The sequence below is a fragment of the Schistocerca piceifrons genome, chromosome 4 (assembly GCF_021461385.2).
Source record: "Schistocerca piceifrons isolate TAMUIC-IGC-003096 chromosome 4, iqSchPice1.1, whole genome shotgun sequence".
Lineage (NCBI taxonomy): Eukaryota > Metazoa > Arthropoda > Insecta > Orthoptera > Acrididae > Schistocerca > Schistocerca piceifrons.
In genome coordinates, this window is record NC_060141.1 from 608914937 (window position 1) to 608987025 (window position 72089).

Consider the following 72089-nt stretch of genomic DNA (forward strand, 5'->3'; position numbering starts at 1 on the left):
AGACGCGTGAAATATCTCTTGCGCGCTTCGTTTGGTGATGATCGTGTGCTCAGCCGCCACTTTCGTCATGCTTGGCCTCCCAGGTCCCTTGACCTCAGTACGTGCGATTATTGGCTTTGAGGTTACCTGAAGTTGCAAGAGTATCATAATCGACCGAAATCTCTAGGGATGCCGACAGACAACATCCGACGCCAATGCCTCACCATATCTCCGGACATTCTTTACAGCGCTGTTCACAACATTATTCCTCGACTACAGCTTTTGTTGAGGATTGATGGTGTACATATTGAGCATTTCCTGAAAAGAACATCATCATTGCTTTGTTATGCTAATTATTGCTATTCTGATCAGATGAAGCGCCATCTGTCGGACATTTTTTGAAATTTTGTAGGTTTTTGGTTCTAATAAAACCCCATGTCATTCCAAGCATGTGTGTCAAATTGTACCTCTCTATCTACATTATTCCGTGATCTATTCAGTTTTCAAATTTATACTGACTTTTTGATCACCTGGCATATTACTACCTCCCACATGTATCTGGCGAAAATACCATGATGGGAATACATGGTCTTCAGAAATAGTCTGAATAGTTTGTAAGAGTGTTGCAGGGTAGATTGGGCTGAGGGATAAGTGATAAGAAAAACATTCGAACGTTGCACCGTTTGCAAGTTAATTAGTACCGAAGTTAGCCAATCAAGCCGTTTCACCTGCCAATTCAAGCGCCCCCTAAACACAGTGTCGCCAATCGTATTCTTCTTTTCGTTTCCTAAAACCGAACAAGAGAGCTATACGAAAATTGAACATGGGACGGTAGCAAGGATCGAACCCAAGCCAAAGGCTCAGCAGTCTCGTGCGGTATCATCTACATATGGCGCGCCACTTGAACCAGAAAACGCTACGGTCGGATTGGCTAACTTTAATGTCAATTAACTCGGAGCCGGCCGGAGTGACCGTGCGGTTCTAGGCGCTACTGTGTGGAACTGCGAGACCGCTACGGTCGCAGGCTCGAATCCTGCCTCGGGCATGGATGTGTGTTATGTCCTTATGTTAGTTAGGTTTAAGTAGTTCTAAGTTATAGGGGACTGATGACCTCAGAAGTTGAGTCCCATAGTGCTCAGAGCCATAATTAACTCGGAAACGGCGCAACGTACCAAATTTCTTTCTTGCGGTGTGAGTGTACGGTGGCTATTGGTCGCGTCTAACACAGCATGGGCGAAGGACGCGCACGTACAGATTTTCGACGTGTTTCGAACCTTGAGAAAGGTCGAACCACTGTCATGAAGGACATATTAGTATATGCCGTTGTATCGCCAGACAGCTGGATGTAGTGCAATGACTACAGAACTGTTCTTGGTGAGATGCACTCTTGGCAACAGTGTTTCGGTAGGATTGTTCGACTGACTCCGATGACTCGCCGGATAACAGCAGCTGAAATCCGGGCAGAGGTTACAGGCAGAGCGTCACCTTGAACCGACGGGAACAGGTTACTGCAATTTGAAAGACTGAACCATACGCAATGCAAAAATAGTAATCTGATACGTTTGGAAGGTATACTCCCTCGTCTTTAAACAAGACTATTCACTGAAAGGAAAGTATTTTCAGGCGTTTACCCACGCAGTCTTCACGCGTCATTACAGTATAAAAGGTAAGAACACTTAAAAGCAAATAAAATTTCCATGGTCACTTTCCTTGTGACCATGCCCTCTTCACGATTTGTAGCTCATCAGAATCTGTACTCCAGCACAAAGAAATCAACGTAAGCTGAGACTGGTCATTGATAGCGACCCAGTGTTTGAAATTCGTGCACGACGCCTCTCCTCCGCCGGGGGAAACCACTCTCGAACATGAAAGAAAGACCTTATGTCCTTTCTTTTTTTTTAATTATTTTTATTAGGTCGTTTTCCTGTTCATTTGTTGGGTACAACTGGGTGCAGCTGAATTTAAACTGTCTTCCCGATGAACTAGAGACGTGAAATATCCAACATTGCTCACAACTGGAAGATAATGAAGTTTAATTAGTTTTCTTGTCTGACACGTAAAGGAGGGTACTTTTTTTACTATTATCACTTCACCATGAGTTAGACACTTGAAACTTTCAACATATCGAACTCGATGACAGTGCAGTATTAACTCAAATACCTAACGGGAATGCAGCCGTCAACAACCGGCGACATTTCGGCAGGAGTACACCCTGCCATTTTCAACGCAAAACAGCAACAGATAAGCGCTTTCTAGCGAATCTAAAACCTCGGTTTTCACAGATACTCTGAAAAGATAACAAACACACACACACACACACACACACACACACACACACACACACACACACACCGTAAACACTAGCGCCATCACAAACCAAAGACGAAGTTATCCGTAGTGGCGGGTTGAAGCGGGGTATCACTCCGTATTCCTTGCAGTTGTGGCATGTCACACATTGTTCAGGCTATCATGACTGTGTAAGACCGGCTTACTGAGCTTAAACGGCAATACGCTACAACAGCCGAGCTAATCCGCCATTGCAAAACATTGTCTTGACATCGGCCATCCTATGGAATACAACAACATGGGGATTCCAGCATGCACTTCCAACCATCGGGATAGAGCCATTAAGAAAGCTTTTGAAATTAGCGAGTAACCTTATAAACAGAGATGGTTGCTTTTGTTTAAATTCTCCATCGAATTCTGCTCTCTCACGTATCAAAAAACAGAGGAACAGAGTTTATGTAACCACACCCGTTGGTTATTAATTTCACTATCGATAACTTCTGACGTCTGTCATCTTTAGTTGTGAGGGCGCAATTGTTTACAGTATATATATATATATATATATATATATATATATATATATATATATATATATATATATGTGTGTGTGTGTGTGTGTGTGTGTGTGTGTGTGTGTGTGTATGTGTGTGTGTGTTATCTTTAAGGAATTTCTATGACAACGATGTTTTATTAGTTGCTGCAGTTTTCCCTTCAAGATGGCGGTTGTCGATGACGTTAACCGGCTGCATTCCCGTAAGTTATTTGAACACTGCATACGCCGGGGGAAACTAAGGACTCTATATTAAATCGCTTTCTTGTCTGGTGCGTGGCGGAGGGTTCTTTGTGTACCACTGCTATTTTCCCCTTCTCCTCTTGCACTTGCAAATTTTTCATAGGAAACGATGGCTCATAAGCCGCCATGAGAGCTCAATTCTCTCTAATTTTTACTTTCGACGTCTTTCCGTGAGATAATCGTAGGAGGAAGCAATGCATGGTTTGACACAGGTGAAGAGAAACTCAAATAATCCTAAAATTTAACCCATGTCTCTATCGTAATCTCACCGAAGTGTTACAATTCGATTGAAACATTTGACACACACAAGACTAAATAGAAGGAAATAATTATTGGAATAAAAATCTTTCTAACACATTTTTTACAGGAGACTAAAACGTACAAAAATAATTTCTCGTAGCTCCCTACAGATTCCTAAACCAGACAGATAGTCCTGAAAATGTGTGCTAATTAATTGTTAGTTACAGAATTTTAAACGAAAAACGGGGACGGCATGCGATACATAGTTGACGCATTAATGTTTCACCTCCTTACTGTTATCTGTTAATGCACCCCATACTATTCGTTTTAAATTCTGTAAATATTTTCATATCTATTAAAAATTCACAAGTACAAAGTTTCAGGACTGTTGTATAGGGTTATAAATCTGTATGGGGCTAGAAGAAATTATTTTATACTGTCTAGTCCATTTTAAAAACGGATTAACCTAAAAACTTTTTATTTAAACTTTTATGTTACGTTAACGATGCTACTACGAGGACAAGATGTGGATGAACGTTTGCTTCCCATACAAGGAAGATTCTTGAGTGAAGATGAAGGTCTACTATACCTTCGAAGTGCGTTAAACCAGTGCTTTTGGAGTGTGTGTGGTAGAGCCTACATTTTAGCTTTCAAGCTGAGTACATACACCATCTCACGTGAAATCATGTATATGTTCGAAGGTTGTTAGAAGCTGTGATGAGATGTCGAGTTTCCATTTGTCCCTTGCTACTGACAACATACCACAGACCAAACAGATTTGCGTGCTGTAGAGTCTTCATCTGTGGTGTGTGTTTGCTTTGGTTTGTGGCGGTCAGATCAGCGCCAATGTGTGCGTAGAGGGCTGGGCCATGGGTTTCAGGAAGGAAGCAGTGATCCTCGAGACCCACACCTCTACGACTCCCAGAAGCATAGTTTTCAGAGCTATTAGATAGCAAAATAGGTCTCTTTTGATAACTGCTGAATGGTCACTAGTAATTCAAATTCCAAGCCCTGCCGAAGTACACTTCACGATGAGAAAGTACTAAATGGCATATTTTGGCAGAGTAATATGAAACCCCACACTCCAGTTCACACCACGAATACCTTGAGGGAATTATGGATCCTTGACTGGCTTCCCTAACGCCATGATCTGGCACCCATAGAAAGTGTCTGAGGGTCACACCCCACACTGGCGTCGGTGATGCACGTCGGTTGCGAATGGAATAAAAATTAATTTAATACCCGTTGGCTAATGAACATCTGCACGAAGTTTAAAAAATATCGGAGTGGGCGTTCATGTGTAAGTAGGCTGTTTAGGTTTTTATGTTGGTAACGCCACGTAGTGCTCTGTATGAAAATCGCTGACTGTGCTGTGTGCAATCTGTGGCTGGTTGGCATTGTCGCAATATTCGCTATTGTAGTTTTGGGCAGCTGGATGTGAACAGCGATTAGCGTTGTATAGTTGGAGGTGAGCCGCCAGCAGTGGTGGATGTGGGGAGAGAGATGGCAGAATTTTGAGAACGGACGATCTGGACGTGTGTCCGTTAGAAAAAGGAAATTTGTAAGACTGGATGTCATGAACTTTGGTAAATACATTGCTTGTTCTCTATCAAAATCTTTCATTTGCTAACTATGCGTATCAGTAGTTAGTGCATTCAGTAGTTAGAATCTTTTATTTAGCTGGCAGTATTGGCGCTCGCTGTATTGCAGTAGTTTGAGTAACGAAGATTTTTGTGAGGTAAGTGACTGATGAAAGATATAGGTTATTGTTAGTCTGGGCCATTCATTTATAGGGATTATTGAAAGTCAGATTGCGTTGCGCTAAAAGTATTGTGTGTCAGTTTAGTGACGATCAGATTATGTAAAGAGAGAAATGTCTGAGTACGTTCAATTTTGGTCAGCTGTTTGAAAATCAAATAACGTAAGAGGTTTACCAGCACAGTCATTCATAATTTTTCTGAGCGCACATTTCGCGTGGGGAAACATTTCCTATGTCACTGAGTGTGATTTCTTACAAGCACAGAGATATAGAGACGATGTACTTCATCAGAGATGCAATTAGTGCGTACTTCCTATTCGCCAATGACAACGTCTATCAGCGTTCAGCTGCTATGACGGATGAATGTCTCGTATATATTGTGAGACGCCGAGCTTTTCCACCAAACATTTAATTTTCTATAAATTCCTTTCAATATATATTTATCTTGTGTCACTATTTACTATGCACAATTGGGTTACTAACTATTTCATTGGCTGATACAAGTTATTGCAGTGTACTAACAATTACTGTAGTACTGGATGCTTGGGACTTAATTAGGCCTGAGCACGTTGACAGGGCTTGGCATTTGACTTACTAGTGACTATTTAACAGTTATCAAAGCAGACCTATTGTGCTATCCCATAGCAGGCTACGCATTTCTCAGACACCACTAGTGGCTAAAGAGGGGCTGGAAAGACATTTGTCATGTTCCACAGAGGCGGACATTTACTGCCCTGGGAGAGAACAGAGCGAAGAGATGGCAGTTTACAACGCTGGAGGCCCCAGAAGGCCCGTATCATGGACAGTGCGGGCAGGAGGTTGCTCTCTGGTGAGATAAAAAAAAAATCAGAGTAGCATACCCTGCGAAAAAGCATCTAGAGTGGAATATGGCAAAGGAATGACTGCATGGGGATACAAACAAAGGTTGCGTGCTGACATCCAAGGAATCTTCTCTCATATAGTGCTTGCACATGTTTCCCACCAAAAAGGAGAGACATATAGATTGGCAGAGTGTTAAGGATGCCGGATGGGAAATGGAAATTTCCAGAAAATCTTCTGAAAGTAGTGCAAGCTTCAGGCGAATGGCTGGCAGATTCACGACTCATGTAATGGGAGGTACTGTTTCTTGCAATGGCTGTTGGAAACCCTCTCCTGAGCACAAACATACACTACTGGCAATTAAAATTGCTACACCACGCAGATGACGTGCTGCAGACGTGAAATTTAACCAACAGGAAGAAGATGCTGTGATATGCAAATGATTAGCTTTTCAGAGCATTCACACAAGGTTGGCGCCGGTGGCGACACCTACAACGTGCTGACATGAGCAAAATTTCCAACCGATTTCTCATACACAAACAGCAGTTGACTGGCGTTGCCTGGTGAAACGTTGTTGTGATGCCTCGTGTAAGAAGGAGAAATGCGTACCATCACGTTTCCGACTTTGATAAAGGTCGGATTGCAGCCTGTCGCGATTGCGGTTTATCGTATCGCGCCATTGCTGCTCGCGTTGGTCGAGTTCCAATGAATGTTAGCAGAATATGGAATAGGAGGAGGAGGAGGAGATTAGTGTTTAACGTCCCGTCGACAACGAGGTCATTAGAGACGGAGCGCAAGCTCGGGTGAGGGAAGGATGGGGAAGGAAATCGGCCGTGCCCTTTCAAAGGAACCATCCCGGCATTTGCCTGAAGCGATTTAGGGAAATCACGGAAAACCTAAATCATGATGGCCGGAGACGGGATTGAACCGTCGGCCTCCCGAATGCGAGTCCAGTGTGCTAACCACTGCGCCACCTCGCTCGGTGTATGGAATAGGTGGATTCAAGAGGGTAATACGGAACGCCGTACTGAATCCCAACGGCCTCGTATTACCAGCATTCGAGATTACAGGCATCTTATCCGCATGAACCTGGTTGCACGAATCTAAAAACGTCATTTTTTCGGACGACTCCAGGTTCTGTTTACAGCATCATGAGGGTCGCATCCGTGTTTTTGGCGACATCGCGGTGAACGAACGTGTATTCGTCATCGCCATACTGGCGTACCACCTGGCGTGATGGTATGGGCTGCCATTGGTTACACGTCTCGGTCACCTGTTGTTTGCATTGACGGCACTTTGAAGAGTGGACGTTACATTTTAGATGTGTTACGACCTGTGGCTCTACACTTCATTCCATCCCCGCGAAACCCTACATTTCAGCAGGATAATGCACTACCGCATGTTGCAGACTCTGTACGGGCCTTTCTGGATACAGAAAATGTTCGACTGCTGCCCTGGCCAGCACATTCTCCAGATCTCTCACCAACTGAAAACGTCTGGTGAATGGTGGTCGAGCAACTGGCTCGTCACAATACGCCAGTCACTACTCTTGATGAACTGTGGTATCGTGTTCAAGCTGCATGGGCAGCTTTACTTGTACATGCCGTCCAAGCTCTGTTTGACTCAATGCCCAGGCGTATCAAGGCCGTTATTACGGCCAGAGGTGGTTGTTCAGGGTACTGATTTCTCAGGACCTATGCACCCAAATTGCGTGAAAATGTAATAACATGTCAGTTCTAGTATAATATATTTTTCCATTGGATACCCGTTTATCATCTGCATTATTTCTTGTTGTAGCAATTTTAATTGCCAGTAATGTAGATGCGACGTGTCCAGGAGGGAGCACGTGCCTGGCGTGCGGGAATCGATACAAGAAACTTCCCTCCAGGGATCGACCTAGATACTTCGATTGTGAGAGCCACAGTAGAAAAGCCTACGGTTAGATTTTGAGAAGTGTTGCTTTCGATATAAGGACCATGTGAAGTCGTTTGTCGTTGAACGGAGCTGGTATTCTGTTTACTGAAGCGACAATGCTTTACCTCTCTGTGGAGTCTGAGACACAATGCCGCGCACCTGAGTCGACTTTCTGTTCCCGGCTAGTGTACAAACAAATCTTGACCCGTGTTGTATCATGAACTGAGTAAATTTCAGACCTAGAGGTTTGTGGACGGCATATTTCGTCCACTGAGTAAGCATAGAATTGCAAAATTTCTGGAAATTTATTGTAAGGACTGTGGGACCAAACTACTAAGGTCATCAGTCCCTAGGCTTAAGCACTATTTAATCTATCTTAACTATCTTATGCTAAGAACAACACACACACCGATGCCCTAGGGAGGACTCGAACCTCCGACGGGGGCAGCCACGCGAACCGTGACAAGACGACATAGACCGCACGGCTACACCACGCGGCAGTGAATGAACGGAGCATCTGTCAAGTACATCTGTCGTCCGTACTTCAGTAGGCGATTTCCGCACTCCAGTTGTACAAACTGCGAAGCATTCACTGTAATTTTGTCGAGTTCCATTTCCTTGTTCATTAAGCTTTTCCCGAAAGCGCTTGTTACGGTGTAAGACTTCTGTTTCTCGCCGCTATTCAGTATCAGTCAAACTTGGGTCCGTCGAACAAAAGAGAAGCGTGATGTAAAGAAAGTCATGTTCTGCCAATCTCGAAATCACATTTTGTACGGTAGAATTCGGAGTTGTATATTTCGTATTTATACAATTTTTTTCTACACTCAATGATGTCTATACGTCTTTTGATAATTAATCATTTATTCAAGTTGTGACTCATTCCTGTAGCATCCCGACAAGAATGATTGGTTTCTTGTGCTAAACTAAAGAGAAGTAAAACCACATCACGACCCTACGTTTTATGGACAGCGCTGGGTGCACGTTGTAGCAGGGTCATTTTATTTGATTCTTAAGCATGAGACTTCCATTGTGGAGACATCATTAGACAACCGCACATACACAAGCTACGTGCTACAAACACCACGATTGTTTGGAATGTGTAACCATTCCAGACAGAGGTCAGTGAAGGTCACCAGGTCTCAATGTTGTATAACACGTCTGTGACGCGATGCGAAACGAATTCCTGGCTGTCCTCCGGTGCTGAGCACTCTTCCAGTTATTTGCACAGCTCAGTCTCTGGAATGAAATTGCACTTCAGCACAACTCTTCAACTAGCTCATAGACAAAATGACATGACCCTATCAAAGCTTCATCTTGTTCTGTAACGCTTCCGATATCCTGCAGAAAATACGTGTATTCTCTTCCTTCATTGACATTAAACTTTAGTGCATCGAATATATTGATTATACCTGCAATCCTCTATGAAGGTTGCCGATTTCATGTTACTGCTGTATAAAAACTACAGATTACCGTTTTCTCAAACGACTTTTATTAAATCTGAGACATTTCTGAAAAGTCTCTCCTCTGTTAAGTGAACGTTCGGCATTATAGTCCCTTCACTGTTAAGCTGGAGACAGCAGAATTCAAGTTTCCACAAATTAGTTTGAAGGGTTCTCTCGAGAGTGCAACATGTATAAATGTTATTTTAAACTGGCCGCAATTGAACTACGGCCCCATATGAACGGTGGTTCTGGGGTGTCTTAAGATTAATTTGTGCGGGATTCGTTCACGAAATGTTTTAGTGCCTAACCCATCATATAACTGAAACTCATTGAGATAAGCCGTATCAGCATAATTACAAGATATTACACAAATGTATGATACAGCGCTAATGAGTGATATAAGCTGAAGTATTGTACTCATCGACACCCACTGTTACTTCCTACTCATTGTCTCTTATTCATTAACCGTTTTACGCAAGACTAAAAGGAAATTTCATCATCCTTTACACGAGTTCCAATAATTCTACAGCAGTGACGCAAATTTTTCGGTGTCTGGCCGCACAGTTTTCTTCGACATTCGCCAGAAAGAACTGCTTAAAAGCAAGGCAAATACATGCTATCGATTGACCGGCAAAGATCCGAATTAAAGACAAAATGTTATGCAACGAAAATTTGGTGACAGGCAAAAGAGGCTCACTTCGGTGTACAACACATTGCTCAAAGAAATGAGATGATCAGTGTTTAAGTCTCGTCAAGATAGTGGTAGTTGGAAATCAGAAGACTAACTCAATTTAGCTGTCATAGACCTATTATTCGCCTTGTTAATGATACTATATTGGCACTCTTTGAACACTTTAGAGATACTTAAGCGAAGAAGGGCTAATGATGATTTGTTGTCAGGGTCGCTTTGCTGCTTCGTAAAGAAAAGATCATGGCTTTAAGCTCAGCATGCATTTGGGTGTCAAATTTTGTAGTTTCTCTCTGGATCCTACATATATTTTTCTTAATTTTTAATTATTATTAATGGCTTTCGTGCATACCCCTATAGCAAGCCTCAGAACCATAAAAATACGTTATATGTTACAGCTATTGAAACTGATCTTCAGGGGGTGTGGGGGGAATCACATTAGGTGGCTGTTTGACACTAATTTTTTGGGATTCTTTTGGATGGGAAGAATTAATTAGAACTGAATCAAATTTTGACATCATTTCATTCATATTTAGAACAATTTTTGTAAATTTTTTTGAATAATTTCAGCAAAAATATTACAAAGTTATTCTGTCATGTCCGCTGAATGTTGTGAGTGTATTTCTCCAATTGCGTGCAGTGTAGCCATTCAGATTTTCATCTGAAATCAAAAGGTTATTATTTTACATTAATAACTTATTTTATAAGAATATGAACATCAGTGGAGGTGAAAATAATGAAAATTTAAAATTTTGCAGGCTCTGGAACAATTTACTTCGATTTTCACCATATTTTCCTCTAATTATGCAAAGAATAATACCCTTAAAATCATGACATAATCTCACAAGTTGGTTCATATAATTTGTAATTTTATAAAGAATAATACTATCAATTTTCATAATGATAGGTTTTACACTTTTTGAGTTAGACTGCACGCAATTGTGAAAAAGTCATTTCGAGATAAACGCGTTAGAAAAATAAATTCTTTGAAACTAGAAATTCAAGGAAGTTAAAAATAATGTAAAATGCTTACCGACTAATCTGCGATTCCAGTACCATATAGTAATCCTTCATCTTCCTCATACGCTTCGTTTCACGCTTGCAGCAGTGCTTTCCGAGCTTTCCTAACTGCCTTTGATTCCAGTTAACTACGTCTCTTCTGCCGGCTCACGCGCTCCATTTGTTCGGCGTAATTGAAGCTTTGCATACCTACAACAATTCCTGCTTCGTTCATGACCATCACAAGGGATGAATTTCCGTCATTCAATAAGCCTGCTGCTAAATACGATGCCAATTCAACGACTTTTAGACCGGAGTGCAAGTGTTTAGGATCTAATCGCCAAATAGTGGAATTAAAACTTTCATTCGCATTTTTTTTGTGGCCCCTAAACATCTCTCCAGTAATTCATCCCTTGATAAATCTTCATATATTGGAAAAATTTTCTTCCGGACGTTTGGGTGCAATGGAGTAGGGTGCTGTTCAAGTTCCATTCCAAGGACTGTTCTTTTCTGCCGCTCGCACCAGCTGTCTTCTCCGCCTGGGCAATACTCGTGTCGAGGATTTTTATCCGTGGAAATCACATGATAGTATGGCGCCGTAATAGCTCTTTTCATATCTTGCACACTATCTATACGTCTTCGAATGGCTAGTCCATAATAAGTGCTGAGATTTTTCACTAATGTCCCTGTGAGTTTGCCTTTTCCACTAAGCTTTTTAGTTTTTCGAATGTTCCGGAGTCAAGACTCCATTCTCTTCTGCATGTGACGTATATGCACTCGGTTCTATGCTCATAAAATCTAAACGAATGTGAATTTCGCTTTGAAATTTTGACAGCGTATTCCTGGATAGTTAAGTTAACGATTTATTCAATAAAAATCGGATTTTTTTGAACCTCCTAATGTGGTTTCCCCCCTTAAGTCAATGATCTAATAAAATTAACAGGTTCAGATCTTCGATCCAAGATTAGTTCGACGATACTCCTCACGCTAGTTTATCCAGTGCAAGTCGTTTCACCTCTGTATAATTACTTACCTATTGCAACTTACATCAAATATAACCTAATTACAGTTGTGCAGCCTCTCTCTACAATCCTTATCACCCACACTTCACGCCGTTACCAGATTAACTGTTCCTTAGTGGCTCAGGTTGTGGCCTATCGCTTGACCCCTTATTTTAGTCAATATTTTTTTCCGCTATTGTAACCGGTACGTCTGTACTAGTTATCGATTTGCCAATTGAATCTTCACCATTCTTCTGCAGCACAATATTTCAAAAGCTTCTATTCTTGTCTGTAAAGCTCATCGCCTGTGTTTCACAACTACGTGCACTGCACTCCACACAAATATTTTCAGAAAAGAATTCCTGATATTTTAATCTGTATTAGATGTTAAATTATTTATCCTTTTCGGGATAGCTTCACGTAGTATTACCAGTCAGGATTTACGTTCTCTTCACATCTGTAATTCCAGCAGCTATTTTGCTGTCCAAATAGCAAAACTGGACTTATACTTTCAGCGTCTCATTACATAACCATTAAGGAATCTTCGGAGAAAAAAGATGCAGTTTTTTGAAGTAAAATAGCCCATAAGAAACGAGATAAGGTGAGAAGTATATAGAAGGACTATTTAAAGGGAAAAACATGAAGACCCTAGTGTGGAAATGGAAGAAATTTGGCATGGAATATATACAGAAAGGTCCAAACTTGACATTAAGCTGGAAAAGGCATGTTATGTGCTGTGAGTGAGTTCCAAGATGTGTATATTGTATTGCTGATGTGACGGCTGTACAGATTAAAGGAAGAGAATAAAGAATAATTAATAAACAAATAAAAATACTGACCCTCCCGAAGGAAGGACACTGCTTGGTTCACATGTGATCAAGCTCGATTTTTCGTTGCATGTCTCAGAAAGAAACTATCATAGCAGGGAACGTTTCGGCAATCTATTCAACCTACGTTTGTGATAATAAAGCCGTGAATGGTGCTCATGTTAGACGCCCGTACTAGAACAAATGGAAAATTTCGGCTCCATTTCCAATGCGCAGGGTATATCTCAAGCGTTCAGAAGCTTAAGAACAATGACGAAAGAGTAATTTCAGTCGTCCAGCCAGGGCCAAGGGAGAAAGCGTCATAATTCTGATATCCCCCTCATTGCTTCCCTACGGGCCAGTGTGCATTTTAAACACGTCTTCAGGGAAGCCTAGGCGCGATGAGCAAGAAGAGTGGCTGTAGGTGAACTAGTGAAAATCCATTCAGCTAATGTACTTATAGCCTCTTTTATGCAGACATTGAAGAGAAGAAGGGGTTGAAGAGGGGTCATCTCATAAAAGGATACGACGAGAGATAATAGGGTTTAAGAAAAAATGATAGCAGCATTGCTGCTCCGACAACGACGCATAACTAGCTTCTCTTCGTTAAAAACAACGTAGCTACGGTGTGCTGAAAAGCAATGCCTCAGAATTCTTGTGCGAAAATTGTTGAGGTTTTTAAATAGAACGAGCGTTATTAACAATCTACATGTACGAGGGTCAGTCCAAAATAAATACACACTATTTTTGTAAAAATACAGTTTTCATTCTGCATGTGTGAAAGTTTTACAGTGTGTAGACACATCCTTCCTGCTTGTTTTCAAACTTAGTTCAACCTGTTCCAGTGAGTGGCGCCGTCACAGCATGTCTTCCAGATGGCTGCTACACTTGATGTTCGTCAGAAGCAACGTGCTGTCATAGAATTTCTGTGCTGTGAAAACGAGACAGTGGGTAACATACACAAGAGGCTGAAAAATGTGTATGGAGATGCTGCTGTCGATCGCAGCACAGTTAGTCGGTGGGCAAGCAGGTTACGTGATGAAAGCGTGCATGGCAATATTGAGGATTGTCCTCGCATTGGCAGGCCTCGTACTGCACACACAGCAGACAATGTGCAGAGAGTTAACGAACTGCTGACTGCTGATAGACGCATCACAGTGAACGAATTGGCACACTACGATGGGATAGGGGAAGGAAGTGTTTGCAGAATACTGAAATTGTTGGCGTTAAAAAAGGTTTGTGCCAGGTGGGTTCCCAGGATGTTCAGACTGGCTCACAAAGAAACAAGAAAAACGGTATGCAGCGAACTTTTCGAACAGTACGAGAATGGTTGAGATGCATTTCTTGGAAGAATTGTGACAAGTGATGAAACATGGCTCCATCATTTTTCACCAGAGAAGAAGTGGCAATGAATGGAGGGGCATCATGCAAATGCAACCAAGAAGAAAAAAAATTTCTGCTGGAAAAGTCATGGCTACGGTATTTATGGATTCAGAAGGACTCTTGCTTGTGGACATCATGCCAAGTGGAACCACCATAAATTCTGATGCATATGTGACGCCACTCAAGAAACTCCAAGCTCGACTGAGTCGTGTTCGATCACATCGGCAAAATCAGGATGTATTGCTGTTGCACGACAATGCACGACCACATGTCTGTCAGAAAACCATGGAAGCGATCACAAAACTCGGATGGACAACACTGAAACAATTGCCTTACAGTCCTGACCTGACTCCATGTGACTATCATCTATTTGGGAAACTGAAAGACTCTCTTCGTGGAACAATGTTTGAAGATGATGACTCCCTTGTGCACGCTGCCATACAGTGGCTCCAACAGGTTGGATCAGAATTTTAATGTGCGGGTACATTGGTGCTGGTTGCAAGATGGCGTAAGGCAGTTGAGAGGGATGGAGTTTATGTCGAGAAATAAAAATATTGTTCTTAAAGGATGTATCTACACGCTGTAAAACTTCCATACATGTAGAATAAAAGATGGATTTTTAAAAAAAAGGGTACATTTTTTGGATTGATCCTACTATATTCTTCTTGTCTACATATTTACACTACTGGCCATTAAAATTGCTACACCACGAAGATGACGTGCTACAGACACGAAATTTAACCGACAGAAAGAAGATGCTGTGATATGAAAATGATTAGCATTTCAGAGCATTCACACAAGGTTGGGGACAGTGGCGACACCTACAACGTGCTGACATGAGGAAAGATTCCAACCGATTTCTCATACACAAACAGCAGTTGACCGGCGTCGCCTGGTGAACCGTTGGTGTGATGCCTCGTGTATGCGGAGGAGAAATGCGTACCATCACGTTTCAGACTTTAATAAAGGTCGGATTGCAGCCTATCGCGATTGCGGTTTATCGTATCGCGACATTGCTGCTCGCGTTGGTCGAGATCCAATGACTGTTAGGAGAATATGGAATCGGTGGGTTCAGGAGGGTAGTACGAAACGTCGTGCTGATTTCTCAGGATCTATACACCCAAATTGCGTGAAAATGTAATCACATGTCAGTTCTAGTATAATATATTTGTCCAATGAATATCCGTTTATCATCTGCATTTCTTCTTGGTGTAGCAATTTTAATGGCCAGTAGTGTATTTCTCAATATAGTCACCCTGGCGAGAGACAAGTTTGGTGATGTCGTCAATATAGAATGTCTGACTTTGTTGAAGGAGTCACAACCCCATCTCTGTTAGCACCGCCTCATCACTGTCAACGTGAAATCCTCGAAAACGTTTTTTATGTTTTGGAAACAGAAGAAAAGCGGATGGGGCCAAAACAGGTCTGCATGGAGGATGATTAGTGACACTGAACGTGGGGCTCCGGAATGTTGCAGATGTCGCAGCGCTAGTGTGCGCCCTGGCATTGTTATGCTTAAGGAGAGGGTGCTCGATGTGTGGACATACTCTTAGAATTCGTAACTCGAAAACAGCAAGCTGTGTCTCGCTCATCGACGTCGTTATGGAACACATTCGGAGGGATTACTCTTCAGCACACTCTCATACATTGCACTCCTCCCCATCCCATTGTCTCAATGTCCTTTTAAACAGCAGCGCAGGATTAACCGAGCGGTCTAGGGCGCTGCAGTCATTGACTGTGCGGCTGATCCCGGCGGACATTCGAGTCCTCCCTAGGGCATGGGTGTGTGTGTGTATGTCCTTAGGATAATTTAGGTTAAGTAATGTGTACGCTTAGGGACTGATGACCTTAGCAGTTAAGTCCCATGAAATTTCACACACACATCCTTTTTAATATACGGTCGGGTCACATTAATGTGACCACCAACTCTGTTCGACGTCAACCTACAATAACCAAACAAAGACCGGCAAGTGGCAGCACTAGCAGTGGAGGGTAAATACAGAGTGTCTGGGGTTGCGGACAACAGTGCAACTGTTGTTCTAATACGGAAGCGGAGCGACTTACCTGACGTCTAAAAGGGCATGATCATTGGATTTTGGGCCAAGGGTGGAATCATTTCCGAAACAAGTTTGTAAACTTTTCACTTGCTGTCTCGGTTTAAGTACACCTTGCATGGCAAAACGGCGCTATCCAAAATCGGCGACGAGGGACCTGTGGTGGGACGCGAGCCGTAGATGACAGCGGTGAACGGCTGCGTAGATGTGTAAGGGCGAATAGACGTGCAGCTGTTGAGCAAGTAACTGCCCAGATACACCAAGGGGCTACCAACAGCGTTTCCTCAACTATCGTTCAGCGGACGTTGCTGGGCATGTGCCTCTGCAGCAGGCTCCTGTTTCATGCACCCATGCTGGCTGCTGTTCATTGGCAACGAGGGCTGGAATTTGCATGACAATACTGCAACTGAGTGGTGGCACGTGCCTTTTCGGATGAATAACGTTTTATGCTCCATCGACTTGAAAGGTCGAAAGTAGACACCCTGCAACAATCGTCGGAAGGGACCGCAGGAGGGAGCGCTGTGTTCTGGGGCAACGTTTTTATGGCATTCCGTCATTCCATCAACTACTCCACTGCGAAACTCCTAAATACCTTGGGCTGAAGATGGAATGTTCCCTCAATTCAAAGCCCACTGTGATAAACGAGCTCAAAGTAAAAGCGCGGAACAACACCATCCGCAAACTTACAGAAACCACCTGGGGTGCCCAGCCAAAAGTGCTTAGAACATCTGCCTTGCCACTATGTTTCTCCGCTACAGAATACGCAGCAGCCGTCTGGCAAAACTCTGCACATGCTAAACATGAAGATACGGCCCTGAACGAGACAGGACTCATTGTTACAGGCTGCTTACGACCTACTCCTGTCAATATGCTGTACCAAATTATGGGTATAGCACCGCCGCGCATTCGAAGGCAAGCTGCAGTGGAAGTGCAGAAGAAAAAACAAGAAATCGACCCTAGACATCCTTTGTTCGGACATGACCCTCAACAGCGAAGACTGAGGTCAAGAGAAAGCTTCCTACAGAAAACTATGGCAATTCGTTCATCGCCCAGAACTCGCAGAGAGAAGCTTTGGCGAGACTCCCTAGCTGAAGACAATCACATGACGGTCAAGGAGGAAATAGCCGAAGGTTCACACCTGCCATACCTCACCTGGAAGACTTTGAACAGACTACGAGTTGGTGTGTCAAGGTGCAAAGCAAACCTCAGGATAAAAAATGGCTCTGAGCACTATGGGACTTAACTGCTGACGTCATCAGTCCGCTATAGCATAGAACTATTTAAACCAAACCAACCTAAGGACATCACACACATCCACGCCCGAGGCAGGATTCTAACCTGCGAGACTGTAGCGACAGACTGTAGCGCCTAGAAGCACTCGGCCACCCCGGCCGGCAAACCTCAGGAAGTGGGGCTTCAGTAATGAAGAGGAAACTTGTCAGTGTGGTGACGTACAGGACGAACAACCTCTGCTAGTCTGCATGCACTATCTGTGATCTTGCTCCAGCTAGCGAAACTGCTGTGATAACCGCCGAATACTGGGCTCGTCAAAAAATACAATCCTCATGCTGCTTGTTTATCTGCTCCTTGTTTGTATATATTATTATATCTGTGTCATAAATACTACTGAACATATTTAATTTTGCAAATTTTTATGTGAATCAATACTTATTTGTTTATGTAATTATTTTTTCTACTGGACTCAAAAAATAAAAAAATTAATCATTCTGGAAGGCACTATAGATCAACACAGGTATGTATCCATCGTTGCGAACATATCCACTGTACTTGCAGTTTGTTTTTTCCTCGGCGCGATTGCATCTACCAGCAGGACAATGTAACGTCTCACACAGATCGTAGTGTACGTGCGTGATTCGTAGAGCACCGGGATGTGTCTACCCTACTGCCCTGTCCATAAGACTTCCCCGGGCTTAAAGCCAGTAGAGAAACTGTGGGACTGCCTCCATCAGGCTGTTCGCGCCATAGACCCCAACGGCCTCGTATTACTAGCAGTCGAGATGACAGGCATCTTATCCGCATGGCTGTAACGGATCGTGCAGCCGCGTCTCGATCCCTGCGTCAACAGATGGGGACGTTTGCAGGACAACAACCCTCTGCACGAACAGTTCCATGACGTTTGAGGGAGCATGGATTATCAACTCGGAGGCCATGGCTGCGGTTACCCTCGAGGCTGCATCACAGACAGGAGCGCCTGCGATGGTGTACTCAACAACGAACCTGAGTGCACGAATGGCTAAACGTCATTTTTTCGGATGAATCCAGGTTCTGTTTACAGCATCATGATGATCGCATCCGTGTTTGGCGACATCGCGGTGAACGCACATTTAAACCGTGTATTTGTCATCGTCATAATGGCATATCACCCGGCGTGACGGTACGGAGTGCCATTGGTTACCGTCTCGGTCATCTCTTTTTCGCATTGACGGACTTTGAACAGTGGATGTTACATTACAGATGTCTTACGACCCGTGGCTCTATCCTTCATTCAATCCCAGCAAAACCCTGCATTTCAGCAGGATAATGCACGACCGCATGTTGCCGGTCCTGTACTGGCCTTCTGCATACAGAAAATGTTCGACTGCTTCCCTGGCCAGCACATTCTCCAGATCTCTCACCAATTGAAAACGCCTGGCCAATGGTGGCGGAGCAACTGGTTCGTCACAATACGGCAGTAACTACTGTTGATGAACCGTGGTATCGTGTTGAAGCTGCATGGGCAGCTGTACCTGTACACGCCATCCAAGCTCCCTTTGACTCAACGTCCACGCGTATCAAGGCCGTTATTACGGCCAGAGGTGGTTATTCTGGGTACTGATTTCTCAGGATCTATGCACCCAAATTGCGTGAAAATGTAATCACATGTCAGTTCTAGTATAATATATTTGTCCAATGAATACACGTTTATCATCTGCATTTCTTCTTGGTGTAGTAATTTTAATGGCCAGCAGTGTAGTTCAGAAGTCCCTCTCCTAGAGTAGCTTAATGCGGAAAACAGAGCAATATCCTTTAATGGCCAGTTACCAAAAACATTAATAATCGGTGAGAGGTTTGCACTTGCTGCCCACCATAAACCAACGTAAGTTGTTACGTACGTTAGTTAAGTCTTCAGTAAGACGCTGTCTGTCAGAAAATATTTTACGTTGTCATGCTCCCGAAGCTCAAACGGATTTTTGTCTGAAGTCGTGCACTTCAAGAAGCAGAATTACGATTCATTTTTAATGTGTGAGTGTAAGTCCATTACAGTGACGTACAGTGAAAACAGAAAAGGAACATGGCATGAAGGGTACTGCAGCACTGAAGTTCCAATTGGCAAAGCTAGTAGAGCTTGAAGTTGAATCACCAGAAAGTGGAATTATTTCGAGTAAACAGATTTTTTAGACTTCAAAGACTAATAATTCTGAATATAAGTATGCTGAAATGAAATAAAGCGTCGTTAATCTGTGGTATAAAGACGAACTGTTGCTGTACCTCCCTGCGTGTTGAATTATTGTCATTCATAATGCTACCATTCACTCTTTACAAGTGAAAAAAACTCCAACCATGAATACTAAACGGCAGATGTTTATGCTTGGTTGTCCTCTTAAGAAATTTCTCATAGCTTGTCACAGAACAGAGTAGATTCACTTGTTTTTGTAGGTCCCTGGAAGCCTGCGTACCGATTTCGTGAGACAGATGAAACTGTTAAGCAGCATGGACACTGTGTTGGCATACTATCACTGTACCAATCCTGTTACAAACCACTCCAGGTGATAAGGGTTTATGTGAAGTCACATCTTGCGGTAATGGACAATACATTCAGAACTGCGGATGCTGAGAACTTTACTAAGGAGGCAATAGACAGCACGTCAACATCTACATGGGCAATTTGCAAAAGACAAGTAGAGAAACTACAGCATGTTACCACAAAGTGAGAGAGATACCTGCACTGGAGAGCGAAGAGTGAAGACCACTGCATCAATTTCTTACTGTGAACTGTGTAAGTATTGATTACCGGTACTTTCTTCTTTGTTCGCTTGACTTTGTCTGGAGCTATATTATAAATTATTAAAAGGCATGGATTCATCTTTTGACTGGTGAAAATGGAAGTATCTTCGTAATGAACGTTTCTTCGTTTGTAACTACATAAAGCCAATAGAAAGAATGTAATGCAGGTTGCACAAAGAAACAAACTAAGCTCTTAGTAGTTCATTGAACGATCTGTTTCTTATATCCTTATGGTCACAGATTTTTACAGCTTTCAGATGCCTAAGATATATTCGATAACTAAGGAGGCCTTACGACAGCAATTCTAAAAGTTGTTTAGTAACAAAGCGAATCGTTATTGTTCAAAAGATGAAACATAAAATGTTGAATATATTTAAAGAAAGAAGTAACTTTATCAACTTGATCATTTTTCACAGTATTGTGTGTGTGTGTGTGTGTGTGTGTGTGTGTGTGTGTGTGTGTGTGTGTGTGTGTCTGTATGTACACATTCGCGTTACTGAGAATTCCTCTGGAACGCTGTGTAAATTGGCACACAGTCAGCTGTCAGATTGCGCTAACTGATAGAAACAGTTTGGCGACCTCACTTCGTATTCTCTCTACTTCTCTCTCTCTCTCTCTCTCTCTCTCTCTCTCCCTCTCTCTCTCTCTCTCTCTCTCTCTCTCTCTCTGTCTCTCTCATCCTCTCTCTTGTGCAGAATTGACTGTTCATCCACTTTCATTGCTCATCTGGACTCCCCTTGTGTCGATGTAGTTACACGATTCTGGATTTTCTTCTAGCTCCACCACACTAATGACCATCCCTCGACATGTTCTTTGCAGTGCATTCATCACGTCGTCAATTCATTTATGATGCGCTTTACTATATTTTAGTGCGTCAAACAGGTATTGAACCCACAGAACTCTATTGCAAATGGCAATTAATTCGTAATATAAGAAAAGATTCCTCAGGTAACTACATGTTTCATTCTAATATGTATAAAAACTGATACACCGAGGTGTTCTAAATGAGTGAACCTATCGCGTTCCTTAGTGTTATTATAGCTTATATTTCACTAGTTCCTGACACTCTACTATTCGTTTGCATTCCTGTTCATGTCAGTTTATTTTCTATCCCTGGACCTTTGGTATACACAACATTAAAATTATGCTCCACATGCGAATAACGCTTACTGGCGGACAAGTGTCGTCTATTTAGTACACTGACAATACAATGAATACAGCTAAATAATGATTTCATACTGTTCGTTGGCAGTTATATGTATCCATATCCCAATCACTGAGACTGTATGAATGTGTAGAGATAAGATGAAATGATGTTTCACAGATATAATTCTCACATACGTCCTTTTAAGAAAGAACTTTCTTGTGTATGTGTGTGTGTGTGTGTGTGTGTGTGTGTGTGTAAGTAAATTTTAGTTTAGCGGATCTGTTGGTTAAACAATCCAATATATTAAGTTTAGTCTGAATGGAAGCTGAATCCACATGTAGTTGTAAAATTTCCAAATTTCACAGTCGTAGTGCCGTCACCTTGCTGGACTAGTTCTCTTTCCTTTGAGAGGCATTGTCGGTGACAGGCAAGGACCCAGGTTTGAGTCCCAGAGGTTTAATCTTTCTGAGAGCTGCAGAAAAGTAATGTTACTAACGAGCAACGGACGGAAAGAGAACCGTGGCACAACTGATAGAGCAACGGGCCGCATCTGTGGGTGGCGGCGGGCTGATGTTCGTGAGACAGGTATTTCGCTGCTCGTGAAGTGGATTGAACATTCACATCCTTGAATGAAACATTGTCCTTGATGGCTCGAATATTTAGAGGGTAAAGCAGAAGTCCCGAGTCACTTATCGGAGGATCACTTCTCCAATATTACGTGAAGGAAAAGGATGACTGGAAGAGAATATGAAGATACGACGAGAGATTTCAGTCATATATTTTGCTAGCAGCCCAGATATTTAGTTACAGCCGCGCGTCATCACCCATACCACACAGCGTTTCGCCTTGTGCTTGATATTTATGACGAAATGTCTCCAGAACTATGAGTCGTACAGTGATATAATTTTGTACTTACATGCAGCCCCGTATGTTGACACTTTCTGCAAAATGTATCGTAAATACAGGTAGTAGAAAAGAAGAAATAATTTATAATGTTACGCCTCCCGCGTTACTTTTACTGCTTAAACAGCGGAAAAATATTTTTTTTCCTTTCATCATTTTAAGGGTTTGTCAGGGATAAAAATTTCATAAAGGTTCGATATTATATGTAAAGTTTGCTGTAAGTCGCTAAGTGCTCTCATTCTCAAATACTACGTGAATAAAGTCTCGGGAATTACGCGTGGCATACTACGCTTCTTCTCCACCCTCACCCTACGCCATTGATATGTGGGTGGTTCTTACCCCACAGCAATTGTTGCCTGACCCTAAGGTAGGTGTAAACCAAGGTTTGGTTGAAATCGGTCCATTAATTCAGGAGGAGATGTGCAACATACTCGTACATATACAAACACATACACAAATCCATTTTTGTAATACGTATAGATTTTGTGTTTTAAGACTGAAGTTGAAACTTCTTAGCGTTTATTTAAACTGCTGAGTGAAACTGAAACTACGGTCTCTTTACTTGGAGGAACTACTGAGTGAACTTATTTTTACCATTTCAACACTGACCTACAAAAATTTTCCCTCTAACCCCAACTCAAACTTAACCTATTCATTTATTACCCATAATATACACTACCGGCCATTAAAATTGCTACATCAAGAAGAAATGTAGATGATAAACTGGTATTCATTGGATAAATATATTATACTAGAACTGACATGTGACTACATTTTCACGCAATTTGGGTGCATAGACCCTGAGAAATCAGTACCCAGAACAACCAACTCTGGCCATAATAACGGCCTTGATTCACCTCGGAATTTAGTCAAACAGAGATTGGATGGCGTGTACAGGTACAGCTGTCCATGCAGCTTCAACACGATACCACAGTTCATCAAGAGTAGTGACTGGCGTATTGTGATGAGCCAGTTGCTCGGCCACCATTGATGAGACGTTTTAAGTTGGTGAGAGATCTGGAGAATGTGCTGGCCTGGGCAGCAGTCGAACATTTTCTGTATCCAGAGAGGCCCGTACAGGACCTGCAACATGCGGTCGTGCATTATCCTGCTGAAATGTAGGGTTTCGCAGGGATCGAATGAAGGGTAGAGCCACGGCTCGTAATACATCTGAAATGTAACGTCCACTGTTCAAAGTGCCGTCAATGCGAACAAGAGGTGACTGAGACGTGTAACCAATTGCACCCCATTCCATCATGCCGGGTGATACGCCAGTATGGCATTAACGAATACACGTTTCCAATGTGCGTTCACCGCGATGTCGCCAAACACGGATGCGACCATCATGATGTTGCAAACAGAATTTGGATTCATCCGAAAAAATGACGTTTTGCCATTCATGCACCCAGGTTCGTCGTTGAGTACACTCTCACCGGTGCTCCTGTCTGTGATGCAGCGTCAAGGGTAACCGCATCCATGGTCTCCGTGCTGATAGTCCATGCTGCTGCAAACGTCGTCGGACTGTTCGGGCAGATGGTTGCTGTCTTGCAAACGACCCCATGTATTGACTCAGGGATCGAGACGTGGCTCCACGATCCGTTACACCTATGCGGATATGATGCCTGTAATCTCTACTTCTAGTGATACGAGGCCGTTGGGATCCAGCACAGCGTTACGTATTACCCTCCTAGACCCACCGATTCCATATTCTGCTAACAGTTATTGGATCTCGAGCAACGCGAGCAGCCATGTCACGATGCGATAAACTGCAATCGCGAAAGGCTACAATCCGACCTTTACCAAAGTCGGAAACATGATGGTACGCATTTCTCCTCCTTACACGAGGCATCACAACAACGTTACACCAGTCAACGCCGTTCAACTGCTGTTTGTGTATGAGAAATCAGTTGGTAACTTTCTTCATGTCAGCACTTTCTATGTGTCGCCACCGGCGCCAACATTGTGTAAATGCTCTGAAAATCTAATCATTTGCATATCACAGCATCTTCTTCCTGTCGGTTAAATTTAGCTTCTCTAGCACATCGCCGGCCGAAGTGGCCGTGCGGTTAAAGGCGCTGCAATCTGCAACCGCAAGACCGCTACGGTCGCAGGTTCGAATCCTGCCTCGAGCATGGATGTTTGTGATGTCCTTATGTTAGTTAGGTTTAACTAGTTCTAAGTTGTAGGGGACTAATGACCTCAGATGTTGAGACCCATAGTGCTCAGAGCCATTTGAACCATCTAGCACATCATCTTCATTGTGTAGCAATTTCAATCGCCAGTAGTGTACAAGCGCCGGCAATCTGACTGCTATACAGTGAAAACATGGCTTCAAATAATTAACACAACAGAACGGCCCTCTATTGGAAGAAATGCTAACAATAACCCAAACTTTTTCCTACGTCACTTACCTCCCAGAACATCATAACACGAACTGCAGCAATTACAGCAAGCAGCAACTACAGCCAGCTAAATAAAAAGATTCTAACTACTGTAGGCTCTAACTACTAACGAGGGAACCTCCCCATCGCACACCCCTCGGATTTAGTTATAAGTTGGCACAGTGGATAGGCCTTGAAAAACTGAACACAGATCAATTTAGAAAACAGGAAGAAGTTGCATGGAACTATGAAATAATTAAGCAAAATATACAAACTGAGTAGTGCATGAGCAAGATAAGCAACATCAAGGACAATACAAACCCGGGAGCGTCGTGGTCCCGTGGTTAGCGTCATGAGCTGCTGAACGAGAGTTCCTTGGTTCAAGTCTCCCGTCGAATTAAGAGTTTATTTTTTTTATTTTCGGACAATTATTATCTGTCCGCCCGATGCGAGGTAACTGCGCCGTAGTATGGGGACGTTGTGTGAAAAACATGTTTTGACAGAGCACATGGAAAACTGTGCGACTGTGAAACTGTTGAATTCATTTGTTGCAGTTTATGTGACAAACTCTTACGTTTTCATCACATTTTTGGAAATGATTATCACATCCACAAGAAAACCTAAATCGGGCAAGGTAGAAGAATTGTTTTACCCATTCGCCAAGTGTACAAGTTAGGTTGGTCGACAACATATTCCTGTCATGTGACGCACATGCCGTCACCAGTGTCGTATAGAATATATCAGACGTGTTTTCCTGTGGAGGAATCGGTTGTTATCAGATGTTTTCGGTTCCCATTGGAGAGGCACGTCCTTTCGTCTACTAATCGCACGGTTTTGCGGTGCGGTCGCAAAACACAGACACTAAACTTATTACAGTGAACAGAGACGTCAATGACAGATCATAACTTTGCGAAAATAAAAAAAGAAAATTTCTCACTCGAGGGAAGACTTGAACCCAGGACTTCACGTTCGGCAGCTTCTCACGCCTACCACGCGACCACGGCGCTTCTTAGCTCAGATTAACCTTGATGTTGCATATCTTGCGCATGGACTACTCAGTTTGCATATTTTGCTTATTTTTTTATAGTTCCACACAACTTCTTCCTTTTTTCTCGATTGATCTGTGTTCAGTTTTTCAAGGCCTATCCATTGGGCCAACTTATAACTAAATCTGAGGGGGTGCGATGGGGAGGTTCCCTTGTAAGAGTCATCTGGTTAGCAGAATAAAGATTTTTTTAAGTGCAAACAAACTACACTACGGGCCATGAAAATTGCTACACCACGAAGATGACGTGCTACAGGCGCGAAATTTAACCGACAGAAAGAAGAACCTTCGATAAGCAAATGATTACCTTTTCAAAGCATTCCCACAAGTTAGGCGCCGGTGGTGACACATACAACGTGCTGACATGAGAAAAGTTTCCAACCGATTACTCATACACAAACAGCAGTTGACCGGCGTTGCCTGGTGTAACATTGTTGTGATGCCTCATGTAAGGAGGTAAAAATGCGTACCATCACGTTTACGACTTTGATAAAGGTCGGATTGTAGCCCATAGCGGTTGCTGTTTATCGTATCGCGACATTGCTGTTCGCGTTGGTCGAGATCCGATGACTGTTAGCAGAATATGGAATCGGTAGCTTTAGGAGGGTAATACGGAACGGCGTGCTGGATCCCAACGGCCTCGTATCACTAGCAGTCGAGATGACAGGCATCATATCCGTATGGCTCTAACGGATTGTTCAGCAACGTCTCGATCCCTTGGTCAACAGATGGGGACGTTTGCGAGACAACAACAATCTGCCCGAACAGTTCGACGATGTTTGCAACAGGAAGGACTCTGAGCTCGGAGACCATGGCTGCAGTTACCCCGACGCTGCACCAGAGACAGGAGCGCCTGCGATGGTGTACTCAACGACGAACCTGGGTGCACGAATGGCAAAACGTCATTTTTCGGATGAATCCAGGTTTTGTTTACAGCATCTTGATGCAGGCATCCGTGTTTGCGACATCGCGGTGAACGCACATTTGAATCGCGTATTTGTCATCGCCATACCGGCGTATCACCCGGCGTGATGGTATAGGGTGCCACTGGTTACACGTCTCGGTCACCTCTTGTTCGCATTGACGGAACTTTGAAGAGTGGACGTTATATTTCAGATGTGTTATGACTCGTGGCTCTACCCTTCATTTGATCCCTACGAAACCCTACATTTCAGCAGGATAATGCACGATCTCATGTTGCAGGTCCTGTACGGGCCTTTCTGGATACCGATAATGTTCGACTGCTGCCCTGGCCAGCACATTCTCCAGCTCTCTCACCAACTGAAAACGTCTGGTCAATGGCGGTCGAGCAATTGTCTCGTCACAATACGCCAGTCACTACTCTTGATGAACTGAGGTATGGTGTTGAAGCGGCACGGGCAGCTGTGCGTGTACACGCTATCGAGGGTCTGTTTGATTGAATGTCCAGGCCTATCAAGGCCGTTATTACGGCCAGAGATGGTTATTCTGGGTACTGATTTCTCAGGATCTATGCACCCAAATTGCGTGAAAATGTAATCACATGTCAGTTGTAGTATAAGATATTTGTCCAATGAATACCCGTTTATCATCTGCATTTCTTCTTGGTGTAGCAATTTTAATGGCCAGTAGTGTATTTAGCAGATTTTCCCTTATTCATATGACATCCAGTTCCAAAAATTGTGTAGTCGTCAATAATTTCACTACCCTGACATTACCAACTACGTCTATCCTCGTTTTACAATCCATGTCCTGCCAACACTGACGCTCCACGAAAGGCACATGTGCAAGCTGTCCATTTGTTAACTGCTGACTTCTAGTCCATCCAACCACAGAGTCTCTTACCGAGGGCACAGAGTGCTTTCAGCGATAATTACAGTCAATAGCGCTGCCAACATTCAGACATGCAAACAGTCTACTTACAAAGTGGCGAGTGCAAATTTGTACCAATTCCGCGAATCGAACACAGGTCTCCTGCTTCGAACACAGGTCTCCTGCTTGCTGGGCAAGTGTATTATCCACTAAACGACTTTGGTACAATGGTTTAAACAACTACTCAGATTACCGCCTCTTGCCTCCCTCCTCGATCCATCACTGCCGCCCCAGTCTACAATAAATTCCCCTTTACAAATGAACAAAATTAGGATCGAGGAGGAAGGTGTGCCAGTGTAATCCGTGCAGTGATCTAAATCGTTGTGCCTAGGTGGCTTAGTGGCTAACGCACCTGCTTAGTAAGCAGGAGACCCACGTTCGATTCCCGGCCTTTGTACGAATTTTCACTCGCCACTGCTTTATTCAGTGTGTAGATTTAGATGCTGAAATATTTCTTTAGCTATCCGTGATAAACAGATAAGTCAAAGAGATGTATTTAGTGGTCAGTAGAAGAAGTTACTCAAAGAGGTCGTCAAACACTTTACTTTTTTCCCTCTCGCCAGGAACATTGTTACATCAAATGAACCGTAGCATTGGCTTCGTTTTCACTATTAAGCAGCTTCTCTGCCTGTCTGTTGTACTCTTTATGGATATTAGACAAAACTTCATTTGAAAGAAAACTATACTTTGTTAATAATAGCGTTCGGGATTGTTACAAATAACAGAGCCAATTTTGTGGCTTACCTTTCCAAGTATTTAATAAAAATATTTTGCCAGCACTGTTAAAGATTATTATAATATACATTAATCTCGCATGATCGATATAATAATTGCTCGACCTATCTTTCTTTCTTTCACTGGTGCCATGTCCCACGCTGGCGCACGGTCGGCATTGTTAGGAACGGATTTGGCTAGATTAGTGGAAAGAGGTGGCCAGATGCCCTTCCTGCTGCCACCCCCTACCCCCCCCCTGGACAGAATTAGTGTACCAAAATAGTTCAGATAGCTCTGAGCACTATGGGACTTAACATCTGAGGTCATCAGTCCCATAGAACTTAGAACTACTGAAATCTAACTAACCTAAGGACATCACACACATCCATGCCCGAGGCAAGATTCGAACCTGCGACTGTAGCGGTCGCGCGGTTCCAGACGGAAGCGCCTAGAACCGCTGGGCCACACCGGCCGGCAATTAGTGTACCCCTGCTGTCTGCAACTAGTGTAATTCATGGAAAAGTGCGAACGTGTTCAGATGTCTGCGAGTCGTGTAACTGAGGTGGAACGTGGGGACCATCCTGGTATTCACCTAGCGGTATGTGGAAAACCGCTTAAAAACAACATCCAGGCTGGCCGGCACACCGGCCCTCGCCGTCAATCCGCCGAGCGGATTCGATCTCTGGCCCGCGCGCCTACCCGAGTCAGGGAAGCAGCGTGTTAGCGCGTTCTGCTACCCTGGCGGGTAATAATTGCTCGACGTATAATCTTTCTCATTTCAAAAGTATAGTACGAGCGCTAGGTTAACTCGTATAATGTGTGCAAGAGCTAACCGCCGAGAGGAGGCTCAGGAGAGCAACAGAAAAAGATGAGCCATGACACTACAACAAAAATAAAGAGAGAGAGGAAGGCAACGATTACACATTTAAAAACCGGATTCCATGGATAATTAGTTGGTATCTTTCGCCTCTGTTGACAAGATTGTCGTGAACTCGTATTTCAATAATTTCTTTATAGCGCTGTCTCAATAGTAAGTTGCTCGACAAAGCAGCTTGGTCTTCTGTCAAAAGTTTGGTATTCCTTAAGGTTGTGCTCTGCTCTCGCTGATTTTTTTGTATGTCCCAGTCGTACATGTCTGATGGTCTCCTTGCAGCCTTTCGGAACACAGCGCTGCGTTTGCTCGATGCCACATTCACAGGCGATGCTGTGTATTCCCGGTACGTGCGTTTTTAGTAGGTCTTTCGCAGATCCAAGCCACGCTTTCATCTTCGGCGGTCGTCGTAAGACGGTTTTTGTATTGGATTTTTCTCGTGGTCTCGCAATTTTGGCCGAGAGCGATCCCACGTACTGATGAAAAGCGAGTCTCTTGTCATGTTCTTCCTCTTCTCGATTTCCAATATCTTGTCTTTTCTTGAGTGGCCTACTAATCTTCGCTCACTATACTTATATTTACGGAGTACTTCCTTCAGATGCTGTGGTTTGGCCGGGAGGCTTTCTTTATCGCAGATGACGTGCGTTCTATGGTCAGTACTGTCTGCCGTTGCACTGGATGGTGACATCTCGTTGCATGCAGGTACAAGTCTGTGTGTGTCTTCTTTCTGTACAGTGAGTAGCCTAGCACAGCATCTGCCTTCTTCCTTATTAGTAGGTCCAGGAAATGGAGACAGCCAGTCTCTTGTATTTCGATGGTAAAATCTATAAACTCCTCCAGTGCCTGTCCGCCGTGCTCTCATACCATAAAGTATTGTCGACATAGCGGAAGAAGTGCCTGCGTTTCTGGTGAGCGGTTTGGAGAACCAATTTCTCAAAGTGTTCGATGTAGAGATGGCCTCACCATCCGCGTGTTCATAAAACTCTCCATAGCACTTGAAGTACATGGTCAGCAGTGCATGTTCGAAGACTTTTTTCCACTCAATATGTTAAGACAGCAGCGGCAAGGAGTCTAGCAGAAGTGAACAGCGATGCAAAGTCGAAACTCACGATCGGGTAATCTCTTTGCAGTCGCAGATCCTTAATTTCACAGAATCGACATTCTTAGCACGATGACTACACTATCCCACAAGCTTTTTAGAAGTGTCGTCAGCCGGACAGTACTCTGGCGCTAGTAGCCAGGTGCAGGGTGGCGTTCCACATGTATAAATTTCATAGCATCCACATATTTCGACACTTCGCGAAAAGATAATGAATGTGACACTCAGCATAATCTCACGGCGCTGTAACACTGGCGTAACGGCTGTAAACCCGATAGATTTTCACCAATAGTGGTGTCTACGGCGGGAGAGGCTACATTCACGAACGGAGATTACTACTGAAGTTAGTCGCTGCTCCAAGGAGCAATGATTGAAATCATTACATGACAGATTTGCGTAATTATTCTTTGGAATAAGGGACTTTTTATTTTGGAATTTTAGATGGTTGGCAGGCAAACAGAAGTTCTGATTGACGAAGTAATATCATTAACAGCCTATAGTCTTTTACTGAAAGAACCATACTGAGAAAAATTCAACTCTTGACCGTCTAAGAAAACATTTCCTTTGTGCCAGGTCATCATACGAAATATGTAAAATAGTAGAAGTCTGTACGAAGACTTTCCAGAATGAGATTTTCAGTCTGCAGCGGAGTGTGCGCTGATATGAAACTTCCAGGCAGATTAAAACTGTATGCCGGACCGAGACTCGAATTCGGGACCTTTGCCTTCTGCGAGCAAGTGCTCTACGATATTTTTTTTTTTCGCTTTTGTTCGTTGAATCTGCTCGGGGCGGACGTCGTAAGACATCCGTTTAAGTTCGTTGTTGATTGATTAACTCAGTTTTTTATGACAGAGGGCAGCTACTCTCTGACCGAACACGCTGAGCTACCGTGCCGGCATCATCTGAGCTACCCAAGCACGACTCACGCCCCGTGCTCACAGCTTTACTCCTTCCAGTATCTCGTCTCCTACCTTCCAAACCTTACAGAAGCTCTCCTGCGAACCTTGCAGAACTAGAACTCCTGAAAGAAAGGATATTGCGGGGACATGGCTTAGCCACAGCCTGGGGGATGTTTCCAGAATGAGATTTTCACTCTGCAGCGGAGAGTGCGCTGATATGAAACTTCCTGGCAGATTAAAACTGTGTGTCTGACCGAGAATCGAAGACTTGTCACCACACACGGAAGATTTTTATGGAACTGACACCGGCTGATTAATCCTAAGCATTTATAATTCTGTTGTTGCCTAGATTATTTCATGCGGTATTGCATATTACTAAGAAATGTGATACTCAAAGATTTTTCCTTAGGCATTGTCTAAAATGACTAAGATAGGCAAAACATATGGATATAGGAACTAACTACACTCCTGGAAATGGAAAAAAGAACACATTGACACCGGTGTGTCAGACCCACCATACTTGCTCCGGACACTGCGAGAGGGCTGCACAAGCAATGATCACACGAACGGCACAGCGGACACACCAGGAACCGCGGTGTTGGCCGTCGAATGGCGCTAGCTGCGCAGCATTTGTGCACCGCCGCCGTCAGTGTCAGCCAGTTTGCCGTGGCATACGGAGCTCCATCGCAGTCTTTAACACTGGTAGCATGCCGCGACAGCGTGGACGTGAACCGTATGTGCAGTTGACGGACTTTGAGCGAGGGCGTATAGTGGGCATGCGGGAGGCCGGGTGGACGTACCGCCGAATTGCTCAACACGTGGGGCGTGAGGTCTCCACAGTACATCAATGTTGTCGCCAGTGGTCGGCGGAAGGTGCACGTGCCCGTCGACCTGGGACCGGACCGCAGCGACGCACGGATGCACGCCAAGACCGTAGGATCCTACGCAGTGCCCTAGGGGACCGCACCGCCACTTCCCAGCAAATTAGGGACACTGTTGCTCCTGGGGTATCGGCGAGGACCATTCGCAACCGTCTCCATGAAGCTGGGCTACGGTCCCGCACACCGTTAGGCCGTCTTCCGCTCACGCCCCAACATCGTGCAGCCCGCCTCCAGTGGTGTCGCGACAGGCGTGAATGGAGGGACGAATGGAGACGTGTCGTCTTCAGCGATGAGAGTCGCTTCTGCCTTGGTGCCAATGATGGTCGTATGCGTGTTTGGCGCCGTGCAGGTGAGCGCCACAATCAGGACTGCATACGACCGAGGCACACAGGGCCAACACCCGGCATCATGGTGTGGGGAGCGATCTCCTACACTGGCCGTACACCACTGGTGATCGTCGAGGGGACACTGAATAGTGCACGGTACATCCAAACCGTCATCGAACCCATCGTTCTACCATTCCTAGACCGGCAAGGGACCTTGCTGTTCCAACAGGACAATGCACGTCCGCATGTATCCCGTGCCACCCAACGTGCTCTAGGAGATGTAAGTCAACTACCCTGGCCAGCAAGATCTCCGGATCTGTCCCCAATTGAGCATGTTTGGGACTGGATGAAGCGTCGTCTCACGCGGTCTGCGCGTCCAGCACGAACGCTGGTCCAACTGAGGCGCCAGGTGGAAATGGCATGGCAAGCCTTTCCACAGGACTACATCCAGCATCTCTACGATCGTCTCCATGGGAGAATAGCAGCCTGCATTGCTGCGAAAGGTGGATATACACTGTACTAGTGCCGACATTGTGCATGCTCTGTTGCCTGTGTCTATGTGCCTGTGGTTCTGTCAGTGTGATCATGTGATGTATCTGACCCCAGGAATGTGTCAATAAAGTTTCCCCTTCCTGGGACAATGAATTCACGGTGTTCTTATTTCAATTTCCAGGAGTGTAGAAAGAAAAATGTTTTGCAAAAGACGGCCTCATTCATCCTGTTTGTCAGAAAAAAATGTACATGTACACTGCAAGCGCCAACGTTTGGCCCAAATATTGGTTCACCTAGCATCGATAAGACAAATCATTTTCCAAAGGACACGTTGCTTCTCGAAGGTCATGGAGCTGAACCGAAGTTCGTTGTGCAGTACTTTCTGCATGTCCTCGCTATGTGGACAAGATGCCCATTTACATTAAAATTACGAGAAGCTGAATTCTGAACTTTTTCGCAATAACATCGCAGACTGCAGCCATAGGATTGATTTTCGGCGCATTTGGGAGTGATAACTCATTTCTAGTTCACCATGTTGGTCCTAAAATCGTTGTAGCGCTGGTTTAGCCAAATAAATAGAGGTTTCAGGGGAGCCAGAAAGTCTCCGATAACTTAATACTAGCCTCGCTGAACACTGAACTGTGCTGTGCCAGCCGGTCGTGTGGCCGTGCGGTTCTAGGCGCTTCAGTTTGGAACCGCGTGACCGCTACGGTCGCAGGTTCGAATCCTGCCTCGGGCATGGATGTTTGTGATGTCCTTAGGTTAGTTAGATTTAAGTAGTTCTAAGTTCTAGGGGACTGATGACCACAGATGTTCAGTCCCATAGTGCTCAGAGCCTTTTGAACTATTTTTTTGTGCTGTGCCAGCAGTTCATAACTCACATAGGTATTATTCTGTAAAATGGAGTAGTTTTATATGTATAGTTGTTGTTATAGGACGTATACATATTGTTAGAGGACTGATAATTCACCTGATCAGACATCTGAGTCTCACTTTTCCAGTAATTCACGCAGTAATTTTGTCAACCGGGTGGATAAACTGATGTGCTGAAGTGTCACTTTTCGAACGATTTCCGGTGAAGAGTGTACTCCGAAACCTTTGTGCCCTCTCCAGAATTATGTTACGTTGTTATTTGTGCCACTGGTTGACGTCAGTTGTATTTCATGAGCTACCGTTCAAGAGCGGTTACTCCCTTGCTCAACGCATGGACACCCAACGCCTTAACACGTACTATAGAGAGTCATAGTCGGCTCGCGTCGATACCGTTGTATCAAAGAAATCGATCTCGTATTACCAAAGATATTTGGGTGGCATGCCTCGCGAGCTTCGTCTCTGGCCGCACGAGGGCAGTGCGGCCGAGCCTGCGGGAGAAGTGTGTGGGTCTGTAACAATGATGTCAGCATTGCAACATATCATACAGTTTATGGTTGCAGTGTTGACATCACAGTTACAGACAGTATGCGTAAACCAGTTACATTGGCCGCTGATGCAGCTTATATGTGGATCGTGATAACCTCTTCAGCATTAACTAAGGCCTGAAGATGACGCATTCGAAAGGCCGAAACTGGAAGCTACACAGTAAATAAGATCATAAGGGCTGCTGTAGGCGTTTCATTTTCCTACAATCATAAACAAGTGTCGAGAAGGTACAGGAAATAGAGATAATTAATAAATAGAAGTATATGCTTGTAAAAAAGATACAGAGAGAAAATGAAGTCACAAAATGTACGAAGGTCTGGCTCATAAGGACACACTCAGCTGTTGATTCTTCCTCCCGACATGATTTATTAAATGCACCGGGAGTATGAGGTTCTAAAGGCATGAACAATGAACAAATTCATTTAAAACATTATGAAATGGCTCATGTAGAGACCTTAAATATATCTCAGATCGGCGTTAAAAATGTCACTATTGTACTTACACCTACAGTATTACGTTAATGTAGGTATGCTGAAATTGTGGTACCTTATCATCCGGCACGATGTGTTCCACGTGACAACGATATTTCATATAGAATGGAAAATATGTTCTCATTCGATTATAACTCTGTGTGTCACACTGGCTTATTTATTGTAGGTGTTATTGTAATTTTGACAGATGTTGGTGGAAGGAATTTTATTGTCTCGCATAATCTCTGAGATATTCAGTTTACTTCACAATTGTACTGACTGTATTCAGTGTGGAATGTAAAGTGTCCCATCACATCACAGTTGTACAATAAATTTTTCATTTCCTTTCCAGTGATGTTTACGAGGTAAGACATTGTCTCATTCGTATTTCATTTGAATCCATATACGATAGTATTGTTACACTGTTACAATTATCAGTAAATAGTTTGTAGTCTCGTATTTATTGAGTGATTTAGTTAGCATGGAGTGAAATTCATATGCCAATCATGGCACTATTTGATGCTCTGTGGCACCACCTTCTATCGCTTGAGCCTTGTCCCGCAGTTACACAGTGTCAGCCATCGGTAATGGGATTTGGCATGTTAATGGTTAAGGGATGGCCGGAGGCCCTTCCTGTCGCCACCCCGTACCCCCTGGGACGGAATTAGTGTACCCTAACTGTCTGCGTCGAGTGTAATCCATGGAATAGTGCGAAAGAGTTCAGATGTCTGCGAACCGTGTAACTGAGGCGGAACATGAGGACCAGCCCGGCATTCACCTAGTGGGATGTGGAAAACTGTCTAAAAGCCATATCCAGGCTGGCCGGCACGGCGGCCCTCGTCGTTAATCCGCCGGGCGGATTCGATTCGGGGCCGGCTCGCCTACCCGAGTCCAGGAAGCATCGCGTTAGCGCTCGCGGCTTCCCTGCTGGGTGCTGTATGGCACCACCATTCCAAGGAAATTTCACAACAAGCTGGAATGAAGAGCCGAAAACTAATATAAACATCAACTAATGTCTATCTAAACATGAACAGCCATCTCAAGATGAACTTGGCTGTTGGAAACAAGTAACAGCGTTATCTGCGCAAGTAAATAGGATTAATAACAGTGATTGGTTGCTGTTTTCTTCTTTGCAAGAACCAACCTCCGTTCCAGAAATAACCCCTATACATATCGATTTCCTCCCGTTAAGAATAAAATATTGAGTTCTGGCTCCTGTTAAGTCCTAAAACCAACCAAAAATCTGGTCCGACACTCGGTAAGACCGCATCGTGTTCAAAGCGCGGAACCGCATAGACAGAATGTCTCCTCTAAGTCATGGAACACGGATCAGCATGGGCGTCTATGCGAGCTGTGTTTCGTACGTAACATCTCTGTTCGCGGAATTCATGTTGGTTTCTTCAGAGGAGATTCTGGTTTTCCGCAAACACCATAATGTATGAACAAAGAACGTTTCATAATGTTACAAACGGCTGATGTGGGAATAGAATTATGTGCATAAGTTGGAGACCCTTCTTCAAAATAGAGCAGACTGGCGCTTTTTTGCACTTGCTTTGTACCTTTCGATATTCCATCGACCTACGACAGCTGCCAGAGGGGGAGTAATATTTTTCGCCTGATCTCACAAGTAACGCATCTGTTCCAGATGCCATTCCATTATTGAACGATTATTTGATTTTATATTTCGCGAACAGTTAGCTCAGTATCAGGCATTTCGGCATTCACGTGGTCACTGAGTGAATCCTACCGCGATCTTCCACGGTGAAACAATTTTTGTAATAATGGATTCAGTATTTCGACCCTCTTTCTATGATTTTTCGCTGTGGTGCTATAATGTTCACTAGGCATGAAACAGATGATTTCGGTCGGTTTACAGACTTTACGTAGGGCGAAAACTTTTTAGAATTTTTAGTCAGATCAGTTGGCAAAATCTTACGCATGTCATTTGTTGTTTTCTTAATGACAGTGAATGAAATGCGTTAAAAATGTTGCAGTGTTATGTGAATATGCCATTCCTTGCAACGACTCGAAAAATACAAACCACGGAACGTATCGGTTCTGTGCCGGCCAAGTGCTATCGCATCCGAAGACATAAAATGCACAGTGTCATGCAACGATGCAAACTATTTCTAACACAAGAGAGGTGTACTCTCCACTTCGCAGAGCGTCATAACTGGAGCGGATATATGCCGTTACGAATGTATAATGCGAGCCTATTCTGCAGTGGTGTTTACTGGAGTTCACTGTTGTAGCAGGTCTTCCGCTTCGAATTTTCAGTGAACCTCTTCTGCCCAAGTGCTCCATTTCTCCCTACTCCCGTCCGCCTTTCTCTCTCTCCTTTCCCACTTCTCGCAGTGTGGACTGTGAGAAGCGAGGCTTAATGTGACAGTGTAGCGAAGCACTAGAGTCGATCAGATATAAATGAGAACTTGTAACTGGCTCCGCTCAGTTCCGATCTCGTTTACGTGCAAATTGAGAGACGCTGATTTCAGTATTCAGATTCAAGCAACTTCGAATGATGACTTACTGAAGCGTCAAGTTGCATACCCCATATAATCTCGAAACGACGGTTGCCAAAGTAAGTAACAATGCTAGACTGTTCGCTTGAGTGCTGTTTTCCATAAGGTAATATTTCCACAGCTTAACCTGATCAGAAGATAAAATAACTAAATTAAATATTGTCAATAGAAGCTCGCCACCGATTTGAATGATAACGATGCACGCGCACAAACAGAACAGTAGCCGGTGTTATCCGATTACAGCAATGGTAGTAAATAACGTGAACGTGTTATCCCAGTTACAAATGTAGGGGAGTATTTACGAAACAGTATGAAGTGGAACAGCACATTAAATCAGTTACGAACAGGAGCTTAGCGAGATTTCGATACACGACGCGTAATTGGTTCCAATGTATTACGTCTGTTTCATTCGTTGCCATAGAAACTTTTGGTAGCCCTTGATTTCTATCAAATAAAAGATTCACTGTCGCTAAAAATATAACGCTCCTGACGATTCACTGACTTTGTACAAAAAATAGTGAGCAATAAGATTTGTAATATTTTCTGTCCGACAACGGTCGTCTCGTCTTAATCTATCCGGTGCAACCACGAAATAGTTTTAAATATTGCACTTGATAATACTCCTTTTTGAATCTTATAATCTCCCGCCTCCTTCCTTCTTCCATCAATTGTCCACTTTAAACAATGCTCAGTCCAAGTAATTAATAACCAAAGTCTTTTTATGAAGATCTGAGAGGAGCGAAGATTACAATGAACTTTCAAGTTAACTTAGCTTGTCATGTTGAGATGCCTCCAGTTCTTCTTGTCTAGCAGTCTGATTCTTGAAGCTGAAAATTTAACATCAGGTCCCCAGGGTTGGTTTGAACTAAATAAATTAGGAGATTGTTGTTGCATAATTCTTTACGTAAATATACTTTCCACTGATTTTCTTTCTGTTTTGTATATCATACAGTATTTTTATTTTTCCTATTAACAAGTCGAAATTACATTGTTCGCACCTATTATACAAAAATATGTCCGATTACATCAGGGGTAAGCTTACGACTCTCTCATTCTGCGGAAATAACAATATTCCAAATGGTTTACAATTTTTCTTAACAAATGAATTCCTACTAGTTTTCGTTACATTAGTAATTTCGAGTAGTATTTCATAAATGAATCCCGAAATAAACATAGTAAACAATACAGGATTGCCTAATTAACTATATAAATTTTAAGTGTGCAAATTAATCAAATTTCAAATGCTTCTAAAAAATAATTTTAACCACACATTCAGAACTAATACTTATCGATTATAACATCTACACTAAAATATTTTATAAAGTATTCCTTTTAATAAATGTTAGCTTGAAATATAACACGCTGTGTACAAAATTATAATGAAGTTTTCAGAAAAGCAACTGAGGTAATAACGACCTGTCCAAAATTCGTAAAATAAAACGTATTGGCAACTACTGTTGAGGAACGGTAATTCTAGAGAAGGATGTCCTATTACAGTCTGAATGATAGAAAGTTACTCTCGTGATTGTTATTATAGTGACAGTTTCATTGTTCAGCCTATCCGAAAAAGAGCTACACTTCCGTCGTTATGACATCAGCGCTTTTGTGAAACTTTTCATCTTTACGAAAATTCGCATGCATGTCATAAATAACTGAAGGTATCGAGCCGAGGCTACTTGGCAGAATCAAAATTTCAACATGACCAAAAAGCTGACATGATAGTTTCTCATGCAACAGGTATGCAACAAATGATATCTTGTCGTCGTGAAATAGGCACATTATTAAGAAGCTTTCATAGAATGAGCGACTGTTGCACACTATCCACAATGTTGAGCGCAGAAATACGAGTAACCGAAACAGATACGCTTCTAATGTCGACTATAATAAATATTTCCTCTGCTTGCATTTGATTTTACACACTACAAGAGTTTCGATGGTTTTAATCTGAATCAACATTCAACTATTCAAACTTACTGTGTAGTGGCGGGTAAATAATCCAAATGGTCGTCACTTCGTTATGTAGTTACGAAAAGACACTTACATTGTCTGCATGCTTTACACTTCCGTTCCCAGTTTACAAGAGCCAGAAAATTGTTTCTGCGGTCAGCCAGAAAGCGATGGACTATAATTTCGAGTCTGCAGGTTCACGTTACTCTTTTCACTCACTGAAAGAAAATGCTCCTACTTATTTACTCAACGGAATCAGGATCTATGATTATAAATAAAAGTTTAGAGTTATGATTGATATATTCAGTAAAAGTTCACACACACACACAAAATATAACAATATCCCTAATAATAATAATAGTAATAATAATAATAATAGTGTCCCTATTGGAAACAGGACTAATAACAGTTCGGAGGCGCCCTCTATTGAAATATCTAAGAAAAATAGTCTATCGCCCTGACTTCTAATCGCTTTAAAAGTGAAAAATAATCTCGCCACTTGCCACGCGATTTTTTCAACACTACAGGTGGCATACAAACAGTTACGTCCATGTTATCTAAGCGATCCAGGAAGTTGTACAGTGCTTGCGAGTTCACATCCTACTTTTACCGAAAACGTGTTCAAGTCCACCGTCGTCTGACATCATCCGAGGCGCAATGTACGGTCGTTTGACTGATGCAAACAGACTGATATCTTGGTGCGAAGTGTCTCTTCTCACTGTCTCTCCGGCTGTATTTATATAGGGGCGCTACGGACCGCTAAACGGAACATCTGCTATCACCGCCCTAGGCGTCTGAAAGGCCCAGTTCTCGAGCATGTATTAATTAATAACTCCATCGTTTAACAATTTAAAATATTCTTAATTTTTTTGTGCTTAAGTTTGCTTTAGTTACTGAAAAAGTTTCACTTTGAATACATTTAAACCTTGTCGGCTAAACCGACAGTAGAACATGACCTCTGAATTCCCTCTTCAAGATTCCTTGTAACCATAGTTATTTACAATACATTCTTGAAACATGGTGCAGCTGAATTATTGCACGACTGTAATAGAGTGCTGTAAATAGAACCTCCTACTACAAACAAAAACGATACTTAATCTACCACGAATACTGGTGTTTTCGTTCCAAATTTGGTTTTCAGTAAATAACTTGAAAACTGACAGAGGTAGCTTACTGGTGTTATATGTATCATACTTTTTGTATGTAACTGAGGGTACATACGAATTTACATCTTTTTGAGTCTAATATTTAGCGCCTTTTTTTCGTAAGAACGAAATATTGCTCTGATCAAGTTGAGACTTGTAACTTTTGATTATGACATACAATTGCAGATTCTGACTAGTTTTTAGCTTTGTAGTTTTATTATTCAGCGCCAATTTTTTTCCTTAAGATAGTATATTTTGTCTAACATATCCATTGGATCGTTCTGAGACCTTATTGGTGTTAAAATTGATATATTGAAGCATACACTGACAGTGTTTGGAGAAATTGTTTTAGTTTTTAATTTCACACTCATATTATGGTGCAATCCTTTCTATGTTAAGAACAGGTGCGTTATGATGTTGTGGCTCTAGAGTTGGAAGACTGGGGTAAGTCCTGGCACACTTGCTCGCCACTGTACCTCTTAGAATGATGCAACGCTTGTTTCGCCTCATCACGCCCTTTTTATCTTTGTGAAAAAATTGTTTTTGAAAAAAATTAAATACTATGAACAAGTGATGCTACTATAGCTGACATCTTTTAAATTCAATTGGTTTTAGTTAAATTTTTCTTGATACTACACTCACAAAATTAACCATATACATATACATAGAAAAAAAATTATAGATTCATGTACATTAAATAACAGAAACGTGAAATAAAATTTTAGATTATCGCAAAATTAATTTTGTGATTTACTCGCTTATTTAATCACAACTGTAGGCAATGTGTTGTGTGACTTACGAGCCACTTTCACTAAAACATTCAAGGTAAAGTGTGGGAAGTCACTATGGTAGATGGCTTTCTCGACACTATTACAAAACGGGGAAGGGAAGGTGTCATTGTAGTTTGTGTTCTTCTCACTTTCTTCTCCAATACTGCTCACAGGCTGCCTTTCATGAAGCCTCCATATCCCTGAGAAGCAGATAACATAGCCTAAGCTCCTGTTCTCAGCTTATACCTAAGGGAGGACAAAACAGTTTCTATACTCTAATTTCCTTTTATAATTTAAGTAATTAATTGAGATGTTATTAGAAACAATTTTATGTAAATTATGTGGAAAAAATACCCTTTACTCTGGTTCACTTTTATTAGTTACATGAATCACAAACTTCTTAACCTTTTGGTTTTACAAATCACAGCTGTAGTGCTCTAAAAGTGATCATGGGTTTTTAAAATAGTCACATTTCGGGCTAGTTTGCAATTTACATCATTACCTTAGATGTTGCTGTACTTAGAAAATTGAGTAACCTTTGTAAGCACGATATTCATATGGCTCAATTATCGTATGAATTAAATCCTAAGGAAGTTATTTATTCGGCAGCAGTTACTTTGCTTTGTTACACACATAATTAAAAGGATATTTTATTATACCATACCAATGTACTACATCTGCAGCTGTTAACACGTTCGTTTATCTGCATTGTTGTCTATACGTGTCAGTATTTATCAGTTAATTGACCATATGTCTTAAGCAAAATTACGCGTTTCCCAACACTTTTTACGAGACGTGAGGGAATTACGCACCAGTTTTGTACCATTTTACTTTATATGTCAGCCTACTGACTTCATTACTCCTATTTCTCCCTATTTTATTTATCCGTATATTTCTCTTAAGACATTTCGACGCTTCTTTCTCCATTTATCTTCATCAGCCTACTGACCTCATCATTTACACATATTTTTGGTGTAATCCTTACACCAATTTCACATACCTCCTTTAATTAATATAAATACGCTTTGGCTTGCCTCTATTGGCAGGCACCATATCATTACTCTCTCTTATTTTACACATAACGTTACTCCCAATGTGAAAATTATTAAGTTATGCAGAGATCATTCATTCAGATTTTAGGATTTTCAGCTTCAAATAATTCTCTTAACGCAAATCATCTGTATTTTGTTGCTATTAATCCATTTTATGGATCTCATTTAATATTTGTTTACTTCAGCCATTATTTTTCTATAACTGATGTTCAAAAGTTACCGATTGTTACTGTAACATCTAGAATTTTTTACTGGAAACTACCTCTCATGTTCCCTTATAATTCATCTTATGTATATAGTCAATTTCGGGAAGTATTGTTACTTACGAAGAAGATATTACAAACTAATAGCATTTGTACAACATGAAGGCTTATGTTCCTTACTTACTATAGATAGGAGAGAAGAAGAGAATGAAACTTAAAAGGGAAATAAATTTTCATTAGCAGGGACCGCACAATATGTCACACTATGCACCAAAGAGTGGCAAATTCCAAACAGAACTAACTACTGTCAGTTTTGAAAAGCTTCAGATCTACAGTGTTTAGTAGGTCTACTTCTCTCTTGCTTTTCGGGTACTCCAGTCGATATGCGTTTGCATGTCGCTTACCTATTATCCTGAATGGTCGTTGATTAACAACTTCCTTTCTCACTAAATTTTCTTGAAAAATGACTGCCCATTACATTCAAACGGCATTCATGCCCTTCAATTTTACCAGGCGTGTTTGAGAATACAGTGTGATGTGTTTAATAGTTTCCTTAATTCTGCCCTTTCTTTGTCAGAAATTTGATCTATTGACTGTACATTAGCCTCTATTTCTTACAGGATATAGTCTCCCTCCACTTTATCATCTTGAACATTATTCCCGAATTCAGTATTTTCCTGCAAGTATCATCATTACTCTAATAGGCATTTCTCATGCTTCATTGTCACTGCCGACATAATTTCCAACGAAAGGTTCCGTAAAGTTAACACTAGGTGGCTCTGATCAATCTTTTCTTATTATTTAGTAAAAGGTCTGTACCAATCAACATTTCGACACTTAACCTAAACATGGTTCAACAAGGATGATCTGAAATTACTGAACTTCACCAATAGCTTCGTGCTTTACTGATCTAGAAACTTTTCGAGCAGCTTCTATTAGTCTTATACCACTTACTTTCATGATAATTAACTCATTCTTATTAGAAATGAAATCAAGGAATCTTACTTGGCTACCATTATCAAGATGATAACGCACTGTTAATCCTGAGATGTTAGTTTGTATAATAGGGTGAGTTTTTCTAGTCTGAGCAGATTTCCCACAAAAGTCTTCTAATAAATATTTACCAGTCTCTCTCCAGTTAAAGTAATTTAGTTCATTTGCAAGTACATTTACTCCTAGATTCATTAGGTCATCAACCTTTACATCTGCAGCTGCCTTTTCCGCCCAGTTCAGCAATTTTAAATCAAAGGTCTTCACGACTTCTTCTACTTTCGTTTGCTGCACATCACCTAAACTACTCTCTAACTCTCAACAACTGCGTCCCTGCACAACACTCCTATGTATAATACTGTCGTCTGATTTTACAGTTTGTGACGAGTCAATACAGCTAATAGATCCCCTGACCTCATTATTATTGCTGCCTCTTCATCTAACAATTTCTCCTCCTCAAAAACCACTTCCTCCCCAGAAACTTAATCCTTCTGATTGCCGTTATCGTCGAAGATGTAATCCTTTACTTGATCTTCGTCTTCATCTGATTTAAACCAGTTAAATTGTTCTTCCCTATTGTCTGTAGTGTTTTCTTTTTCTTCCTGTCCCATTTTTCTAATGTTTCCAAAATGCTGTCAACTATATAATGTGAGTGGTTAAGCGCACTGCTGGTAGTGTCAGTACCTTATTTCATCGTCCCTGCTATCCATTTGTGTGCGCTGACTGACTGTGGACTGTGTTTTTATTACTGACTGTGTTATTGTTTCCGTCTGATAAGCGTCGATTTCCTCATAGATGGGACTGTTTCCAACACGTGACCTGTTGTTTTCATTTGATTCCGAATCGGAATGGGTAGCGTTCTGTTCTCCGCCTTGTCTCAATGATACATTATTTATGTTTCTGCCTTTGTCATAACAATAACTCCGAAAGCGCATTGCCTACCTATCTTCTCTTCCTCTACCATGGCCGTGACCATGAAAATTAGATCGTGTATTCTGAACTGCCACATACCTAACATTCACGTTACCACTGTAATTATTCCGCTTGTCTTTATGATTGTTAGAGGACCTATTATTATTCTGCACCTTCTCCTCAACAGCAGCTACTCTTTCCACTCGTTCCAGATATTCAACCAAGCTATGCACAATATCTGTAGGTGTGGAAATAATTCTTTTTTGCCAATACCCAAGTAGCTTACCTTCTAATCCCATGATCATCAGTTCCGGTTTCATCCTTATTGCCAGATGAGAAATCCGTGAAACCCACTTTCTAGAAAACTCTTTAACTGATTCATGACCTGGAGTAAACTTTTTACCAATCCAAAATTCTCTCAAAACATTGATTTGTTTATTGTGTGACCAGAACTCATTAAGAAATGCAGTTTTAAATTCCGAAAGAGATTTGCATCTGACCATTACGTCAGCTTACCATCTAAAGGCATCTCTTGCCAAATGATTTCTTATGAAAGAAATTTTCTCACGTTCTGACCATGCACTTGCCAAAACACCCTCAAAATTGTTCCAGAATTTGTTTGTCTGGATCAAAATGTAAAACGCAAATACTGACGACATCCAATAAAAGCTGCGTCAACTGAAACAAAGTGCTGTACAGTAATATTACAAGAGCTACCAAAGGTAACTCTATTTTCTATGTTAGTATTTAGTTCTTCTAATTTTTAGTTCTGTTACCTCTATTCTGTTAGAAATTTTTTAATCAACTTCCTCACATAATTTCACGCAGATTTTACTTTCATAACATCCTTCTGACAAGCATTTACTTTATTAGTTATTTCATCGAAACGATTAGAGACAAGTTAAGATTCATATCCCATTCTTTCTGACAACGTCCCTTCCACACCATAATCTGCATCTTTGAAATCTTTACGAGCTTCACCAATTTCGTTTTGACAGTACTATGCAATTTAGTTAAGTGTTTCCCTGCTCTGACGTGCTGATCGCGGTGGTTAGAATCAATTTTATAATTTAAGCTATGTAGTTTTAAGTTCATTTCATCGTTCAGTTCTTTACTATTACATTTCAGTTCTTTACTAAGCCATTTAAGTTTAGAAAACAGTAATTGCATCGCATTTGGTGCCTCTACCTTGCCACTGTGCTTTTCGACCGGTTTTAAAGCAGATCCTAGCAGTCCCTCACTTGGTTGAACTTCTGACATGTTCAACTCAGTTTCATGATCTGATAACTTTATTAATCTGCTTTTATATTTTTTACTTCAAATTATATCATAATCACAAATTGGTTCTAACTCCCCGTAACACTGAAATTAACCTCGAATTCTGCTTTTGACAAATCAGCTTCAGATTTTGAATTAACTGCTTTGACGGATCCATCCTCATTAATTTCAATTTCTTATTGTGAGGATTCGTTGTCAGAGACTGGTTCCATCTTGACTTTCACATCATCCTTAGCATTAGATTCTATTATTAATAGCCTTTTAGAAGCACTTAACGTATAGTTTAAGTATTCTTGACTTGACTGCTTGACCTCGACGAACGACGTCGGAACTGTGTACCACCAAACATGACGTGTCGCGTAGTAACGTCATTCAGGCACCAGCAAGTGAAACTATGGCGGTGAAGATGGCGGCGGGTATCGCCTACTGCAATAGCTCCGAGATTGGATTGGTGTGTGTGGTGGGGGGGGGGGGAAGAGGAGGGGGGGGGGGGGGAGCACTGGGCACCGGTGAGCGTGCACAGTTACTCGCAGGCAATCTGCATGTCCACCCAGTTCCGTCATTACCTCAGCGTCAGTATCAGCCACGACGTAGTATCATCTTCACCTCCTTACGTAACGTTCAAGATTACTGTATCTGACGTTCACAATTTAGTTTCCACACTCACGAGCAAGTCTTAACACTGTTTTCGCACTTTTTTCAGGATATTCCATTTCGGTATCCTATTAGTGCCTACCGATCTCCCTATTTTGTAATGATCACTTTCATAGTTGAGTTTTCTGCCCGATTAAAAGCATATGTGGGAAGGCAGGTAAATAATTCAAATTGTCGTTACTTTGTTATGTACGAGGGCAGTTCAATAAGTAATGCAACACATTTTTTTCTGAAACAGGGGTTGTTTTATTCAGCATTGTAATACATCAGGTTATTCCCCAATCTTTTAGCTACACAACACTATTTTTCAACGTAATCTCCATTCAATGCTACAGCCTTACGCCACCTTGAAATGAGGGCCTGTATGCCTGCACGGTACCATTCCACTGGTCGATGTCGGAGCCAACGTCGTACTGCATCAATAACTTCTTCATCATCCGCGTAGTGCCTCCCACGGATTGCGTCCTTCATTGGGCCAAACATACGGAAATCCGACGGTGCGAGATCGGGGCTGTAGGGTGCATGAGGAAGAACAGTCCACTGAAGTTTCGTGGGCTCCTCTCGGGTGCGAAGACTTGTGTGAGGTCTTGCGTTGTCATGAAGAAGGAGAAGTTCGTTCAGATTTTTGTGCCTACGAACACGCTGAAGTCGTTTCTTCAATTTCTGAAGAGTAGCACAATACACTTCAGAGTTGGTCGTTTGACCATGGGGAAGGACATCGAACAGAATAACCCCTTCAGCGTCCCAGATGACTGTAACCATGACTTTACCGGCTGAGGGTATGGCTTTAAACTTTTTGTTGGTAGGGGAGTGGGTGTGGCGCCACTCCATTGATTGCCGTTTTGTTTCAGGTTCGAAGTGATGAACCTATGTTTCATCGCCTGTAACAATCTTTGACAAGAAATTGTCACCCTCAGCCACATGACGAGCAAGCAATTCCACACAGATGGTTCTCCTTTGCTCTTTATGGTTTTCGGTTAGACAACGAGGGACCCAGCTGGAACAAACCTTTGAATATCCCAACTGGTGAACAATTGTGACAGCACTACCAACAGAGATGTCAAGTTGAGCACTGAGTTGTTTGATGGTGATCGGTCGATCATCTCGAACGAGTGTGTTCGCACGCTCCGCCATTGCAGGAGTCACAGCTGTGCACGGCCGGCCCGCACGCGGGAGATCAGACAGTCTTGCTTGACCTTGCGGCGATGATGACACACGCTTTGCCCAACGACTCACCGTGCTTTTGTCCACTGCCAGATCACCGTAGACATTCTGCAAGCGTCTATGAATATCTGAGATGCCCTGGTTTTCCGCCAAAAGAAACTCGATCATTGCCCTTTGTTTGCAACGCACATCCATTACAGACGCCATTTTAACAGCTCCGTACAGCGCTGCCACCTGTCGGAAGTCAATGAAACTATACGAGACGAAGCGGGAATGTTTGAAAATATTCCACAAGAAATTTTCGGTTTTTTCAACCAAAATTGGCCGAGAAAAAAAATGTGTTGCATTGCTTATTGAACTGCCCTCGTAGTTATGAAAAGACGCTTTAATTGTTTGTGCGTGCTTTACACTTACCTTCGCCGTTTACAAGAGCCTGAAAATTATTCTTGCGGTCAGCCATAAATCGATCGTGAACATATTAACCATAATTTTCAGACTGCAAGCCCACATTACTCTTTGTACTCGCTGAAAGAAAATGCTCCTTCTTACTATTTGCTCAGGAGAATCAGGAATGACGAGGGTCATTCCAAAAGAAATGCACACTATTTTTTTAAATCCAATTCTATTCTACATGTGCGAAAGTTACACAGTGTGTAGATACATCCTTCAGAAAGAATATTTTCATTTCTCCACATAGTTTCCAGCCCTCTCAACCGCCTTACGCCATCTTGGAACCAGCGCCTGTATACCCGCACGGTAAAATTCTGGACCAACCTGTTGGAGCCACTGTTTGACAGCGTGCACAAGGAAGTCATCATCTTCAAACCTTGTTCCACGAAGAGAGTCTTCCAGTTTCCCAAAGAGATGATAGTCACATGGAGCCAGGTCAGGACTGTAAGGCGGGTGTTTCAGTGTTGTCCACCCGAGTTTTGTGATCGCTTCCATGGTTTTTTGACTGACATGTGGCCGTGCGTTGTCGTGCAACAGCAAAACTTCCTGATTTTGCTGAAGTGGTCGAACACGACTCAGTCGAGCTTGATGTTTCTTCAGTGTCGTCACATATGCATCAGAATTTATGGTCCTTCCACTTGGCATGATGTCCACAAGCAGGAGTACTTCGAAATCGAAAAACACCGTAGCCATAGCTTTTCCAGCAGAAGGTGTGTTTTTGAAATTTTTTTCTTGGGTGAATTTGCATGATACCACTCCATTGATTGCCCCTTCGTCCCTGGTGAAAAATGATGGAGCCATGTTTCATCACCTGTCACAATTCTTCCAAGAAATTCATCTCCACCATTCTCGTACTGTTCCAAAAGTTCGCTGCATACCGTTTTTCTTGTTACTATGTGAACCACTGTCAATATCCCGGGAACACACCTGGCACAAACCTTTTTTAACGCCAACACTTCCAGTATTCTACAAACACTTCCTTCCCCTGTCCCAAAAACTGTACTGCGATCGACAGCAGCATCTCCATTCACCTTTTTCAACCTCTTGTGGATGTTTCCCACTGTCTCGTTTTCACAGCGCAAGAATTCTATGACAGCACATTGCTTCTGATGAATGTCAAATGCAGCAACCATCTTGAAGACATGCTGTGGCGGCGCCATTCATGGGAACAGATTGAACTAAGTTTGAAAACAAGCGGGAAAGATGTATCTACACACTGTAAAACTTTCACACATGCAGAATGAAAACTGTATTTTTACAAAAATAATGTGCATTTATTTTGGAGTGATCTTCGTATTACCATAAATAAACGTTTTGAGTACTAATTGATATATTCAGTAGACGTTCACATAAAGTATAGCAATATCCCTAACAATAAAACTAGTATACCTATCGGAAACAGCACTATTAACTGTTCAGAGGCGACCTCTATTGAAAGTTCCACGTAAAATGGTCTACCACCCTGATTTATAATCATCGAAAGCTAATTGTTCGACTTAACAGTGGAAAATAATCTCGTCACTTGCCATGTTGTTTTGTCAATATTACGGGCGGTACACAGCTACTTTCATGGAAGATAAGCGATCCAGGACGGTGTACATCCGTCACGAGTTCACTTCCTACTTTTATCGAAAATGCATTCATGTCTGCCCACCTCTGACGTCATACGAGCCACAACGTGTGCAGGCATTTGACCTATGCAAACAGGTTCTCTTCTCACTGTCTCTCTTGTTGTAGGTATATAGGGGCGCAGCGGACTGCTAAACGGAACAACTGCTATCAACCGCCCTAGGCACTGTAACAGTATCCAAACGGCCCTTTCTCGGGCATGTATTAATTAATAGCTGTGTCGTTTAACAATTTACAATCTTCTTAATTTTCTATAGAAATAAAGTTTGCTTTAGTTGCTGAAAAAGGCTTAACTCGACAACATTTAAACCCTGTAGTCTAGAATTGTTAGAATGGAACTGACAGTTGAACATGACCTCTAAACTGCCATTTAAGATTTCTTATAAACGTAATTATTTACAATACCGTCTTAAAACTTGGTACAGCCGTATTATTGCATCAGTGTAACCGATTACTACAATTAGAACTCCCTATTAAAAGTGCAAATAATAGACTATTTAATCTACCTTGAATAACGTTGTTTTTATTCGAAATTTGGTTATCAGTAAATGACCTGAATACTGATAGAGGTACCTTATTTGCGTTACATATACAATGTTTTTACATGTAAATGCCATTATATACGGGTTTTCATTTTTCTAAGCCTAACACTTAGCGCCTTTAGTTTTTCGTAAAAATGCAGATTTTTGCCCAAATGTTGCTCTGATCAGGTTGAGACTTGTAACTTTCAATTGTGACATACATTTGCATATTCTGTCCAGTTTTTAGCTTTGTAGTTTTATTAGGTTAAGGAAAGGCAAACCTATGTTTCTAGAATTTGTAGACATAGAAGAAACTTTAAGCAATGTTAACTGAAATACTCTCTCTCAAATTCTAAAGGTGATACGGATAAAAAAAGGGAGCGAAAGGCTACTGATAATCTGCGCAAAAAAGAGATGGCAGTTATTAGAGTGGAGGGCTCGAAAGGGAATCAGTAGTTTAGAAGAGATTTGAGACCTTGCAGATTTATTATCTTTGTATGCTGCTAAAAGTAATCTGAAACAAACGGCACTAAATCTACTGCGCTATGTTACATTGCTGCTCTAATCTCACTTGGCATCAGGTCCGTGAACATACCTTCACTGTGTGTGTGTTCTAAGAAGCCTCTGTGCAGGCGGAACTGGCGTGACGTAATTGCCTTATGGGCCAAATACACACGCATTTGATAAACAACTGTGCACGGTGCACAACGTCCACAGTTAGCCCTTACCACTCAAATACAAGTTTACAGTAATGCCACCAGGTGGTACAACAGTGCAGGAGACTTTTATTCCCGTTCGCTTGGCATAAATCCGGCTAGAAAGTAGCACATTTGTCAGGTAGGCCAATTCACTCACTATGTTATAGTTCCATAACTCACTATGTTATAGTCATGTTGACAGAAAAACCCGTTTTGTGGGATTCTGAATGAGATACCGCATATTAAGTTTTGAATTTTGTCATCAGTAATCCATGTGAGGTGCTGAGATCATAAAGCATTTCACTGTCGATTGTGAGGCTGTAGGATTTATTCATGCTTCTGACACAGTTGGTCTTATGGTGTGTTAGGTGTATCTGTGCTGTAGACCCACATTATACATATATGAACTTTCACGAAAAGCTCTATCTGAGATTCACTAAATTTTGTAGTCAATAAGGTGTGCTTTTGGCCCTTATGGCTGTCAGCTCGTCATTTTTATTCTAGTCAACTGACATTGTTAGTAGATAGTGCTACTTCAACTTATCATTTCCGCAAAGGGCAGTTTGTGTTTGGTGTTGGTTGTTTGCTGTGTAGGAATCGGCTTCCCTGCGCAATGTCAATAAGAACTCTGTTGAATGTGTTTTAAGCTCTAAAAGAAAAGACAATTACCACGAAAAGTGAGCTGCAAAGAAACTAGGACCTCCCAGTCCAGATCCATTGTCTGAGAAAGTGACGAAATCAAGTAAGTGCGATATTATTATAATTATTATCATATTTCTTTCCTTTCTCAGACGTTATGTCTGGTTAATAATGGAAAGTGACGCAGACCTCGATCGAGCGTGACTTCTTTTAACTGTACGGTATATGTTACATTGCATTTAGAAACTTTCGGGTAATTGAACATATATCAATAATTACAGCTTTCTGTAGTTGTATATTTACGTTTGGATGTAGCTGTATTGCGTTGATGTACTGGTAGATATTGTGTGGTATGAATCCTGTAGTTGATAGTATAATTGGTATAATGTCAACTTTATCCTGATGCCAGATGTCCTTGACTTCCTCAGCCAGTTGGATGTATTTTTCAATTTTTTCTCCTGTTTTCTTCTCTATATTTGTTGTATTGGTTGTGGATATTTCGATTAGTTGTGTTAATTTCTTCTTTTTATTGGTGAGTATGGTGTCAGGTTTGTTATGTGGTGTTGTTTTATCTCTTATAATGGTTCTGTTCCAGTATAATTTGTATTCATCATTCTCCAGTACATTTTGAGATGCATACTTGTATGTGGGAACGTGTTGTTTTATTAGTTTATGTTGCATGGCAAGTTGTTGACGTATTATTTTTGCTACATTGTCATGTCTTCTGGTGTATTCTGTATTTGCTAGTATTGTACATCCGCTTGTGATGTGATCTACTGCTTCTATTTGTTGTCTGCAAAGTCTGCATTTATCTGTTGGGGTATTGGGATCTCTAATAATATGCTTGCTGTAATATCTGGTGTTTATTGTTTGATCCTGTATTGCAATCATGAATCCTTCCGTCTCACTGTATATCTTGCCTTTTCTTAGCCATGTGTTGGATGCGTCTTTATCGATGTGTGGCTGTGTTAGATGATATGGGTGCTTAGCATGTAGTGTTTTCTTTTTCCAATTTACTTTCTTCGTAACTGTTGATGTTATGTGATCAAAAGGGTTGTAGGAGTGGTTATGAAATCGTAATGGTGTAGCCGATGTATTTATATGAGTGATTGCTTTGTGTATTTTGCTAGTTTCTGCCTGTTCTATAAAGAAATTTCTTAAATTGTCTACCTGTCCATAATGTAGATTTTTTATGTCGATAAATCCCCTTCCTCTTTCCTTTCTGCTTAATGTGAATCTTTCTGTTGCTGAATGTGTGTGATGTATTCTATATTTGTGGCATTGTGATCATGTAAATGTATTGAGTGCTTCTAGGTCTGTGTTACTCCATTTCACTACTCCAAATGAGTAGGTCAATATTGGTATAGACTAAGTATTTATAGCTTTTGTCTTATTTCTTGCTGTCAGTTCTGTTTCAGTATTTTTGTTAGTCTTTGTCTATATTTTTCTTTTAGTTCTTCTTTAATATTTGTTTTATCTATTGCTATTTTTTGTCTGTATCCTAGATATTTATAGGCCTCTGTTTTTTCCATCGCTTCTATGCAGTTGCTGTGGTTATCCAATATGTAATCTTCTTTTTTAGTGTGTTTTCCCTTCACTATGCTATTTTTCTTACATTTGTCTCTTCCAAAAGCCATATTTATATCATTGTTGAATACTTCTGTTATCTTTAGTAATTGACTGAGTTGTTGCTGCCACTAGTTTTAGATCATCGATGTGTTGTTACGTTCCAGTAAGGTTGTATCCATAATTTGTATTATTTAGCATGTTGGATAGTGGGTTCAGAGCAAGGCAGAACCAGAAAGGACTTAATGAGTCTCCTTGTTATATTCCATGCTTAATCTGTATTGCCTCTGATATGATAGTATTTGAAGTTGTTTGGATATTAAGTGTGGTTTTCCTATTTTTCATTACTATGTTTATGAACTGTGTTGATTTAGGATCTACTTTGTACATTTCCAGTATTTGTAGTAACCATGAGTGGGGTACACTACCTAAAGCTTTTTGGTAATGAATGTATGTGTAGTGTAGAGACCTTTGTTTAGTTTTAGTGTGATATGTCACCTCTGCATCTATTATCAGTTGCTGTTTACATCCTTGTGCTACTTTGCCTTTTTGTCCTTCATTTATAATTTTGTTCTGTGTTGTATGTGTCATTAATTTCTGTGTAATGACTGAAGTTAATATTTTGTATATTGTTGGTAGGCATGTTATGGGGCGATATTTTGCTGGGTTTCTGTGTCTGCTTGATCTTTAGGTTTCAGATAAGTTATTCCTGGTGTAAGTGTATTAGGGACTGTGTGTGGGTCTGCAATGTAACTATTAAATAATTTAATTAGATGTGAATGTGCTGTGGTGAAATTATTTAGCCAGATATTTGTTATTTTATGTTTTCCAGGGGATTTGCAATTGTGCATAGAATTAATTGCTCGGGTGACTTCATGTTGCAAAATTATCACTCCAGGCATTTGTGGTATCATCTTGTACGTGTCTGCTTCTGCTTGTATCCACTGTGCATGTGTGTTATGTTGTACCAGGTTTGACCATATGTTGCTCCAGAAGTGTTCCATGTCTATTTTAATGTGTGTGTTATCTATTGTCTGGTAAAATTTCCTTTGGTTTGTGTTGAATGTTTGGTTTTGTTTGCTTGTATTTTCACTTTTTTTATATCTTCTAAGTCGTTTGGCCAATGCTTGTAATTTCTGCTTCTCTTCATATAATTGCTCTATCGCTTTTTGTTGTGAGATTTTAACGAACCTTTTTCGTTTTTTGTCTGATATTCAATTTCTTATAAATTGTGTTACCTGTCTGATGTCTTTTCTCAGTTTTTCTATTCTGATCTGTAGCCTGTGATGCCATACTGGTTTTGTGGGTTTCTTGTGTGTGTTGGTTGGTTCTGATCCCTGCCTAGTATGTATATTTAGTGTAGTGAGTGCTCCTATATAAATCAGTAGTTGTAACTCTTCCAGAGTTGTATTTTCATTTATTTTGTTGTGTATGATTGTTTGATAGTTGTTGTTGTTGTTTTGACTTGTGGGTTATTTGGTGGTCTATGCAAGAATTGTCTAATGTCTGTATTTGTGTCTTTGTATTCTATATATGTCAGCTGAAATTTTTCTTCTATATCTAACATGTGTGTCACTTCATGTTCTATTTGTGCATGTTCTGGTGGATATCGTAAGATTTCGTTGTCCTCTGATTGTTTAATTGATGCGTGTCGTTCTTCGTGTGTTTGCTCTGTTATGTTTGAGTCCATTACTGTATTTCTTCTGATTCCACATTATTTTGTTCCAGTATTTGTTGTACTTGTTGTTTGATGTTTTCTAATTCTGACTTGGGCATCCTGTTATTTCTGATTTGTACACAGATCTGATCAGCTAGTCGTTGTTCTGTTAAAAAATTTAATTGTGGGTATCTGGTAATAAATGTTGTGTATACTCGTCATCTGTATCCAGTTGTGTTGGTTCCTAGGCTTGTTGCTTGGTAATAACAGAACATGAGGTGTCGGATAACTTCATGTGACCATCTCATCCTCTGTCTTTGTTTTCCTTCTAGAGTGGTTGCAGGAAGCATATCCAGCAAAACAACTCTATTTGGATTTAAATCATTTTCCGTGTGGCTAGCAGTGTCGTTACCATTGTGGACGGGCATAGGGTTCAAGCGTCCTCCCTGACCATGACAGCGCTTGTCTGAAGCTTCCTTAGTTCTGTCCTGAATCAACTAATCACACTAAAAGGGGGGTTAGCCCTATTAGTGGTTTGTTCTTTTCGTCGCCTTTTACGACTGGCAGAACATACCGGAGGCCTTTTCTTTTTCCGGGCCTCCACGGGTTAGAATGAAAATAAGTAAAGTATTTGCTTGTTCTTTAACATTTTTTTCAATAATTTTGTAATGCAAGAGATTATTATTACTGTTATTATTATTATTATTATTGTTGTTGTTATTTTAATTGACAGCCGCTGAAGTTGTATAAACATGTTGATTAACTTAATTCTATACGCTAAATGTCATTAATTTCACACTCTCATATTTATCTGAATTTAAAAATTTGTGAGCACCCAGAATGTTTACTTATGAATCGTCACTGATCCACCGTTTAAGACGAAGAAAGTCACAGGTGGGTCATAACAAATGCTTTATGAGAATCGTGGAAATTAAGCAGTCCCAATTCAAAGCAGATGTAGTCAAGTAACATACACACCAATTAAGCGTACCAGCCGGAAGTGTCTAAAATGGTGCGATGAATTCGTAGCACAGCACAACACAGTGAAAGCTTCCTGGTGGAAGGTAGGGCACAGTGTGTGATACTGTAGACAGTTCAGTGATTGGGTTGTTCTTAACAGAAGCGAGAGCAAACCAACACCGACAACGATAGTGAGGTATACATGCCGCCATCGCAAGCTGAAGATGAAGAGAGAGAGAAAGTAGATGAGGATATTTAAAGGGTAACAGTACGTAAAGGGAGACGAAAATCTAATATTCATTGGGGACTGGAATGCAGTTTAAGGGAAAGCAGAAGAAGAAAAGGCTAGAGGAGAATATGGGCATGGGACAAGGGACGAGAGAGGAGAAAGACTAACTGAGTTCTGTGATAAATTTCAGCTAGCAACAGCGAATACTCTGTTCAAGAATCAAAAGTGGAGGAGATACACTTCAAAATGGGCGGGTGATACGGGAAGATTCCTGTTAGATTACGCCACGGTCAGACAGAGGTTCCAAAATCAGATACTTGAGTGTAAACATAGACTCAGATCACATTGGAGTAATAATGAAGAGTATACTGAAGTTTAAGAGATTAGTGAAGACGGATCAATACACAAAGAAGTGGGATACGGGAATACTAAGAGATGACGACATACGCTTGAAGTTCTGTAAGGCTATAAATACAGCAATAAGGAATAGCTCAGTAGGCACTACAGTTGAAGAGGAATGGGGTTCTATAAATAGGTCAATGACAGTATGAGGTAACTGCGAAAAAACCATGGGTAACAGAAGAAAGCAAGGGTGGTAACATTAAAGATGCAACCGGAGTTCCATTTTTAAATGCAGACGAGAGGACAGGTAAGTGGAAAGAGCACATTGAAGGCCTCTGAGCGGGAAGATTTGTCTGATGTGATAGAGGAAGAAACAGGAGTCTTTTTAGAAGAGACAGGGGACCGAATATTAGGATCATAATTTAAGAGATTTTTGGAGGACTTAGGATCAAATAAGACAGAACCGATCGGTAGCATTCCATCAGAATTTCTAAAATTACTGGGGGAAGTGGCAAGAAAACGACTGTTCATGTGTTTGTATACAATGTAGAGTTTGGCGACATACCATCTGACTTCCGAAAAGTATCAACCACTCCGGAGACTGTAAGAGATGACAAGTGAGAGAATTGTGGCGTAATTAGCTTAAGAGCTCACGCATCCAAGTTGCTAACGAGAATAGTATAATGAAGAATGGAAAAGAAAATTGAGGATGTGTTAAATGACGATCAGTTTGGCCTTAGGAAAGGTAAAGGCACAAGAGAGGTAGTTCTGACGTTGCTGTTGATAATGGAGGCAAGAGTAAAGAAAAATCAAAACAATTTCATAGTATCTGTCGACCAGAAAAAAGCGTTCGACAATGTAAAATGATAAAATGGTGCAAGTTGTTCGAGACACTGAGAAAACTTTGGGTAAGCTATAGGGAGAGAAGGGTAATATACAACACGTACAAGAGCCAAGAGGGAATAATAAGAGTGAACGACCAAGAATGAACTGCTCGGATTAAAAAGAGAGTAGAATAGGGATGTAGTCCTTCGTCTCTGATGTTTAGTCTGTACAACGAAGAAGTAGAGATATAAATAAAGACAGGTTTAAAAGTTGGATTAAAATTCGAGTTGAAAGGATATAAGTGATAAGGTTCACTGATGGAACAACAACGAAAGTAATGAGAAGCAGCCAAAATGAGAGCAATGAGAAACCTAACATCATGACTGAGGTTCACGAAGTAGATTAAGTTAAGGAATTCTACTACCTAGGCAGTGAAACAAGCAATGGCGGCCAAAGTACGGGGGACATCAAAAGAAGACTAGCTCTGGCAAAAAGGGCATTCCTGGCCAAGAGAAGTCTACTAGTGACAAACGTAGGTCTTAACTTGAGGAAGAAATTTCTGAGAATGTACGTTTGGAGCACAGCATTGTGTAGTAGTGAAAAATGGACAGTGGAAAAACCGGAACAGAAAAGGATCGAAGCATTTGAGATATGGTGCTAAAGGTGAATGTTGAAAATCAGGTGGGCTGATATGGTGAGGAATTAGGAGGTTTTGAACAGAATCAGAAAGGAAAGGAATATGAGGAAAACATTGACAAGGAGAAAGGACAGGATGATAGGACACAGACGGGCGGGGTTAGCCGATCGGTCTGAGGCGCTGCAGTCATGGACTGTGGGGCTGGTCCTGGCAGAGGTTCGAGTCCTCCCTTGGGCATGGGTGGGTGTGTTTGTCCTTAGGATAATTTAGGTTAGGTAGTGTGTGAGATTAGGGACTGATGACCTTAGCAATTACGTCCCATAAGATTTCACACACATTTGAACAATTTCTTTTATGATAGGACATCTGTTAAAACATCAGGGAATGACTTCCACGGTACTAGAGGGAGCTGTAGAGGGTAAAAACTGTAGAGGAAGACAGAGATTGGAATACATCCAGCAGTTAGATGAGGACGCATGTTGCAAGTGACGCTGTGAGATGAAGAGGTTGGTACAGCAGAGGAATTCGTGGCGGACCGCCTCAAACCAGTGAGATGGCTGATGACCTGACAGACCTGTATCGGCAGCGTCTGACTCGTTGCTGATCTGCTGGTCCGGGTCAGGGACGCATATTGTTTCTGATTCTTTCAGTCATTGTAAGCCAATGGGTGATCTCCCGTTCCAGCCTCGAGTTGAGGTGTTCGTTATTATTCTTCTAGCAACTTGCCATGTCGGTGGTGTCGGCGGATTGGGAAGTAATCGACTCAGTATTTCTGTTATAAGGCCCTTGGCATGTGATCTATGTCTTTGGGCAAACTGATTACTGAATTTCTTGATTTCTTAAAAAAAGTGAGGCGTTTAATTGCCATTATCAATTAAGTACTTCTGTTCCTTCGGTCTTACATGTGGGTAGCCTTTTGGCAGCTTGGCTGTATCTTGTCAATATGACAGCCAAATAACCAATAGAGATGTATGCCTTTTTAATGTCTTTATTTAATGGTTTTTGAACCTGTATTCAAGTTATGTTGTGAGACCAGACCACAGCTGTAATCTAGTGGCAGGAAGAGAGCAGCTATATTTAATTAATTGTTTGTTGTCTGGTCACCAACAGCTGTAATCTAGTGGCAGGAAGAAAGCAGCTATATTTAATTAATTGTTTGTTGTCTGGTCGCCATGGTGATGAACAGATGACAGTTTCTGAATACTATTTGTAATTTTCTTTGTAATGAAAATTCCCTTATACATCGTGAATTTAATTTAAATATCGTAGCTATCTGTATTCCGCAAGAATCTTTGTAACTATCAATTGGCTCATGATGGAATTGTTGTTAGATAAAAAACTTCTTTGGCAATGATAAATGACGTATCAAGTTGGCCCACACATCCACTTGTTTTCCATACGCTAATCCTTAATCTTGTTCTTGGTCTCAATTTCATTAACGGGGAATTTTCATTTTAAGACTAGAGATCGACAGTCGCACGTCCAGCAGCACATAGTTATACACCAATTTCTATGTATTGTATAATTACTTACGTGAGGGAGGTATACACCAACTTGAAGAGACATTTAACTTGTGTACTGCAGAATGTTTTTCTTGGTGGTTAGAAGAGTTGAAGTAAACAACCAACACTTTATTGTGGTATTTACAGAGAATTGCTGCTCCATAACTGGTGTCTTTGCATTGGAAGCAAGAAAGCGCTTAGTACATGAACCAGAAGCGAAAATACAGGGTGTTTCAAAAATGACCGGTATATTTGAAATGGCAATAAAAACTAAACGAGCAGCGATAGAAATACACCGTTTGTTGCAATATGCTTGGGACAACAGTACATTTTCAGGCGGACAAACTTTCGAAATTACAGTAGTTACAATTTTCAACAACAGATGGCGCTGCAAGTGATGTGAGAGATATAGAAGACAACGCAGTCTGTGGGTGCGCCATTCTGTACGTCGTCTTTCTGCTGTAAGCGTGTGCTGTTCACAACGTGCAAGTGTGCTGTAGACAACATGGTTTATTCCTTAGAACAGAGGATTTTTCTGGTGTTGGAATTCCACCGCCTAGAACACAGTGTTGTTGCAACAAGACGAAGTTTTCAACGGAGGTTTAATGTAACCAAAGGACCGAAAAGCGATGCAATAAAGGATCTGTTTGAAAAATTTCAACGGACTGGGAACGTGACGGATGAACGTGCTGGAAAGGTAGGGCGACCGCGTACGGCAACCACAGAGGGCAACGTGCAGCTAGTGCAGCAGGTGATCCAACAGCGGCCTTGGGTTTCCGTTCGCCGTGTTGCAGCTGCGGTCCAAATGACGCCAACGTCCACGAATCGTCTCATGCGCCAGAGTTTACACCTCTATCCATACAAAATTCAAACGCGGCAACCCCTCAGCGCCGCTACCATTGCTGCACGAGAGACATTCGCTAACGGTATAGTGCACAGGATTGATGACGGCGATATGCATGTGGGCAGCATTTGGTTTACTGACGAAGCTTATTTTTACCTGGATGGCTTCGTCAATAAACAGAACTGGCGCATATGGGGAACCTAAAAGCCCCATGTTGCAGTCCCATCGTCCCTGCATCCTCAAAAAGTAATGGTCTGGGCCGCAATTTCTTCCAAAGGAATCATTGGCCCATTTTTCAGATCCGAAACGATTACTGAATCACGCTATCTGGACATTCTTCGTGAATTTGTGGCGGTACAAACTGCCTTAGACGACACTGCGAACACCTCGTGGTTTATACAAGATGGTGCCCGGCCACATCGCACAGCCGACGTCTTTAATTTCCTGAATGAATATTTCGATGATCGTGTGATTGCTTTGGGCTATCCGAAACATACAGGAGGCGGCGTGGATTGCCTCCCTATTCACCAGACATGAACCCCTGTGACTTCTTTCTGTGGGGACACTTGAAAGACCAGGTGTACCGCCAGAATCCAGAAACAATTGAACAGCTGAAGCAGTTCATCTCATCTGCATGTGAAGCCATTCCGCCAGACACGTTGTGAAAGGATTCGGGTAATTTCATTCAGAGACTACGCCATATTATTGCTACGCATGGTGGATATGTGGAAAATATCGTACTATAGAGTTTCCCAGACCGCAGCGCCATCTGTTGTTGAAAATTGTAACTACTGTAATTTCGAAAGTTTGTCTGCCTGAAAATGTACTGTTGTCCCAAGCATATTGCAACAAACGGTGTATTTCTATCGCTGCTCGTTTAGTTTTTATTGCCGTTTCAAATATACCGGTCATTTTTGAAACACCCTGTATGTAACTGCACAGAAACTTTAAGTCCACATTAGAAGCAGAGCAAGCGAGTCCACCTCCCTCCTCACCACATGTGTTTCATGGAAGGAAGGTTGTGCTAAGGTGTGTAATGTACATACACTTAGTCAGCAGTCTCAAATTGCTGTCTAAATGCTCTGCTTGTTGAAGGAAGTTTTACTTCTTGACATCATTAAGCTTCACCTTGCTGGCTGTTTGAGATCCAGCGCAACTTACACCCTCTATCAAGCCACAGCACATATACTGAAGCTTCTGTTGTTACTGTATAGCTTTCAGATCCAATAGGCAACACACACTGCCCAGGTTTGGTACATACCATATAACCTTTTGGTATGTTACAGTAATGTTTTACGTGCCAGTAACTAAGCCTCACTATCAGTTTATGGTAAATATACTATCACCATGCATCGGGGGTAATGGCAGCCCCCATATCAACTGGCCATCATTGTCTCACTGTAACATGATATTGTATGAGGTAATTTGTCACGATTTTGCTGTAACATGTTTATCTGTCAATTTGTTACATTTTTGCTTCAATGTAGAACAGTTTCTTACAATTTTGCTACAATATACTAATGATTGTAACACTTTGTTACAATTTTAGCTACAACACAGCAAAATATGTAGCAATATGTTATAATTTTGCTGTAATTTGATGCAGTTGTGCTATAACATGAAGAAGATGGGGGCATTTTGTCAAAGTGTATACTATAACATGGAAAAGATAGGAGGGTATAGTATCATGTGGTATACAATCGGTTATTACGTAAGTTGTCATTATGATCAGAATATGTCGTTTTGTGGCTCAAGATAGAATTAATACTCTACCAAGGAGGCATTGTAATGTCTGGCTAAGTTAAAAGTACCTGAAAACATAACACCACTAATTTCTTACTTATACAGATGGATAGTACTTCTGTACAGAATGTTGTTTCATTAGCATTTCAAGCAGTTTCCACAGTATGACAGCATAAGGTAGCATTATTAGTAGGAGGTAACAAAGCTTTTGTACTGCACGATGAAGTTAATTTCCTAGCATGGAGGCCACTATAATTTTTGGCTGACTTTGATATCGATTTTAGCAAAACGAAGAAGACTTTCTGAGAAATAATACAGACAATTTAGACGTGGTAATAACACTGTTTACTTTGGTATAATGATTGAACCATTCTTGCAGATTAGCAGCAGTATCTGTATGTGATTTTCAACGTTACAGCACAAAAGCTCAAAATAAGCTCATCAGCTTATCTGTAAATTATATCAGTAATACCAATAACCAAAGTCACATGCATTTTTATAAGTAATGCAGCGAATTCAGATGTGGAAATATTTTAATTCGAGAGTGCGTTGTGACTTGCAAAGTGCGGTGCAGATATCTATCCTTAACGATCGACAAGTGTTGCTGAACCTGTAAATTCTGACAATAGAGCTGTTACGTAAGCCAAACTACCATGTGATAGCACTACATTGTTTTGTACCCAAACTTATTACATTTTTTTGATAAATAATTTTATTTTGGTGCAATATCGAATTTTCGATCACACGCAGAGCTCTATATTTGTACTCGTATATTATGATTTGTACTCAAAAACTTTACATAATTCACAAATAATTATATATTTCAGTGTAAAGATCATATTTTCGAGATATCGAACTTTCCGCTCTGTGTATGTGCAACCCTCCCCAAAATTTTCTTTGGCATGTTGTGTGTCCACATCTCGTATTCAGAACATTACGAAGTTACACCTGCATATTATGAAAATACACAGTAATACAAGAAAGTAAAGATCTTATCATATCATCTTGTTTCCTCCTAAAATGGTGCTTTGTCATTTCGTTTGTCTTTTTCTGTGTAGTGTGCTTATATATGGTACGAAATATTGGTATTGTTTATTATTTTATTGTGGAAACGAAACGAAATACAATCTGTAAACGTTTTATAGAGCCTTGCCACCATAGACCTGATCGGTGACTGACTTCCTTGAAAGTTTGATTTTGTACATAACCTCAAGTATGTCTAGATCAAATGGTCGTATCATAGATAATATTTTTTTTTAGTGTAGAACGCAATGCATTATCTTCTTCCCTCCTGGAAACGGTGGTTGGTGAAGTGAAGCATTATTGAAAAGTCTGTAAAAATATCATGTGCTCGAAGTTGGATCTCTGTACCGAGAATAACACAGCTTGAGGTAACGCTATCACCGAAATGCAAGTATATTTACGTATTCTGATACATGTTACAGGCAATTAGCCATCAAACGAACTTTTTGGATGCATATCCTTCATTTTCTTTGATCAGTATTGTATGTTCACAACTCATAACCGATGGTTTATGATTATATCTTGGTATTAGTAGTTGACTACGAAAAAGAAAAGAAACACATTCTGTAATCTTTCTAGAAAGTTGTGGCACCATAGTTCCGATCGGTAAATGTGGCGGCATTTCTTGAAAGTTTGTTTTCGTACTTCATTTAAGCCTAAAGTAAAGTGTCAGCTACCTGCTTAAGATGTTGCTTTAAGCAGAATGCGTTTTTTTACAAATTTAGACATAGAAATAGGTTTTTGGCAATTAACTTAAGCGTCCACAGTCATGCTATTGGTGTTACAAATTAATTGCACTCTACGAGTAGCTGACAGTTCCAGTAATTCAGACTGCTGATTTGTTTGTGTTCTATCCTGCCTAGTGCAGAATTTTAGCCATACATGCGTTCTACACAGCCATAGGCTGGATATATTCATTTTTTGAGTAGCCTCATTTAGGCCTAAACGAAGTGTCAAATATTACCGCATTGCTTGCTTCATTTGTATTCTATGCTTATAAAACAATTTAGGCAAGGAAATGACATTGGGGCACTTAATTTGGGAGTTCATGGTCATGTTTTAGACATCAGTTTTGATGGAAACATGTTTGATACCACCCTACACCATGGTTGGTACAGAAAGCGAACTATGATGATCCTTAGGTGTAGCTTGACCTGTAGCTTCATGACATTACCATTCTCTCTCTCTCTCTCTCTCTCTATCTCTGTGTGTGTGTGTGTGTGTGTGTGTGTGTGTGTGTGTGTGTGTGTGTGTCTAAAGAGAGAGAGAGATGTCGCATTGTACACAAATGTCAGATAATAGGTATGACATTTCACATAAGAGTTTTGAACTCGGAACGATCTTGAATTGGAACGCGAGCGGAGAGAAGCTACAAAGTACAACCGAGCTAGTTCTGCCAATGTCAATTTTTTTTTAATTTCCCACAACCATCATTTGTATTTTTTTAATTTCCTACCACCAACATCTCAGATTTTCTTAAATTTACCACTATTGCCATTATGGATTTTTGAATTTCCTGCCACTGCCATCTCGGGTTTTTTAATTTCCTGTCACCATCATCTTGATTTTTTAGTGACTGCAGCCCCGAACAGTGTCAGATCCTCGAACTATGCACAAAATAGTACTTTGCTGTACGACTCCTAACACACAGAAGAACATTTTCTGTAAAATTCATTGCTTGTATCTAACACACAGAACAACATCCTCCTTATAACTGACATGTAGAACAATATCCTCTCAAAAATTCGCTGCTTGTAACTGGCACTCAGGAGAACACTACTTCCAAAATACACTGCTTATAACTAAAACACATATATTTATTTCTGTCTTACACCTGCCCTAATTTGCTAGCAAATAGAGAAAAAACACTATTAAAGCGGACGTTTTACTGAGTGCCGTGAATATTGGTGATTTTATCATGAAATTAGCCTGCCTTCACTTACTTAAAAAACTTTTAAAATTTGTGCTGGCTCAGTTAGTGCTACCACACGGTTATGTTTTGGGCTCTCCACTTAATTTAGATCGCCACAACTTCTGCTTCTCGCTAATACCTGATACTCTGACCAACTCCCGGAAGGTGTCACTATATACAGCGTATCTGATGGCTGTGTTGTTATAAAGTACGTGAGTTGTCGTTGGCTCCAGGTATGACACCTCATTCAGTACCATGCGGATTCGCTTTTTTCTCCTCTGACACAATGGTTCGCGTTAACGTAAACTACAAATACAAACACATGCTGGAGCATACGATAACCTAGCGGGTCACCATCAGACTTTGTCTGGATATTCCATCAAACAGCGTGAACAAGCTCATGTGTCGTCCAGGCTATATAGCCGTAATCGAAGAAACTTCTCGGTTCCTCACGTGTCGTCCAGGCTACGCTGAACATTTAAAGTGTTCCTGGCGACGCTAGATGCAGACATATAAAGGTCATCAATAGTCAGTCCAACATTTTTGATCCACTTCCCGCCAACGGCGTACCTTACCCATTTATGTTACGGGCGCACATCTTCTACCAGCTCGGTCTATACGAAGTGGTCGAGAATCAGACGGAATAGAAGCTCCTCTGTCTCGGGGACGCGGTGAAGTTGTTGTCGCCAGTGCCCAGCCTAGACCTCTAGGCGTTGTTTAAACTTCAAAAATAGCGGATTCTCATTCACATTGGACGGTCTAGCTCCCAGCAGGGCTCTGCCCTGTTTCATTAGATTACGTTGTCAACTCCACTGCCTCGTGCAAATAGACTATAGTGCACTGACACATCAACTAAAGAAGAATATTCAAAAAGAATTTGCGTTATTAAAGTCATAATGGATTATCTGTACACAAACATTTAATAAAAGTTTATAATTTTCGATATGTCTTTGATACTACGGGAAATGTTAAATGTACCAGTAGAATGGTATACTGTAAATATTTTCCAGGAAGAGATGACAAAATACGGCCTCACTGTTTAAGGTGGGCGTCGCTATTCGCATATTGCTGTTTGAAGTGTGCCCCACAACAAAGTCAAGACTCGTTCCGGTGCAGCTTCGCGCAGAGTAATATCGCCTCCGTTATTATTCCTGCAGAGCTCAGTGAAGGAGCAATAAACTAAGCTTACTTTGAAATATAGCCCTCTCATCTCATTCCGGGATGCGACTTTGTAAGCTTTCGCTATTGAATTAGTGTTTCTTCAGCTTTCAGTATGAAGCGCGGGCGACGTTGCTACATTGTCCTCCCCGGAAGTCAACGCAGCACATAATGTTCACGATGGAGAAGGCCCGTAAGTGATTTTACAGCATTCTGTGACTAACAGTTTTCACCGATACACCTTGTGTGAAATGTTTATGGATTCGATGTGCAGATGTTATCTTCGGGTCGAAACTACTGCTAATACGCCTTTAAGCCTAATGCTCACGTGAATATGTGGCGAAGAATTTTGCTGATGTTAGCCAAGTGGACCACGCCCCAAAGAGTTGCAGCACATTTCGTGCACTGATTCCGGTAATCTTGGCAGAAAGGTCATATGAAATACTAACTGCTGTTTTCAACTGGTAGTACGCCCCATTTAAAATCCTTAAGGGGCTCCGGAACGCCCTATACTTGCAATGTTAAAATAACGCTTATAAATTACATCTTCCCTCACAAATTATTTGAGGTAGGAAGTTGAACTTTTTACAGATTATTTATTGGAATATGGGCTACAACTTAACACAAGGATTTTACAAAATTTTAGTTCAGTTATTAAAGATGATTTTTTTTCAATTGTAATGAAAATTCACAACATTTTTTTGCAATTTTTTATTTATATATTCAAAAATATACAGTTTTTTGGAAAAAGGCTGTATTAAATCGTGCAGAAGGTACTGTGTAACATTTACTGAAAGTTTGAAACAAATATGTTTGGAAGATCCTTAGAAAACATGTAATTAGTGTGAGAAAATAAAAGTTTTGGGAATCGAGCGACAAAGATTGGATTAACTTTTTAGTGCATTCCAGGTCCATAGGATGGATTATCTTCATCCTCTGCAAACTCCTCCTCCAGCTCCCTCTTGTTCCTCCTCCTGTTTACTCTTGCTTGTATTTCTAGACTCTTTACAGCCCTGTCTGCAGCCCGAAGGCGTTCCTTGTCTAAAGCAAGCATCGCTCGTACCATGTTAGAACCTATCTTCATTCCCATATTTCTAAATACCTTGCACCTTACAATGTTGCGATCATTGAAAGTCGCAACAGCATCATACACACCAAAGTGAAGTGTTTCTATTCCAACCAATACAGTCTTGGGGATTCTCGACCATATAACACTATTTACACTTTCATTGGGGTTTTGAGTTTTTCCATGAATACACTTTTTCAACAGTTCAGGTGCTGCTAAGTCTCTGAAAATAGGTTTTATCACCTACATTATTGCATGAGGCAGACTATGCTTATGAGTGTACACTTCACCAGTTAGCAATCCTTTGTTATATTTACACCAACTGTCTTCTTCTTTGGGACACAAGCTATGTTGGGGATTTTCATCGGTTGAAGAAGTATGAAAAAAAAGAGCCCAGACAGCCTTCTTCATTTCGTCGACACTTTGTGTATTTTGCCTAATAGCCATTCCATAATAGTTCTGTATTTTGTCAATTACACTGTCAGTTAACCTTCCCTTCCCATCCAACCCTTTACCATCACTGAGTTTTTGTTTTTTGTACGAAGCTTTCAGTCGCCGAAGTCTTGTTCCCATTCGCTTCTGTACGTGTCCAATACACTCAAATTTCTGCACTACAACATCATCACCATAGGGCTTCAGTCCTTGAACATGTTTGAAAGTCTTAGAATCACCGTCACCAAGGTAATTAACATATCGCACTTTATCACACGCCTCAGAACGCTGGAATATACTGGCAACACCAGCCACTTCCATTCCTCCACTACTGCCACTATAGTTAGCTTTGCAATTATTCTCATGTGTACCTTTATATTTTTGTGGACATCTACAATACTTTGATATTACTGCTACATCTAAAACTTTCCCTGTATACATACTGGTGGCAGATACTACACCATGAAGAGATGTGTGTTCCCGTTTATGCCAGGTACCATCGAACGCTGCAGTCAAATCTCTATTACCATTATTTTCCATTACTGCCTCTTCCACAGCGTTCTTCATAGATTTTATACAGACATGTTCTACTTTAGACCCTATTACTTTATTATAGGTCGTAAAATTGTTTGGGGGATTTGGAAGATTCATGATGCCACAGAAAATTGCACCTGCAGTAGCACCCTTACCAACTGAACGCAAGGAATAAACAAATCTAATGTTGTGTTCGTAGATTTTGCTACCATTTTCTTCAGTTGCAGTTACTGCAACACTGTTACAAAAGGTGGTCATGTATGAAGACTTATCACATTTCAGTTGTATTTCACTAGCAAGTCCTACGTGCTTTATTATGGAGAGTTCCAGACCAACTTCACTACAATGAATACATCTTACATAGTTTGAAAAAATTCCTTTGAGAACCGACATGTCAAATATTTCATTCACATCCGATTCGCCCATAAAACATTCATAGTTTTCACTCATTGAACCAAGCTTCTTCTGTGAAGTATTTTCTTTCCCACTTTGACTGCTATGGGCAGGTGTACTTGAGAGGTTCACTCACTTGGTTATCGTCTTTATTGTTTACAGTAATAACACATACCTTTGGCTTTCCAACATTTCTCCTTTTCTTAAAAGCCTTCAGAGGATTTCTAATAACTTTACTTTTACTCATTATTATACTTCAACAAAATAGAGACTCAAGAAACAGAATTAATTACGAATATTTTCGAGATAACGACAGAGTAAATAAACATGAAACAATCGACAATCACACCAGCGATATATATTGAACCATCACAGGTTAGCCACAACACATACTTTATCTCACATCACTAAAATGTACCTGATGAACACGGACGTTAATAATAACACAATTTGACAGCAGTTTAACAGCGCCACAGTGGGTCACGCCCATGTAGAACACATTTCAAAAAAAATTTAATAATAGTTGTAGTCTTCGGAATTGAATAAATTATATATCTATTAAAAGGTAATAGTCTGCAGATTCAGAAAACGCAAAAAAGTAAAAATTGAACTTTTCATGATTTTGAGCCTTTCCGGAGCCCCTTAAGGGGCGACGTTGATGAAATAGACCAAAAATGTCAAGTTTCGATTTATTTTTTATTTTTTAGTTCAACTCATGGACAATAAGTTCCCAAAGTTTCAATTTTGAAATCGCATCCCAAGTGCCTGAAAATTAATTAAAAGTGTGACGCGGCCTCCCTGCCGCGCCCAAGTTTTGAAGCAGCACTTCAGTAACAGCTCAGTGAACAAGGAGTCTGTGTATTACTTTCAATCAAACGTGTGCAAAATACACTCCTGGAAATTGAAATAAGAACACCGTGAATTCATTGTCCCAGGAAGGGGAAACTTTATTGACACATTCCTGGGGTCAGATACATCACATGATCACACTGACAGAACCACAGGCACATAGACACAGGCAACAGAACATGCACAATGTCGGCACTAGTACAGTGTATATCCACCTTTCGCAGCATTGCAGGCTGCTATTCTCCCATGGAGACGATCGTAGAGATGCTGGATGTAGTCCTGTGGAACGGCTTGCCATGCCATTTCCACCTGGCGCCTCAGTTGGACCAGCGTTCGTGCTGGACGTGCAGACCGCGTGAGACGACGCTTCATCCAGTCCCAAACATGCTCAGTGGGGGACAGATTCGGAGATCTTGCTGGCCAGGGTAGTTGACTTACACCTTCTAAAGCACGTTGGGTGGCACGGGATACATGCGGACGTGCATTGTCCTGTTGGAACAGCAAGTTCCCTTGCCGGTCTAGGAACGGTAGAACGATGGGTTCGATGACGGTTTGGATGTACCGTGCACTATTCAGTGTCCCCTCGACGACCACCAGTGGTGTACGGCCAGTGTAGGAGATCGCTCCCCACGCCATGATGCCGGGTGTTGGCCCTGTGTGCCTCGGTCGTATGCAGTCCTGATTGTGGCGCTCACCTGCACGGCGCCAAACACGCATACGACCATCATTGGCACCAAGGCAGAAGCGACTCTCATCGCTGAAGACGACACGTCTCCATTCGTCCCTCCATTCACGCCTGTCGCGACACCACTGGAGGCGGGCTGCACGATGTTGGGGCGTGAGCGGAAGACGGCCTAACGGTGTGCGGGACCGTAGCCCAGCTTCATGGAGACGGTTGCGAATGGTCCTCGCCGATACCCCAGGAGCAACAGTGTCCCTAATTTGCTGCGAAGTGGCGGTGCGGTCCCCTACGGCACTGCGTAGGATCCTACGGTCTTGGCGTGCATCCGTGCGTCTCTGCGGTCCGGTCCCTGGTCGACGGGCACGTGCACCTTCCGCCGACCACTGGCGACAACATCGATGTACTGTGTTGAGCAATTCGGCGGTACGTCCACCCGGCCTCCCGCATGCCCACTATACGCCCTCGCTCAAAGTCCGTCAACTGCACATACGGTTCACGTCCACGCTGTCGCGGCATGCTACCAGTGCTAAAGACTGCGATGGAGCTCCGTATGCCACGGCAAACTGGCTGACACTGACGGCGGCGGTGCACAAATGCTGCGCAGCTAGCGCCATTCGACGGCCAACACCGCGGTTCCTGGTGTGTCCGCTGTGCCGTGCGTGTGATCATTGCTTGTACAGCCCTCTCGCAGTGTCCGGAGCAAGTATGATGGGCCTGACACACCGGTGTCAATGTGTTCTTTTTTCCATTTCCAGGAGTGTACATCTAGAAGGTCGTGATGCATAATCTTTGGTTTTATAGACCATCTTTGACACTGTTCCGTATCTTATATACAATAACAAACTAGCTGCTTCGTTTATGACGAAGCAATTCTTTTTTCGCCTTGTGATACTGACGGAGATTTATCCAAGTGTTCGATTCTTTCTTCATTCAGTTATGCCACGATCAGAAAGAGTGTATAAAAAACTGGATAAACTGCGTTTAAATACGTTAGTGAATGAAAGACGTGAGAAACAGCAACAAACCAGCAATGGGGTTACGTCCGAAGTAAGAACGTCTGCTTAGTATGTGAGCTCGTCTCCTAGCAGCTCCAAGCGAATAATTGGTGAGGTGAATGGTGCATACTACAGTGATGAATATCGGTACACTGCATTTAGATTAATTGACCTTGAATTATTGACTGCAGCAGTGAAATTTTCTTGTGTTTGTAAGACGTGTGGTAGTGATAACATTCAGATTATAGATGATAGTAAGGGAGTAGGCTTGGCAGCCAATCTGAATATTGTGTGCAAACAATGCGATGCTGAAAGCTCATTCAAAACTTCTAAATGTAAAAACTGGTACTATGGAGCTAATATGAGGTTTACCTATGGATTGAGGAGCATTGGAGTTGGGAGAGAAGGAGAAAATTTATTGTGTGGAATAATGAATATGCCAGCGACATGCCTGAGATTTACAAAAATAAACTGTGTACTGGAAACATTATTTCTGACATGTATGAGGACAATATGATAGCAGCTACAGTAGAAGCCATTGCAGACAATGACCCGTTAGGTAAGAACGATTCTGGTCATGTTACAACAGATATTGTTGTGTCATGTGATGGTACATTCATGAAAAGAGGGCATACGTCTTTATGTGGTGTGTCAAGTGTCATAAGTATTGACACAGGGAAGGTACCAGATGTTCAGGTTATGAGCAAACTGTGCCATAATTGTGCACTTAGTGGAGAATGTGAAGAAGATGTAATAGGACATAACTGCAACAAAACATTTTCTGGTTCTAGTGGTGGAATGGAAGGAGCTGGAACGCAAATTATTTTTAAGATATCTGTCAAGGAACGTGGTGTCAGATCTGTGAAATATCTTGGGGATGGTGACTCCAGTGCATTCAAGTCTGTGAATGAGAGCAAACCTTATGGAGAACTTTCAGTTGAGAAACTTGAATGCATAGGTCAAATCCAGAAGAGAATGGGCTCAAGACTGAGGAAACTTGTTAGTGACATGAAAGGTAAAATGTTGGAGGATGGAAAGGGCATTGGTGGACACAACAGACTCACAAGGAAGATGATAGACTCTCTTCAAGTGTATTTTGGCAAGGTTATCAGACAGAACCTCTCCAGTGTAAAAGACATGAAAAGTGCAGTTTGGGCTACATTTCCACATGTTGTCAACAAATGAACACTCTGTTCATAATCTGTGCCACATTAGCTGGTGTAAATATCTAAAAGCTCAGAGGGATAACAACCCCTACATTCACAAGGAGAAGCTTCCGAATTGCATCCTAGATCTTTTCAAGCCCACTTACAGGTTTCTGGTCGATCCTGCACTTCTCAAAAAGTGTGTTCATGGCAAAACACAAGCGAGTCTCCAAATTCACTCATACGGAAACGATGCCCTAAAAACACATTTGCATCTAATACAGTTGTCAGAATTGCAACTTATGATGCAGCTATTGTATTTAATGACGGGAACATCGGAAGGATGAAGGTATTAGAA